This window comes from Notamacropus eugenii, chromosome 4 (genome assembly GCF_028372415.1).
Source record: "Notamacropus eugenii isolate mMacEug1 chromosome 4, mMacEug1.pri_v2, whole genome shotgun sequence".
NCBI lineage: Eukaryota > Metazoa > Chordata > Mammalia > Diprotodontia > Macropodidae > Notamacropus > Notamacropus eugenii.
In genome coordinates, this window is record NC_092875.1 from 5,532,830 (window position 1) to 5,604,918 (window position 72,089).

Genomic DNA, 72,089 nt, shown 5'->3' on the forward strand with positions numbered 1-72,089 from the left:
AGGTGGACTAGGCAACTGCCATCTCTAAGGTTCCATGATCCTGAGGATGGTGAGATAGATTTATGAGCAGATCCAAAGGTAGTTCTTAGGGAGTTATTACTGTAGAGTGTGGGTGCAGGGGCCCATGTACACATGATGTGCTGCTCAAAGAATATAGTGGACACTGTGTTCATGAGTGGTCAGCTCTCAGTGAAGCTGTCTGAACTGAGTTTGGTCTTATTTGTTCACAATGAATCCTATCTGATACAGTCAGATCCAGAATGCCCCACAAGAGCCTCCTCCCTGAAGTAGCAATATGGACATGCCACAGAGTCCTTGTAGCCTTGTTCTCATACAAATACACACAAAGTTCTTCAGGTTGACAAAGGAGTCACTGAGACTCCAAAGTTTCATCCATCCTGTGAGGTCTCCTTGGAAATTGTAGAGAGAGGTCAAAACATGTTATTTCACTTCTGTTTTCCTCTTGGATGCAGAGACACAGCTGTAGGTGCTCCAGAGAATGACAGTCCCCAGAGCTCCTGATGATCCCAGATGTCTCTTTGCAAGCGAGACAGAGGGGAGCTAAAAGGGGTGATTCCTTTATTACCTAACTGCAAGAATATTGAGAGACACAGAGCGATCAAATGTCCACAGGAGCCTTATAAACTAAGTCCTTATCGTTACATCATTATCCTTGTCCTGTACAAGGACCTGACTCATGTTCCTTTGTGTTGCTCAGTTATGGATAGAAGACTCAAGACTGGACATCAGCAATGTTTCAGTGACTGGACAGTTCCCCATCACTCAATGACCCATGCATTTTATTTTGCTCTAGTGCAGACAGCTCCTTGGCTCCTCCCAGGCTTGGGACTTCGGCTGATGTTCAGGGAAATGGTACTTCTCATTCAGAGAGGCACTTTCTGGATGCTTCCTACCCTGGTCTTGACACTACTCCTGCAGGTTCCTGCTTCAGTTTGCAGTAGTGAGAAACCCCTTTGCTTTTCCAAAATCAGTCTCACCCTCACCAGAGATGGGGACCTGGTGATTGGGAGCTTTCTCCCTCTGTATACAGTGAGGGTGAATAGTTTTACAAGAGCAGAAGTGTTTACAAATCCGCCGAACAAGGACTGCAGGAGTTATCAGTAAGTACCTCTTTGTCTGAAAGAATTAATTTTTATTGAGTTGATTTTTTTCAAAGCTTTCTTTAAAAAAAAAAGCAAACTGGAAAGCCCCAGTTGTTATGCCCAAGGATATGCCAATCCTTGCCTCCCCTCTGCAACTTTTGTTTTTGCAAATCAATGTCTCTGATTGACTTACCGAGATGAAAATACAGAATATTCTTTCTCTTTTTCTCTCTGTCTCTACCTTTCTCTGTTTTTCTCTCTGTATCACTCTCTTGTTTCTCTCTCTGTTTCTATCTGGTTTGTTGCTATCTCTGTCTCGAACTCTATATATCTTATGCCCGTAGCCCTGTCTCTCCATCTGAGACTTTCTGCACTTCTCTCCTGCACTTTCTACTTCCTTAAGAGTCCTGCCCCAGAGAAGTTCCAGACAGAGAAAGTTGCTACGATTCACTGTAGTTGATTCCTCCACATCCCATATTCTGACCCTCAGCATTCTCATTGAAATTAAAACTCCATGTCCTCGTGTTCTGAGCTAGAGAAGTCTAACATGGCTAGTTATTAGGCTTCATCTGGGTACCGGAGGATCATTAGTGTGGCGTTTCTTGGGATGACAGAGGTAGGTTCTGAAACGTGCTAGAGTGAACAGAAATTCTTAGGGATATGAAACACTGGTGATGAAATGACTGCCACATTTAGAGATATGTAAATGGTCTAATTTACCCTTGAGTGATACGTGAGGGTTCGTTTCTCAAGTCAGGTTCTGCTGAGTTCAAATGAGAAAGCAAATTGGAATTGGGACATAGTTTCAGAATTTTGTTGGAATATGTGAACATTGTTTTCATGGCCAGGTCAAGACTGGAATGTTGTCTGGCTCTGCTCTTGCTCCATACTGAGGAGTAAATACAGCAAGAACCCTTTATCTAGCAGTGTAACCTCAAATATTAACCTCTGTGATCTGCACATCATGAACTGGGGCACAGGGGAGAGGCGCTGGTGGCCAGACTTGAACACACGAACACACACGCACACGCACATGCACACACACACATACACACACACACATACACACACACATTTCTCCTATACAGTTTTTCTTTCTAAGGAACTCCACTATAAGGCACATGAGGAGTTAAAAGAAGATACAGAATAGTAGAATTAGGGTTGTGGGAAATAGATTATGGAAAAATGCAAATGGTCCTTCTCATATGGGCTTTCTGGTTCCTTCCTCTTGGTCTCTGTCTGCCTGCATTATCTCTTGCATCTCTCTGTCTTTCTCTCATTATGGAAGTCCCTTTGCATTTTTCTATTTCACTTTTTGCCACTTCTTCACTTACTCCCTAATTATATCTACTGTAATTGTCTTACATAAGGAAATAAATTCTATTTCTTAGAGTCAAAAAGATCTGAATTAAAACCTGTCTCAGGAACTTTCGAGTTTTGAGATGCAGGGTCAAACACAACCTCAGTGTGCCTCTCTGGATAGGAATAGCACCTACTTCTCTGAGTTGTAGTGAGGATCCAATCAGATCGCACATATAAGCACTTTGTAAACCTTAAAGCATTATCTAAATGTTGGCTCTTGTGTTCTTACTCATTTCTATTTCTCAAATGTTTTAAGATACTCAGTGCCCTTTTCTCCTCCCTCATTATTCTCCACCGGACAGGACTTGTGAAAGTTGGCCTTCGAGGGGGGAAAATCTTCCTGTTCTTCCCGTAGTTTAGACCAAGAGCTGCTGTAAATCAAACCTCCTTCTCATCACTATCTTACCTTTGATCAACTTTCCTTGTGAGCCAGAGTCCTGGAGGGACACAGGTGCAGTGTCTCAATCTAATTGAAGAGAATGTGAACTAGAAAGAAATCAGTCAATTCAACTGGCATTTATTAAGCACCTACATGTGCCAGGCCCTACACTGTGGGGATACAAGGTTAAGACTGTGATAGTCCTTGTCTTCAAGGTTCTTAAATTCTAATGGAGAGAATATTTTCATATATAAATATGATCAGAACATAACCAAAATGAATACCATGTGTGGAGGGCACTAGCTGTGGAGAGAGACAAGAGTGGCTGTGTGATGGGTGTGCCTTGTGGCTTTTGGGACAGCTGATAGAAAACATGGAAAAAATGGACATCGCCTCTAAAATTCTCAGACACCTGGCAGACAACATCTCAGGAGAGAAAAGAGTGCTTCTTGCAGGTCAAATCAGTCTGGACGTGAACCAAAGAGGGAGAGAGCAGACTGAGGGATTCTCTTCTCAGCTAATCCCTCCCAGAAAGCTGCTCTGTTGTAGTGAATAGTGGAAGCCTGCAGAGAAACATTCTCAGATTATAAATATTTTGGAGACTCTTGAAATTAATAGGAGATCTATTTTCTGTGGATTTTGTGGTTAAAATTTGTTAGAAGTGGCAGTCTTTTAGTTGACTTTGACTTTCTGCTCTTCTACATTTTTAAAAGCAAAGAGAAAGAAAAGGGGAGAAAGGAACCTAGTAAGGCTCTGATCTTGCAATAAACACACATCAGGAAGGCCTGAATGCAAATGCTGTGTGTACAAATTCATCAGGATTCCAATTTTTACCTGTTCTCCCTGTTTATACAGTACCCTCTTCCCAGAGATTATGATAATTAGATTTATCAATAGCTCACCTATACATAATGCCCGCTACTCATAGTGTCTACAAAGTGCTACAAAGGACTTTCTACTCCTGTTACATGCTTTACACTTATCTCATTTGATCAACTACCCTGCCAGAGGACTATTATTATACCCATTTTGCAGATGAGGAAACTGAGAGTAACAGAGGAGAAATGGTCTGTCCAGCCACACACAACTAGTAACAGTTTGGAACTGTATTCCAAATCAAGTTTTCCTGACTCCTCTCCACTAGCTGTCTCCACTATCCTACCTAACAACTTGTTCCCTTAAACTCATTCTATGTACTCCTGGAGAACAGAAAAAAAAAGAGACAGGCATTTATTGAGTGTGTATTATGTATGAGACATTATCACTTTCACTTTTCAGTTATTACCTCACCTAATCCACACAATAGCCCTTGGAACTAGGAATGATTATTATCCCACATTTTACAAATGAGGAAACTGAGGCAGGATAAAGTTTAAGTGACTTGTCCAGGATGTTAGGCTAAATTTAAACTCAGTAGCCCAAGCCCATAAACCTATTCATTCAGAAAGTCTCCAGGATCTTTTTAGTCTTTATTTTGAATTCCTAGTGTCTACTACCACCACTTGCATATACTAGAAGCTTCCTGGCTGATGAAAGAGCATCCTTTAAGAGGTATCACAAAGTTCAGGAAGCCTTCTCTTATGAATTCGTTTGGAAGTGAACCCATCTACTCATCATTTCTACATTTTGATCTACTGTGCATGTGTAACTTTACCCTGATACTTTGTGTAAAATAAATGTGGGCATCTTTTGCCTTCTATACTATATCATAAAACCGTCTGGGTATACAAGGACCATCTGCATCACTGACATTATCTAGCACATCATGCTAGCTTATTCTTTATTAGCTGAATAAATTCATGATCTGGAAGGGACATTCAAATTAAAAGTTCAAAAAATAACCAGATACATCATAGGAATCACACAAGTGGCATAATATAGGAATGGAGTGAGCCTATTGTTAATAATCAGCTTGGGGCAGCAAGGTATCTCTGTGGCTAAAGGGAGAAGACTCAAGTCAGGCAAGCGTGACCTCCCATCCAGCCTCTGACTCTCACTATGTGACCCTGATAAATCGCTGTTTTCCTCAATTTTCCATTTGTGAAATGGGGATAATAGCATATATCTCTGAGGAGCATTGTGAGTATTAAATGAGATAAGAATTGTCAAGCACTGAACACAGATCCTGGCATGAAGTATTATTATTACTGTTGCTACTGTTATTGCTGTTATTATTAAAACAAAACTACCTGAAGTCCTTGGATTATATGCTCAACTGACGGAGAAACATTTTTTTCTGAACTGAATTCTGTTTTCAGACTTTGTTAGTGGTTTCTGATTCTCTTCTCAGGAGGCTGTATAAAAACTACCAGCAGGCCTTGACCATAAGGTTTGCTGTGGAGGAAATCAACAGGGACCCTCTTCTGCTGCCCAACATTTCTCTGGGATTCCAGGTCTACAATGCCTACCACAGTGATGCAAGGACCTTGGAGAGCTCCTTGCAGTGGTTGACTGGAGGGGACCAGCTCATCCCTAACTATAGCTGTGGAGGATGGGATAAGTCTGTGGCTGTCATTGGAGGAGCCACATCAGCTCTGTCTGTGCAGATGGCAACACTGATGGAACTCTACAAGTTCCCACAGGTAGGTGCTATTGGGCCTGCTGTCTTCTAAACCTTTCTTAGGTCATGCCAGCTTAGGAGACAGTAGATGGACCTCTCATTATACTACATCCATATTGTACACAAACAGGGGAATAAGAGTCACCTGATGCTATGGGAGGTTGAGGTGGGTTGGATTGAGCATTTAGAGAGTGCCTACTGCTTGAGGCACTGGACTGAACACTCTTACAAATATTGTCTCACTTAATCCTCTCAACACCCTGGTGAGGCAGGTGGTGTTAACATTCCCAAGTGAAACAGATAGAAATTAGGTGACTTGTCTGTGGTCACCCAACCACTAAGTGCCTAAAGACAGATTTGAACTCAGAATTTCCTGATTCTAGATGCAATGCTCTATTTACTGCATACAAAACCTGCATTGTATGTGGCAAAAAGGACTAAGAAGAATCACTCATATAGGTAGCAGAAGAACCAGATGAAAACGGCATCAGAATAAAACAAGAAAGGACAAGCTATTAAGGAAAAGAGTATGATCCACAGGGTTCAAAGCTACAGACAGGTCAACATAGAGGAGGATTTTGGAAGGTCCATTTCTTTTCACTGCTAAGGGATCATAGCTGGCTTGGGAGACAGCAATTTCAGATAAAGTGCTTAGATGCTATATTGCAGGAGGTATAGCAGAAAGTGATCGGAAATGAAGAGGAGGTGTTGACCATAGATGAATTTGTTAAGGAATTAACCCATGAAGTGGAAGTGAGGCATAGGAAAATAGCTACCAGGATTAGTAGGATCCAGTGAGCATTGTTTCTAGGATTTGAGATGAGGGCACTGGGCACATTTATATGTTGCTCAGAAATAGTCAGGAAATAGGGAATAGCATACAAGTTATTGAAAGAGTGGAAATGACAAAGAAGACAATCTGGTGAAGAAGATTGAATTGGATGGGATCAAAGGTATATTCAGAAAAACTTGCCTTTACAATCTCTTCACACTGTACACAGAGGTGAAAGAAATAGGAAGCAAATATATCTAGTTCTTTTACTTTATGAGAATTGCGAAGTGAACTCATCAAAAATGACAAATTTGGGGGGAGTAGGAGGCAAAGTCATCAGCGAAGGGTGTGCATGGTTGGAATACTGCAAAAGAATTTAAGAAAGCCAACATTTTGTAGTATTTTAAGTTTTGCATTCTGCCATAAAGGTACTGTATTCTACAATAAACTCTTTGCAAACAATTAGCACTATATGTTTTAGCTAATATTTTTATTAGATTTCTTATCTCATTTGATCCTCACAACAAACCTGGAAGGCAGATGCTATTGTTATACCCATTTAACAAGTGAGTAAATTAAGCATTACAAAGGGTAAGTGACTTCTGTGAGATTTGAAATCAGGTCTTTTTGACTCATGGGACAGTGCTCTATTCACTGTGCCACCTAAACAGATGAGAATTTGTGGAAGAGTTACTTTAGTCAGTGAGAAAGGGAAACAATTAGGAAGTGTGAAAGAAGTGTCTCACTGCAATGAGTTGTTTCTGACACCAATTGAGAGGACCCAGTCAGCACAGTTTTCTTATTGTCCCTTACTCTTCTGAAGTGCATGCAAATAGAAACAAGAGGTTGAAAGGTAGCAACAATCTATAGTTGGGTACTGCCAAGGCAAAGTATGTGCAATGATAAGGGTTTAACAAATTGAGTGTAGAGAATATAGTAGAGTGGAATTCATTCATCAATGAGATGAAATAGAGCAGAGGAGAGAGTGGCCAAAGTAGGGAGTGGTGGACAGAGAAAGATAATCTCCAGATTACCAGTATTCTTTCTGATATAGTGTTTGTCCTTTCTAGTACTGCCCAGGATGCTCCAGATGTGCTCCGAGGAATATAGATTGTGGTAGTTTTCGCTCTTCTTGCATAGTCGGCTTCTCACTGAAGACTAAGATTTCATAAGTTCTTGTGGTTGCTCCATCCAACACACTAGTGATGAACATTGTGTTTGTAGTTCACTAGCACTGTCACATCTCTTTCTTAAGAAATGTTGCCTACTTAGCCCCTTTCTGCCCTTCTTGTACTTACAAATTTAACTTTTTTAAACCCACATCTAATACTTCCCACTGATCCCTGTTTAATTTTATTTATTGGATTTAGTTCACTGTCCTAGCTGATTAATCCCTATTTTGAGCCTTCACTCTGCCATACATGTTGAAGTTAACACTCCCCGCTTTCTGTCATCTGCACATTTAGTAAATATACCATTATCTGCCTTTACCTAAATCATTGTTAATGGGGTAATATGCCCAGGACAATGAACAGCTTCCTGGAACAATCTATTGGAGATTCCCGTCCAAGGTGACGTTGTCCTAGTAGTGACTAGCTCTGTGTCTACACATTCAACCATTTTCATCTTGACTTAATGGTACTATTGAGTAGCACATATTTTCCCATCTTTCCCACAGGAATAAAAAAAATGTGTTTGATACAGTGGAAGGAGCATTTGTTCTAAATTCTGAGACCTGGGTTCAAATCTCAACTGTTTCACTTATTACTTGTAAATGTTTGGATAAGTCAAAATCCCCTTAAACCCTTCTTTCCTTGCCTATAAGTCAATGGACTTGTATTGAAATTCTTCTCTTATGACTTGCAGCTTTGGATCTATGAGACTATACAGTGAGATCTTCTTCAAATGATTGGCTCACATATGAATGAGCAAATTACAATTTAAATTTCTCCAGTATCAGTCAATCTATTCATAAGGGCATTTTGTTATGATATTTTTATTAAGTATTGTTATATCTTAGTAATTATATTCATTTTGTGACGTTCACAAACTCTCTGCGAGTTCAAATTATTATACTCCGTGACAATGATGCAGATATTAATTTAATTAGTCAAAATGATTAATCAGTTTGAAAAGACCATATGGGTTTTGTTTCGCTAAATCACAGCACACAAAAGTCACTGTTTGAATGAAAAAAGTAGATAAACCTCTGTCTTTACGTATTATATAAAAAGCCAGGGAAGAATTGTGCATTCTAACAGTGGGTCAGTTAAATAATGTTTGAATCTAGGAGAAGGGAAAGGAGAACATTTCCACAGGATGATCTTATGAACTTTGAAAGGTCATAACAGCAAGATTTGCTGTCATAGCTAGTAACGTTGTACACTGGAGTCAATAGCAGTGTTTCTATCAAGCAAAAGAAGACAGAAACTATTGCAATGGAAGTACAATACACATTAATGAAAAATGAGACACATAAAGACAGAAAGCGGAAAATTCTTTAAGAGCTCTAATCCTGGGAACGCAGCAGAGAGTCACACTGAAGAGGAACTTCATGAGTACTCCACAAATGAAGAAAGGGACTTCCTGAATCCAAGAGATGTGAATTAACATTCAGGCCTCATATGTTCTCTCATTTTGAGCCAATTCTCCTCAGGACGATGAGTGTCAGTGTAGAGTATGCCCATGCTTAAGGAAAATGTCATGATAAGATCAATCCTTGTTATATCTGCTTTTCTGAAAGATAATTAAGTCTAACTGGTAATCAATTAGGAGCATAATATTTGGGACTTATGACTCAAACTATCGAAACATACATATCCCCCTGCTTTGGCACAGCCTTCCTAGCAGATGTGTGTGTCTGTCTGTGTGTTTGTGAGAGGGGGAGAGAGAGAAAAAGGAGAGAGAGAGAGAGAGAGAGAGAGAGAGAGAGAGAGAGAGAGAGAGAGAGAGAGAGGGAGAGGAAGAGAGAAACAGAGAGGGAGAGCGAGTATTTAATAGCAGTCACCATTTTGAGAAACAACAGTTGAGTGGGAGTTGGGGAAGTGCTCTCAGAGCACGTGCTCCTTGTATGTGATTCAATATGTGATCTGGTGATTACATGATGGATTCAGATTTGCTCCTTTTAGTCCTCACTATAGCCAATGTGTAACACCATGAAATGGAAGGTGAAGAATACCATTAGCTTTGCCAGTATTTGCATGGTGATAACTTTGTTTTTCATGTTTGCTAAGATCCACATTCTTCGCATCTAACTTGGAAGTAATGATTTGATGAAGTAATTGTGAGACTTAATCATTGCACAAAAAGTCGTGCCCAAATCAAGCAGAATGATGAATATTTCATGCTCACAAATTAATTCTTTGAATAAGAATTTATTGAATTATTTTTGAAACATCAACATAATCACATTTGTGTATACCAGAAGACTTTTAAATATCTGTTATTATTTCCAAATATATTTGAACAAAATACATATTCAAAGCAAAAAGCACATTTCCATGTAAAAGGTGAAAGTTTAATCTTTAAATTGTCTGATTTATTTTACTTCATTTATTAAAGGAAACAGGCATTTACTCAACAAAGCACAATAAAAAATGATGATTGCACACGAACCTGAAAATTCACGACATACAATTTGCAGTTCCCTTCAAACATACAACAAAGTTATCTTGTAAATTTCTTTTTTTTTTCCTTCCCTCCTCCATCCCTGCTTTAGACATGGTCACCGTTAGATACAAAGATAAATAGATTTATGTACATACATATACACCATCTATGGATGTCCGTAAAACTATTCTATATATACTTCCGTTTATCATTTCTTTCTCTGGATGCAAATAGTTTCTTGCTTCCTAAGTCCTTTATGGTTACTTTGGGTATTTGTAATAGTCAAAATAACTTATTCACTCAAAGTCATTCTGAAAATGTTGTTACTATTCTCTTGGTTCTGCTCATTTCACTTTCAGTATCGCATTTAAGTCTTTCCATGTTATTCTAAAACGATTGGGCTCATCATTTCTTTTCTTTCTTTTCTTTTTAAAATTTATTTATTTAACTTTTAACATTCATTTTCAAAAAATTTGGGGTTCCAAATTTTCTCCCCATTTCTCCCCTCTCCCCACTCCAAAACGCCGAGCATTCTAATTGCCCCTATCACAGATCTGCCCTCTGTTCTTACATCCCTCCCTTCTCTTGTCCCCATCTTCTCTTTTGTCCTGTAGGGCCAGATAACTTTCCATACCCCATTGCCTGTATTTCTTATTTCCTAGTTGCAAGAACAATACTCAACAGCTGTTCCTAAAACTTTGAGTTCCAACTTTTCTTCATCCCTCCCTCCTCACCCATTCCCTTTGGGAAGGCAAGAAATTCAATATAGGCCATATCTGTGTAGTTTTGCAAATGACTTCCATAATAGTAGTGTTGTGTAAGACTAACTATATTTCCCTCCATCCTATCCTCCCTCCATTGCTTCTGTTCTCTCTTTGGATCCTGTCGCTCCCCAAGAGTGTTGATTTCAAATTGCTGCCTCCTCCCACTGCCCTCCTTTCCATCATCCCACCCACCCTGCTGATCCCCTTCTCCCCCACTTTCCTGTATTGTAAGATAGGTTTTCATATCAAAATGAGTGTGCATTTTATTCCTTCCTTTAGTCGAATGTGATGAAAGTAAGCTTCGTGTTTTTTCTCTCACCTCCCCTCTTTTTCCCTCCACTGAAAAGTCTTTTATTTACCTCTTTTATGAGAGATAATTTGCCCCATTCCATTTCTCCCTTTCTCCTCCCAATGTATTTCTCTCTCACTGCTTAATTTCATTATTTAAAGATATGATCCCATCCTATTCAATTCACCCTGTGCTCTGTGTGTATGTGTGTGCATGTGTGTGTGAGTGAGTGTAATCTCCCATCCTACCCAGACAATGAAAAAAGTTTCAAGAGTTACAAATATTGTCTTTCCATGTAGGAATGTAAACAGTTCAAGTTTGGTAAGTCCCTTATGACTTCTCTTTGCTGTTTACCTTTTCATGCTTCTCTTCATTCTTGTGTTTGAAGGTCAAATTTTCTTTTCAGCTCTGGTATTTTCATCAAGAATGCTTCAAAGCCCTCTATTTCATTGAAATACCATTTTTCCCCCTGAAGTATTATACTTAGTTTTGCTGGGTAGGTGATTCTTGGTTTTAGTCCCAGTTCCTTTGACTTCTGGAATATCATATTCCTAGCCCTTTGATCCCTTAATGTCGAAGCTGCTAGATCTTATATTGTCCTGATTGTATTTCCACAATACTTGAATTGTTTCTTTCTAGCTGCTTGCAATATTTTCTCCTTGGCCAGGGAACTCTGGAATTTGGCCACAATGTTCCTAGGAGTTTCTCTTTTTGGATCTCTTTCAGGAGATGATAATTGGATTCCTTCGATATTTATTTTGCCCCCTGGTTCTAGAATCTCAGGGCAGTTTTCCTTGATAATTTCATGAAAGATGATGTGCAGGCTCTTTTTTTGATGAAGGCTTTCAGGTAGTCCCATAATTTTTAAATTGTCTCTCCTGGATCTATTTTCCAGGTCAGTTGTCTGTCCAATGAGATATTTCACATTATCTTCCATTTTTTCATTCTTTTGGTTTTGTTTTGTGATTTCTTGGTTTCTCATAGTCATTAGCCTCCATCTGTTCCATTCTAATTTTTAAATAACTATTTACTTCAGTGAGCTTTTTGACCTCCTTTTCCGTTTGGCTAATTCTGCTTTTTAAAGCATTCTTCTCCTCGTTGGCTTTTTGAAGCTCTTTTGCCAATTGATTTAGCCTATTTTTCAAGGTGTTATTTTCTTCAGCATTTTTTGGGTCTCCTTTATCAAGGTGTTGACCTGCTTTTCATGCTTTTCTTGCATCTCTCTCATTTCTCTTCCCAGTTTTTCCTCCACCTCCCTAACTTGATTTGCAAAATCCTTTTTGAGCTCTTCCATGGCCTGAGCCCACTGAATATTTATTTTGGATGTTTGGGATACAGAAGCCTTGACTTTTATGTCTTTTCCTGATGGTAAGCATTGTTCTTCCTCATCTGAAAGGATGGGAGGATATATCTGTTCACCAAGAAAGTAACCTTCTATGGTCTTATTTTTTTCTCTTTTTTGGTCATTTTTCCCAACCAGTTACTTGACTTTTGGGTCCTTTGTCAAGAGTAGGGTATACTCACGGAATCTGTGAGATCTCAGTTCCTCCAAAGTGGCACAATCAAGCGTGTACTAGTCTGGATGCACAGAGGGACTTTTATGCCCAGAATTTTAGCAGTTACCTCTCCGCAGCCACCTGACCCCCAGTTCCCAAGTCAGCACTGGGGGCTGATATTCAGATAAGCTGGATGGGCAGGGCCGCCATTCAGTATGAGACGAAGACCATCTCCCACAGGGCCTCCACACAGGGTGGAGGCAAGGCTCAACTTTTCAATGCCACCAGGTGTTTTTACGCTCCAACAATGGAGCTTCCATAAGGGCTGCTGTGCAAGCTCTGTGGCAGCTGCCTGCTGCCAGAGCTATGGGAACGCCCTTCTCCCTCCCTGGCCAGCTGATAACACCCCGTCACTGACTTTTTGCGCCTGTGGGCTGAGGGATGTCAGGACACTCTACTGCAACTGGAGCTTCCACGGCCGAGGTGTCCTCCTCCCAGAGTCTCGTCATCGTTCTTCGCAGCCAGGGCTGGCTTGGGTTCCACGCCAGGTGCAACCAACCGTTCCCGTGGGCCTTTCAGGTCACCATGGGCTGGAATTCTCCTTCACTCTGTTGTTCTCCACTTCTGCTGCTCCAAAATTTTTTGAGAGTCCCTCTCTATAGGTATTTTATGGGCTGTAGGGAGAGCCCTGCATAAGTGTGTCTTTCTAGTCTGCCGTCTTGGCTCTGCCTCCCCCATCATTTCTTATAACACAGTAGTATTCCACCACAAGGATAAATCACATGTTGTTCAGACATTCCCCAGTTGCTTTGCATCATTTCAATTCCCAGGTCTTTGCCACCACTAAAAGAACTGCTATAATATTTTAGAACTTACAGGTTCCTTTCGCTTTTCAGTAATCATCTTTGGACATAGACATAGTAGTGTTGTTGCTGAGTCAATGGTATATGTAGTTTAATATCTCTTTGGACTTATTTCAAGATTTCTCTCGAAAGGGTTGGTTCAGTTTACAGTACAGTCAACAGCGATTTAGTTTCCCAATTCTCCACATTCCCTCTAAAATTTGTCACTTTCCCCTCCTATCATTTTATCCAATAAGGTAAGTGGCTTTAATTTGTATACTTCTGATGAATAATGATTTAGTGCATTTTTTCACATGATTACATGTCCTCAGCAAACGTGTACTGACTTCTCCTCACCTACAGCCACAGAGATGGATCACTTCTGGTCAGCACTGCTTGTCCTGACTTCTGTAAAGAATGCAAGAGGGGAGCTTTTAATCATCCTTCACTCAGCTGCCTGTTGTTTCTTAGATGAATGTTGTGAGGCAAAAGACTGTGAGGTTAAACTTCTTTAGGTTGTGGGGTAAAAGTTCCTAAAGTAGAATTGAGGAGATGAGTGAGGTCAAAGTGGAGGTGAAATTTCTGGAGAGCTATTCTCCTTTCTGACAGAGCTGCCCTCATAGCCTAACGTTTGTAGGTTCAGTAGAGTCAGCTGGAGGTGACTATACTTCACTCAGACCAAATATCTGCCCGTGAAAGTCCTCTCTTCTCAGAGATCCTCTCAAATTGTCCTACGAGGAGAAGTGCTTATCCACTTTATTTTTTTATCTTTCTAGAATAAAACTAACATTTCCATAATATAGAAAAATAAAAAGTTGATTAAACACAAAATTGCAAATCTGCTATATACAACTCATTATTCCTTTCAAATATATAAAAATATCATGTAAATTATGTTTTCTTTCCTCTACCCCTCACCTAAGAGAGGGTTACTATTAGAAAAAACTAGGTAACAGTGTGCACACACATACACATGTATATATTCTATACATACTTCTGTTTATCAGTTCTAAGTCTGGATGCAGATAGCATCTATCTTCATATGTAATTTAGAGTTAATTTGGTTATTTATAGAGACAAAATAATTTATTCATTCGAAGTCATTCTTACAACAACATTGCTATTATTGTATACCGCGTCATCTTGGTTATACTCATTTCACTCTTCTTTTATTTCCTGCAAGTGTTTCAAAACCCATTGAGCTCATCATTTATTATAGCACCGTATTATGCCATAACAAACATAAACAGCAACTTACCCCTTTATTTTTACTGTTCTGTGTACGTTTCATGATGGATTTCTGATTGCTTGGGGAGGAAACAAGGAGAGCCTAAAAATTTCTGAGCTATTCCGCCATCTGCCCAGAATACACTCCCAAAGTAGACGATTTTAAACGTAACTTTTATGTAAATAAAAAGGTATAGGAGTTATTCTTTTAGCCTCAAGAAATATGAACATGAAATATATGATTTAAATTTTGGGTTTTTTGTTTGCATAAAAATAATGTCCATTTATAACAGAAATCTAAAAGTTTAATATAACTCCTAATTCTGGGCCAATAAACAATATAACAGTACATTTGTGAAGTAATGAGAAGACCTTCTAACTGAAGCAATGATAATGTAAGAATCAGAGAACTTTTTCATTACCAAGCAAGTGACTAAATGAGGGTGATAAGAATGGAGATCTGCATTGGTTAAAATTCCCCTTCAAGAGTGAGTGTATTCTAACAAACCACACTGACCCCCATAGAGAAAGGACAGCTTAATGAAAGTTTGTAATTTCCCACAATTCCGTCATTACTTTTCCTTTTTTTACATTTTTTCCTCTTGTACAGCTCAGCTTTGGCCCTTTTGATCCCATCCTCAATGACAAGACCCAATATCCTTCTCTATACCAGATGGCTCCCCGAGATTCCTCCTTGCCTCGAGGTATGGTCCAGTTGCTGGTGCATTTTAAGTGGACCTGGGTAGTTCTGGTGACCACTGATGATCTGAGGGGTGAGGAATTCCTTCGGGAAATGACAGTGGAGATGGCGAAATATGATGTTTGTGCATCATTGACAGAGAAGATCCCTGTTAGTGAGAGATCACATGAAGAATCAGAACTGTATTTCATGCCCAAGATTATTGCATCCTCAGCTAGGGCAGTTGTGGTTCATGGTGATACAGACTCGTTAATGGTTCTCAGATATTCGCATATGCCATTATCCCCAACAACTAAATTGTGGATCACTACATCTCACTGGGACATCACCATGAGACCCTGTCATGTTGATGACTATGCTTTCAGTGGAGCTCTCACGTTTACATACATGACTAGTGAGATTCCTGGTTTTAAGTCTTTTCTCAGGATACTGAATCCTCATAACGACCCAGAGGACATCATACTTCAGGAGTTCTGGTTGTCGGTATTCCAGTGCCAGGATAAACATGAAAAGATGGAGCAAGAGCAATGTGCAAGAAATGCTTCGTTGGAGGCTTTGCCTATATTCCTTTTTGACACGACCATGTCTGGTCTCAGTTACATAATCTACAATTCAGTGTATGCTGTAGCTTGGGCCCTTCATACAAAACTTTTATTGCAATCAGAGATTGCCTCTGAGGAAGGTGGAGAAAACTGGGTGCCTCATCCTTGGCAGGTAAGTTTCCTTTAGGAACTGGTGTGGCCCACTGTTGAATCTTGAAATATTTTGACCATAGAACTTACAGTGGGTCCTTCTCTGATGGAATTTATGAACACTACACATGATCTGACCAGGACAGCATATAGTGGAGTCACCACCAAACTCAAAATACAGAATTATATCTTTCTTCATTTGGTTCAAGTAAGTTTTAACTTTTGCCAACTTCCTGGTCTCACTGTTACCATATATTGATATTTTGTCACCTAATCTTCTGCATTTTTTGTATCAGAAGAACAATTATTTTTCTGTTGGAAATTGACTCATCCAGAATTTTTGAACACGTGAAACAATTTGCTTTTTAACCTTTTTTCATTTCATTTTATTAACTCTAATTCCATTTTCTCCTTTTCTAAGATGAAATTGAAATCCTGTTTTGCATTCAAAGCCCTTCAACATCTGGTTCATACCATAATTTTCCAGTCTTCTTACATTCTTAAACCCCACTATAAGGTTCTTTGAGTACTTTGAGTGACACTTTCCTCTTCACATTTCCTCACTCAAAACACTCCATCTTTCTCCTACAAATATTTTCATTGGGTCTTGCACATGTCTGATATTTTCTCTCTTCCTCTTTTCCTCTGCTGTCTTCTCTGGCTTCCTCCCAATACAGACTTAGATTCCACTATCTATAGGAAGCTTTTTCTTACCTCTCTTAATGCTACTGACTTTCTTCTGTTGACCACCTCCATTTCCTACTTTTCGTACCTTGTTTCTGCATAGCTGTTCTCATGTTCGCTCCTCCCGTCCCCAACACTGGGAGCTCCTTGATGGAAGGGACTGTCTTTTGTTTGCCACATAACCACATTTAGCAACATTCCTGGCAAATAGTAAGTGCTTGATCAATGCTTATTAACTCTTGGTGTATTGATTGTTCAGAAGAATCCCCTAACGTTTTAGATATTTGGGGGTCTTCTCTCCATTTTGGTAAAACTGGGTGTCCTCCAGTGTTCTGTCTTCAGCTTTTCTCCCTTCCTTCAATAATACTTAACTCAGTGATCTCAATAAGCCCATGGTTTCATTGACCATCTCTATACCGATGATTTTTGAATCTCCTTAGCCAGCCCTAACCTCTCTGTCACTTAAAATTTATCAAAAAACTAAATTAATAAATTATCTAAGCAAGACGATAGTTTATTAAATTGATCACCAAATCTGTTAATAATGAGTTAAATACCATTGCCCCTGACCAAAAGATCTTGATGATGATGATCCAAATGTTTTTTATAGTTAAACAGAGGAAAGAAGAGAACAAAAATCTCATAATCGGTTATGGAATAGGCAACATCATGATATTTGGAAATCGTGTTCTCACTATCAGTAAGAAATACCTTTGCGAATCGATGAGATGCGGTTTCATCTGGAGGTCACAGATAAGAACCTAGATATAAAGATAAACTGATGCATTTGAGGTTAGTTAAGATCATATTATTAAAAGATGGGACAAGATCGCTTAGTCCAGCTTCTCAGTAATACAATTCTTGCATAAAATGTGCAGTCAATGTTTTATGAGAATATTGAGAACAGTGCTTTTCTATAACTAACTTTGATTGTGGAAAATCTTAAGCTTTTGATATCTAGCATCAGGAAAATATCAAACTGAACATTTTCAAACATGAATCTCTCCACATAAAGATACGAAAGAAGCTTTAGTTTGGATACGCAGAACAGAGAATTGGGTTACAGAATAAAATCATTTAGAGCAAAATCAAATATAAAATTGTGTATCAATAATTAATTCTCTCATCTCTATTGACCTCCAGTTTTCTCTCTTCAGTTGTATACTGTATATCTCTAATGGGATATCCTGTACACATCTTGAACTCCACAAGACCAAAACTGAACTTACATTTATACCCCCTAAGGACTCCTCCTTCCAAACTCCATCTCCAAGTGGTGTTCAAACTGCTTCACTGAACACTCTTGGTACACTAGGATGCATTCATTCAAAAATATATGTTATGTCCATTCATATAGTGAACACAAACTGAAAGGAAAATGGTAGCAAGACACAACTCTGACCTTCACAACTGTGGGTCTTTGCTATTTTTTTTCACATAAAGGCCGCCCAAAGCTCTGTGACGTATTTTATAAGTGAACTGTTCAAGTAATAGACTGTGCCTTCTGCTGCTCCAAGAATATGGTGGTTCTGTTAGCCAGATCATGCTGGTGGACTCTCTTGGGCTTGCTGATTGAAGCCAGCTGATCTCCTGACCACCTCCATCCCCAGGTTCAGTTATACCCCTCTGGGCGATGTTGTTTCCTTTTTTGTTGCTCTAGGGAGTTTAGACAGAGGGTGGGCTTTCTAACCTCATTTACATTTATTTTTACCTGTAGCTAATCCCTGACATGATTGGCAAGATAAAATTCAAGTTATCAAAAGCATTTGATAAAAGACAAAAAAAAGTATGACTTGGTGGCTGTTAGTAGACAAATACCAAATGGAAAAGTTGGGGAAATACCCAACCTTTTCTTTGAACTTTTCTCAGTCCTTGGGAGAGGGAATTTGTCTAGTAAAGTCAGCTAGACTCTGCAGATAACCTTCTTCTATCTCTTCCTTCTCTGCCTTACCTCAGTCCTACTTTCCCATTGATCCTTTTTCTTTGTGCTCCTGTACTGTCAATTCTGTGTGGCTCAGCTCTTAATGTATATCTTCCTTTATCCCTCATACCAGACCTCAAAGTCTCCCAGCTCCACCTTGCTCAATGGTTATATACAGATTATAAGTGGTGTAATGTATCACTTAGTGATATATTACAATCCAAACAATCTACCTAATTTTGACCACGACTTTGTGTGGTGAGTACAGTCAGTGCAAGCTTTGAAAGAAATGAGGTAATTAAATTGCACTAAATAAAATTTCTTTAAAAAGAAGGAACAAAATGAAGGCTTGAGGGAATAAGTTTCATAATGTGAATGAATAGCAGATTTGGGAGGAATGAAACACTGGGAAAGATTGAATGATAAAAGTTTGGCTTAAAGGGAAAGGGTAAGAAAGAATAAAAGATGAACATGCAAGATGAGATAATTAAATTTAAAAATTATTTTAAAGAATTAGAAAAATAATTATAAAATTTTTGAGAGAAAAAATAGAAATAGAACTAATGAAATATGTAAAGGAAAAAAAGTTAGCAGTACCAGCCTTTAAACTGTAACACAAAGGAGTAAAAATCAAAACTACCTGGTTCTGGCTAAGAAATGGAAATAGATTAATGGAAGAGAATAAGCATACAATTTACAGTAGCAAATTTTGACCTTGTATTTGACAAGTGCTCAGATGAGATCTTAATATAAGAATTTATTATTTGCTACAAATTATTGAGCAAACAGTAAAACAGTACAGTAGAAATTAGGTTCAGAGCAGTATCTTACACCATTTTCCAATAGAAGATCAAAATGGATATAATAACTAAATATGAAGAGAGATATTACAAAAATAATTGAAGAACATGGAACAAATTATATATCACACTTATGTATAGGCAATTAATGCATGAATAAACAAGAAATAAGGAAGCAGGATTTAAAATAGATAACTGTTATTACGTTAAATATTAAAAGATTTTGTACAAACAAAATAAATGTAGCCAAGATCAGAAGAAAAGCAAACAATTAGGGAAAAATTTATAAACAATTTAGGAGATAAAGTTCCCATATTAAGAATATATAAAGTATCTTGTCAAATCAACAAGAATATGTGATATTCCTCAATGGACATAAGGTCAAATGAAATGAACAGGCAGTTTTTCAATGAAGAAATCAAAACAATTTATGTTCCTATGAAAAATGATCTAAATCCCTCTTGATTAGACAAATGTTAATTAAAAGAACTGGCAGTGTCATTTTGCACTTGTTAGATTGGTTAAAATGATCAAAGAAGAATGCAAAAATGTTGGAAGTAGTGTGGAAAAACTGAGATACTAATGTAATGTTGGTAGAATTCTGGACTGATTGAACATTTTGGATAGCTTTCTGGAATTATACCCAAAGAGTTATTAAACTATCTATATGCTTTGACCCAGCAACACATATACTAGGTCTTTTTCCAAAGACTATTAAGGAAAAGAACCTATATGTTCTAACATATTTATAATAGCTTCCTTTGTAATGGGAAAGAACAGGAAATCGCAGGGATATCGATCAAGTGGGGAATGAGTGAACAAATTTAGGTGTATAATTATCATGGTATATAATCGTGGTATGAGAAATGAAAAGCTTGAGGGGCAGAGACAAGATGGTGGAGTGAGAGCAATGACTCATCTAAGTTCCTAGACAAACTCCTTCAGATACCTCTAAAAAGAGAATCTGTCCAAATTCTGGAGGTGCAGAATCCAATAGGAGACAGACTGTGGCAGATTTACAGCCCAGGACACACTGGGAGGTCCACGGGAAGGATCTGTTCTGCCAGGGTGAGCCCACAGAGCTGCGTCCAGTGCAGCAGAATGGGAGGGCCCCAGAGAGACCTGAGAGCAGCAGGCAGAACTGGCAGAGCCTCAGCCCAGGGTGAGAGGCCAACAAAGTCGAACAAGTGACAGCCACTGAGCCCCAGATATCAGCCTCAGCAGCTCCTGAGAATTTCAGCCCACAGATTAAGAGACTATAAAACACTTACTTGAACTTCCGGGAGCCAGGATGGTGAAGTGATCACTAAATGCTCTCTCCTCCCCCCTTGCTGATCTTGAAAGAACCATAAAATACTTCCCCAGAAAAATCCTGGATCATCGAGAACAGCAGAGGGGTCAAATAGTCTCATAACACCTGAGGCTAGGAAAATAGCTAAGGGGGATTCCTCCTATTGTGGCAGAGGTGAAACAGAAGGAGAGGGGCCCCAGGGTGGTAGAAATTTGCACTATGACCCAGGTGAGCCTCAGAGCTAGGAGAGGAGCCCCAGGAGGGGTGGAAACTCACACTAGGATCTAGGTGTGCCTCAGCACTCCAGGGGAAACTGAAAGACAATAGGGAAGCTGGGATCACCAACCCCTGAGCTTGCCTTTGTCTCAGTTCAGCTGAGGAGATCTCCCGTGACCAGACCACCACTTACCCACATTTAACAAGCTAACCCCAGGGCTGATAGGGGAAACACAAAACAAAAACCTTCTCTTAGCTTTTTCACACAAGTCAGCTCAACAACAAGTTCTGTAGCTTCTAACTGCAAGAACCAGAAGCCACAACACACAATCATCATCATGAATAAGAGAAAGCAAAACAAGATCAAAAAAACCATAGAATCTTTCTATGGGGACAAAGACCAAAACAAAATACCAAGGAGGGCAGTAATGAGACCGTACTTCAGAAGGGACTATGAACTGCTCACATGCACAAACAGCTGTCATGGAACAGCTGAAGAAGGAGATAGAAAAACTGGCCAATAATTTAAAAAGTGTGAAAAAAGAATTCACTGATGACAACACCTCTTTAAAAAGGAAAATTGAATAAATGGAAAAGGAAACACAAAGCCTAACTAGAAAAATTAGACAAATGGAAAAGGAAGTACAAAAACTAACTGGAGAAAATGACTCCTTAAAAGGAACAATTGGACAGATGTAAAAGGAGATGAAAAAGTTAACTGAAGAAAAAAATTTGATAACAATTAGAATTGGGTAAGCAGAAACTTATGACTCTATTAGATAGTAAGAATCAGTCAAACAAAATCTAAAGAATGAAAAGATAGAAGAAAATGTAAAATATCTAATTGGAAATACAACACACCTGGAAAATAGATCCAGGAGAGAAAATTTAAGAATTATTGGCCCACTAATAAGCCACGATGAAAAAAAGAGTCCAGACAATATCTTCCAGGGAATCATCAAGGAAAACTGCCTAGACGTGCTAGATCCAGAGGGAAAATAGCCATCGAAAGAATCCACCGTTCACCTCCCGAAAGTGATCCCAAACTCAAAACCCCAAGAAGTATCGTTGCTAAATTCCAGAACTATCAAGTGAAGGAGAAAATGCTACAGTCATCAAGAAAGAAACCATTAAAATATCGGGGAGCTACAGTCAGGATCACACAGGACCTTGCAGCTTCAACATTAAAAGATCAAAGGAATTGGAATCCGATATTCTGTAAGGTAAAGGAACTGGGACTACAACCAAGGATCAACTACCCAGCAAAGTTCAGCATAACATTTCAGGCAAGGAGATGGTCATTCAAGGAAGTAAGGGACTTCCAGGCCTTTCTGACAGAAATTCCAGAACTTAATAGAAAATTTTATCTTCAAATGCAGGTGTCAAGAGAATCATAAAAAGGTAAAACAGAGGGAAAAACAGAAAAACTTGTTACTTAATTTGGGTAAACTGTTTATCTCCGTGTAAGGGAAGATGATACCTGTTAATTTTGAGAACTGTACATCTATTATGAAATATAAATGGGATATACATAGAGGAAATGGGTATAAAGTAAATGATATCATGTAAAAAATATGTCTTAAGCATGCGAAGGGATTGTAATACTAGGTATAAAAAGGAGGAAGCAGAAAATAGCAAATTACATCACAGGAAGAAGTACAAAATTATATGAGAGAGAAGGAGGGGAGGGAGATGAGCATTGTTTGAGAGGTACTCTCATCTGATTTAATTCAAGAAGGGAATAATAAGCTTAAGTATATAATTCTAATTAGCTCTATAGGCAGTAGGAGGAGAAGGGGAAAGAAAAGGGTAGGGAAGCTAAAAGGGAGGGAAGAAGCAGGAGGGGTAAAGGGGAGTAAAAGGGAGGGGGGCTAAAAGAAGGAAGGGAAGGCTGCAGGAGGAGGTGGTGAAAAGTGAAAACTATTGAGGAGGGGAAGGGAGACAGAAGATCTAAAAGCACAAATGGTGGGAAAGAGTTAAATACACAGATTGTAATTATAACTGTGAATGTGAATGGAATGAACTCTCCCATAAAATGGAGACGGATAGCAGAATGGATTAAGTCATAATCCAACAATATGTTGTTTACAACATATTGAAATGGGGGGATACACACAGGGTAAAGGTCAAAGATTGGAGCAGAATATATTGTGCTTAAGCTAATGTAAGAAAAGCAGGAGTAGCAATCCTAATCTCAGAAAAAACAAAAGTAGAAATGGATCTAATCAAAAGACATAAGGAAGGAAACTATATCTTGCTAAAAAGCACCATAGACAATGAAGCAATATCATCACTAAACATGTATGCTCCAAGTGGTATAACATCCAGATTCTTAGAAGAGAGGTTGGGGGAGCTGAAGAAAGAAATTGATAGCAAAACTATCCTAGTGGGGGACCTCAACCTCCCCCTCTCTGAACTTGATAAATCTAGCCTCAAAATAATCAAGAAAGAGGTTAAGGAGGTAAAAAAAAATTCTGGATGAGGTAGATATGATATATCTCTGGAGAAAACCGAATGGGAATATAAAGGAATATACCTTTTTGTCAGCAGTACATGGCACATATACAAAAATTGACCATATACTAGGACATAAAAACCTAACAATCCAGTGCAGAAAGTCAGACATATTCAATGCATCCTTCTCAGATCATAATGCAATAAAAATTATATGTAATAAATGGCCATAGAAAGATAAACCCAAAATGAATGGGAAACTAAATAATCTAATCCTAAAGAAGGGGCGGATTAAACAACAAATCATAGAAACAATCAACGACTTCATTCAAGAGAATGACAATAATGAGACATCATACCAAATCTTATGGGATACTGCAAAAGCATCTCTTAGAGGAAGTTTTATATCTTTGAATGCCTACATAAACAAAATAGAGAAAGAGGAGATATTGATCTCCTCTTGACTTGGGCATGCAGCTGAAAAAGCTAGAAAAGGAACCAATTGAAAATCCCCAAGTAAATACCAAATTAGAAATACTGGAAACCAAAGGAAAAATTAATAAAATAGAAATTAAGAAAACTATTGAATTTGTAAATAAAACCAATAGTTGGTTTTATGAAAAACTAATAATATTGATAAACCTTTGGTCAATTTGATTAAAAAAAAGAAGAAAATCAAATTAATAATATCAAAAATGAAAGGGGTGAACTCACCTCCAATGAGGAGGAAATTAAAATAATAATTAGAAATTACTTTGCCCAACTTTGCGCCCACAAATTCAACAATCTAAATGAGATGAATGAGCATTTAAAAAAAAATAAAAAATTGCCCCCATTAAAAGAAGAGGAAGTTGAATATTTAAACAACCCCATCTCAGAAAAAGAAATTGAACAAGCCATCAATGAACTCCCTAGGAAAAAACTCCAGGGCCAGATGGATTTGCAAGTGACTTCTATCAAACATTTCAACAACAGTTTATTCCAATACTATATAAACTATTTTTGAAAACTGGAGAAGAAGGATTCCTTCCAAGTTCCTTTTATGATACAAATATGGTTTTGATACTTAAGCCAGGAAGAGACAAGACAGAGAAAGAAAATTATAGACCAATTTCTCTAATAAATATTAGAAAAATTTGAAATAAGATTTTAGGAAGACGAATACAGCATCTTATCACGAGAATAATACATAATGATCAGGTAGGATTCATACAAGGAATGCAGGGCTGGTTCAAAATTAGTCAAAACTATTAGTATTATTGATCACATCAACATAAAAACTAGTAAAAACCACATGATTATCTCAATAGATGCAGAAAAAGCTTTTGACAAAATGCAACACCAATTCCTGTTAAAAACGCTGAAGGACATAGGAATAAAGAGAACTTTCCATAAAATAATAAGTAATGTCTACCTAAATCGTTCAGCAAGCATTATATGCAATGGGGATAAGTTAGATGCACTTCCAGTAAGATCAAGGGTGAAATAAGGATATGCATTGTCACCCTTATTATTCAATATGGTACTAGAAATGTTAGCTGTAGTAATTAGACAAGATAAAGAAATTGAAGGAATAAGAATAGGCAAAGAAGAAATTAAGTTGTCACTCTTTGCAGATGATATGATGATATACTTAGAGAATCCCAGAGAATCAAGTAAAAAACTACTTGAAATAATTAACAACTTTGGCAAAGTTGCAGGTTACAAAATGAACCCACACAAATCTTCTGCATTCCTATATATTAGTAACAACATCCAACAGCAAGAGATAGAAAGGGAAATCCCATTTAAAGCTACGGTAGACACAATTAAATACTTGGGAGTTTACCTGTCAAAACAAACCAAGGGACTATACGAACAAATTACAAGACACTTATTGCAGAAATAAAGTCAGATCTAAGTAAGTGGAAAAACAGCAGTTGCTCATGGTTAGGCCCAGCTAATATAATACAAATGATAATTCTACCTAAATTAATTTACTTATTTTGTGCCATACCAATTAAACTATTAGATAATTATTTTCTAGAGCTGGATAAAATAATTCATCTTCATCTGGAAGAAGAAAAAATCCAGAAAATCAAAACGACTAATGAAAAGAAATGCTAGGGAACGTTGCCTAGCGCTATCGGATCTCAAATTGAATTATAAAGCAGCTATTAACAAAACCACTTGGTACTGACTAAGAAATAGAAGGGAAGAGAAGTGGAATAGACTAGGTACTCAAGACACAGTAGGCAAGGAATATAGCAACCTCCTGTCTGATAAACCCAAGGATCGCAACTTCAGGGATAAAAACTCACTGTTTGACAAAAACTGCTGGGAAAACTGGATAAGAGTGTGGCGGAAACTGGGCATAGACCCATGCTTGCCACCGTACACAAGAAAAAGGCCAAATGGATACACAATCTAACTGTAAAGATTGATACCACGGACAAACTGGAGGAGCAAGGAATAGTGTGTGTGTGTGTGTGTGTGTGTGTGTGTGTGTGTGTGTCAGATTTGTGGAGAAGGGAAGAACTTTTGACTAAACAAGAGATAGAAAGCATTATGAAGTGCAAGGTGGATAATTTTGATTATATTATGCTGAAAAGTTTTTGCACAACGAAACCCAATGCAACCAAAATTCAAAGGGATGTACTACATCGGGAAAGAATTTTTACAGCTAATCTCAGAGATAAAGGCCTCATTTCTCTAATATAGATATATAGAACTGAATCAAATGTACAACAATACAAGTCATTCCCCAATTGATAAATGGTCAAGGGATATGAACAGGCAATTTTCAGAGGAAGAAATTAAAGATATATATAATCATATGAAAAAAATGTTCTAAATCACTATTGATTAGAGAGATGCAAATCAAAACAACTCTGAGATACCACATCACACCTATCAGATTGGCAAACATGACAGAACTTTAAAATGATAAATGTTAGAGAGGATGTGGGAGAGTTGGAACATGAATTCGTTGTTGGTGGAGCTGTGAGTTCATCCAACCATTCTGGGGAGCAGTTTGGAACTATTCCCAAAGGGCTACAAAAATATGCATACCCTTTGACCCAGCAATATTGCTTCTAAGACTGTATCCCCAAGAGATCATTAAAATGGGAAAGGGTCCCACATGTACAAAAATATTTATAGCAGCACTCTTTGTAACTGCCAAAAACTGGAAATCAAGGGGATGCCCATCAGTTGGGGAATGGCTGAATAAATCATGGTATATGGATGTAATGAAAGACTATTGTGCCATAAGAAAAGATGAACAAGAAGACTTCAGAGAGGCCTGGAAGGACTTATATGATCTGATGCTGAGCGAAAGGAGCAGAACCAGGAGAATTTTGTGCACAGCAACGACCACAGTGTGTGAGAGTTTTTTCTGGTAGACTTGGATCTTCATAACAAAGCAAGGACATGAAAAAAAATTCCCAATGCTCTTCTAAGGCAAAATGCCTTCCACATTCAGAGAAAGAACTATGGAATTCAATCCCAGAAGTTAGGAGATCGTTTGTGTGTGTGTGTGTGTGTGTGTGTATGTGTGTGTGTGTGTGTTATGTTTTGATTTGTTATATGATTTGTCCCATTTATTTTAGTTCGTCTACACAGCATGGCTATAGTGAAGATGTATTCAATAGGAATGTATGTGTAGACCCTATATAGAATTGTATGCTGTCTTGGAGAGGGAAAGAGGTGGGGGGAGTAGGTAAGGGGGGGAAAATCTAAGTTTTATGGTAGTAATTTTAGAACATTAAAAATAAAAAATTAAAGTTAAGAAAATCATAAAAAAGAAATGAAAAGCTCAAAGCTCTTAGAAATCATGGGAAGACTTGCACAATGGAAAGAAGAGTGAAACAAGCAGGACCAAGACAAAGTTGTAAACAGTAACATCGATTTGGTTTAAAAAAAACTTCAAGTGAGGGATGCATTTGTCTATTATAAATGCCCAAAATAGCGGTAAAGATCATATGAATAAAGACGCTATCTGCATTCAGAAAAAGAACTTACAAACCGAAGTATGTACATAATGACTTCATAAATCTATGTTTGCATGTATGAATGCATATACACATACATACATACACAAGAACTTTTTTCTTCAATGATAGCCATCTTGAGGATGGGAGAGGCAAGAAAAATGTATAAAAGGTAATTTAAATAACAACTTTATTGTATATTTAGTGAGAACATCAGGCTGCACATAACACATATGCAGTGTCAAGTACAATCACCTTTTTATCATACCATGTTCTTGATATGCTTATTTGATTCCAGAAATTAAAAATATAACAAATATACTTAAAAATAAAGAAATGGGAAAAAAGAAGGAACAAAATGAGGACTTGAGGGAATAAGTTTCACAATGTGAATGAATACCAGATTTGGGAGTAATGAGACACTGGGAAAGATGTACTGATAAAAATTTGGCTTAAAGGGAAAAGGGGAAAAAAGGATAAATGATGAACATGCAAGTGAAATACTTGTGAGTATTCATGACATCAAGGAACAGGACCAGGTCTGTCAATAGCCCAACATGAGACAATAACAAATGAATACATTAAGTTATATTAAAGGATGTAAAAGGCTAACAATAGGAATGCTTCATTCTTCCTAATATGAAAATGAAATGGATGATGAATACTAATTCCTGAGGTCTTTCCTTGGGTAGAAAGAGAATGTTCTGGGATGAGAAGATGGCAACCAGAAAAAATTGGAATGGGTGATAAATGTGGATATCAGGGAGGTAAAAGCAAAAGTTGCTTTAAAAAAGTGGTTAAGGGAGGATCTGGAAGTGACAGTGGGGAGTGTACTGACTCCTGCACCACGATAAGAAAATCAGTTGATATAAGAGAAAGTGCAGTCAGAACCCGAAAGGGTAAAAAACGAATTAGTGTTTTCAGGATGAATTCTTGTCCCAGTGAAGATTAGAAGATGAAATGAATGAGAAAATACTAAATTTAAGGTGAAAAGAAGTTTGACAATTATGGGACCGGCATTCCAGGGGGCACAACGGAAATTAATGTTAGAAAATTACTGCTATGAGATTTATAAACTCTCAAATTCTATGGACACTGAGGACCAGCAAAAGGCACCAGGAACCAGCCTAACTTGCTGTTCAACTTGATCATTCATAATTGGTGATTAAATTGGTGTTCTACCTTGTTCCTTTTGCATAAAGTATTCCTTCCAAAGACATACTCTAGCCATGAGCCCGATCCCACTATGATCATGGCATGTTCAAAAGCACCATTTTTCTGGGCAGATAGATTCCCTTATAGTTTCTGCAAGAAACAATTACCTTTTCTAATTGGGTTGACTTCTTTTAAATTTCATGAGGAGTAAGAAAAAAATTAGACTGACAATAAATAATAGCAATCATTTATAGCAGTTTAAAAGTCACTTTAATATATTAGATTTTTTTTTACCTCATTTTAGGGAGCAAAGCTGAGAGTATAAGAAATGGCCTAAGGACTTAGAGATAATACGAGGGCGACTCAGAATTACAGCACTTATGTATAATCACTTAAAACTGGTTCACAAGTCTCAGTTGGCCAGCTTTCTCACCTCTGGTAGAATGCACTGTTCTTACTTCTAGGAGAGCCCACGCCTCAGACACAAAGAAGTGACAGATTTCTCTTCCCTTTCAGCTCCACTCCTTTCTGAAGGATCTTCAATTTAACAACAGTGCTGGTGATCAGGTGTTCATGGATGAGAAAAGAAATTCAGAGGCACAATATGACATTAAGAATTATGTGATCCTCCCTAATGGTACTGAATCCCTGGTAAAAGTGGGCAAATTTATGCCCAAATCTCCATCTGGTCAAGATTTCACAATATGTGAAGAAGCCATCGACTGGGGATGGTTAGGCTCAAAGGTCAGAGATTATTTGCATGTTAATTTATATGTTCAGTCTTAAGAACACTTCTCACTCTAATTACTACACTAAACGTTGCATATTTATGCATAGAAAATATCGTTCGGCTTTTTTTTTAACATTTAAAATAAATACTTAAATAAAGAACGGAAAAAGAACAGTAAGGTGTGTGTTCAAAACACACCAATATTTAGCCCGATAGAAGATAAAAGAGGGAAGGTCTTTAAAGATTAACTTGCCCAGCACTTTATTTGACAGATAAGAAAACTGAGATCCAGAAAGTTTAGAATTGATCCAAGGCCCACTGACCCCAACTTTATCCATTTTATCCACTTCCCTGCATATTCATGAATGGTGTGAATCTTCCACTCAGTTGAACTGAGTTAAAATAAATCTTCATTCACCTACTGGCCAAAGTTTTGTTCTTACTGAAAGGAAAATTACTGGGACCTACATTTTCCCAATTGACCAAATACCTAAATGTCCTCTAACACTTTCTGTCTCCATGGCACTCTAAATCTTATAAAGTTCTGTAGATACTCATCTCAACTCACTGTGACACTATAACCTTTATTGGAGCTACATGGGTAACCTTGAACAGTCATATTTATGTCTTCACTATGAGTTGCTTCAAATCTCAATGTTTTATGTTTTCCCATATATAAATTACAAGGTACAAATATTCAAGTACTGTTTGACTAATTAACATCAAATAGTTTTTACAAATGTATATTTACGGAGAAAGTATAGTAAAAAGTACAAATATTTCTACATATCCTGCACTTTAGAACAAATTCTCCCTCATGCCAGCTACATTATACATACATACATATGTATGTATATACATATATATAAGCTCCTATATGTATGAATCAGTGTGTACAGACATATGTATGTATGTGTGCATATATATGTATATATTTATATAAAGCAAACGTAATATAACTTCCAAAAGAGCATATTCCACCATATAATATTCCAAATTCAGTATAACTACTGGACAAATCATTGCATCTTAAACTTTTTGACTTGGAACTTGCTTCTGATGATTTTGTTGGCTTTGTGTGTGGTGCAAACATAATTCTGGTGTAGACTGTCATTGCTGCATTTATGATGGCTCACTCTCTCAACCTTGTAAGAATAAAATTTACAAATATTTTTCAACTAAAAGCAGGAAAGAAGAAATACAAAGAGATAACACACAAGGGTCTGTTTTCTTTGGTTGAGGAGGGCCCAAAGCCTTCAATCAGCAAGAGAACTGCAGCATGTCTCTCACTCAGATATTTAAAAAAGCCTATGCCAACTACTGCCCTTTGAATGCTCTTCTGCTTTCTGGCTCAGCAGTCAATCTACTAGCACCCAATTTTCAAATAACAAGGGGAGTGCAAACATTCAGCATGTACCTTGTAGTAGAAAACAAAACAAAACCTTTTCATTGTGCAATATCACCCCTTTATGGAAGCAAGTAGCTCAGTCTCTTCCACATAGACTGCCAAAAGCAAAGTACAATGCTTTTCCTTTCAGTCTCATTGATTATTTGCAGTTATGAGACACTCAATTCGCTCACACCCTTCAAGGTTATGGTCTCTCTATAGAACTAAAATACCAAGTAAAATTTTGGAAAATTGTCAAGCTTTCATTCAGCAACTTGGGTCATTATTAATGCAGTGTTCCAGGATATGATCAGGTGTAAAAAATGTAAGATCATACAGCCCCAAACTCTAATTTTACAAGTGATAAAACTGAAGTTCTCAGAGGTCAAGACTTTCAATCAAAGTTCAACAGCTGATGGCAGACTTTGGACTAGAAAGGAGATCTCTTGAACATTCCATTAGTGATACTCATTGATATATGAACCAGGTATAATCATCAGAGTGATTTTAGAGGATACACTTTCTTGGCCCAAATTATGCATCATAAATATTGATCATAAATATTCTTTCCATTCTCTTGTTAATGGCTTAGATCCCCTCTTCTGTGTGCAGTAATAGCTGTCACCCTGGATACAGAAAGCTAACTAATGAGGGAGAGCCTGTCTGCTGCTTCAGCTGTTCCCAGTGCCCCGAGGGGGAGATTTCCACTGAAATTGGTAAGTTTCTATGGGGGCTTGTTTTCTGAGCCCTTTGGTGTAGAACAGTGTGGAGTTGATATTTTGGAGATACATAAAAGCTAAAGTAATATCGCTGCCCAAGTAATAAACATAAACTGCCAGGCTTGGTTTTTGTCCTTTTTTCTAGAAGAGCACCAAAAGAACATCACTGCATTATAGTCAAGTTACAATGCATCTGACTGATCAGACCAATACAAAACTGGAATGCTCTACTACAGGTCTAACACCAATAGCCCATGTGAAAATTTAGGGCAGATACTCTCAATGTGTGTATTTCGTGTTTCTTTTGAGCTACTTCTATCATGCTTTGCTCATAGAGCACAGAACCTTCTTTGATGATGGCACACCATACTGGGCTTTACTGTGCCAATGTTACCTACATGAATACATAAGTTCTAAGTTCTTTGGAGAGAACTTCAGAGTGGTTTTCTATTGCTTGCTCCTGACACAGATGAGTAAATTCAGTACTCTACATCAAATTGCTGAAAACTGTCCACTCTTTTTCTGCTCCACTGTTGCCAAATATTTGTTAGCATAACTTTCCCTTCAAATTAGCAACAAATTGTTCCCACTCAGAGAAGCTCTCTAGTCCTTTGGCTTTAAGTTCTCTGGCAGATGTCTTGCCTTGGGGCCACTGTAAGTTGAATGCAAATATTTAGCTTGGAGAAGATAAGTCTATGAGCATTCCAGTACTCTGTACCACATATTGCCTTTGTCACGCTCACGTCTTCTCTCTGTCTTCTTATAATGACACAGTGTACGGAATGCCAATGTTTGCTGTGAGAGTACAAGAAGTTATGTTGGGTTTAGATAAACAGAGGACACTGTTGGTGTTAAGAAGGTCAAGAAATACACTGACTTTCAATAGTAAATGGCCATTTCTGTTGGTATTTCTGACTCCATTCATTTGAAGGACTTTCTGCTATGTCTTATACTCAATCACTTATCCAGGGTCAATCAGCTAGTAAAAGCCTGAGACCAGATTTGAACAAATGTCTTTCTCAATCCTTGCAGCCTTCAAAAGTCAGTGTAAATATATGACAAACATTTGCTATAGTGATGAAATCAAAACCTTATTTTAAGAAACAAAAGATGTGTCAGAATAGAGCCAACATGGTAGAATCACAGCGAATTATCTTAGCTCTACCCCAACTCTCTAAATACCTTTTTTAAAGGCTCTAAGTAAATTCTAGAGCAGCAGAACCCACAAAAAGATGGAGTGAAAAAAATTTTGGGTCCAAGATAAGTTGAAATATCAGCAGGAAAGGTCTGTTGCAACAAAATTTGAGAAAACTGAAGTTAAGTGTAGGCTGTTCCAAAGCAGAACTGGCCACAGGAAACCCAGAGTAATCCTAGGAGTAACTGAATTACTAGCAGCAGTGGTAGTGTCTAGATTTCTCAGTCCACAGGTTCCAAAGATGACATAGAAGGTCAGCAGGAGAGGTCTATCACATATAGGTGAGAGTAGAGTACAGTCCAATGAAGGCTGCATTAGCACAGCTCCAGCTATAGCAAACCAGAAGCAGGTCTTGTAGGTGACTAAATCAGCAGTGGCAGCAGCATTAGCAGATGCTTCCAGAGTTGTGAGCTGACAGATGGTAAGGGTGTTCCACAATAGTCAAAAGGAAATTACAAGAATGGTATTGCTAGCACTAAGGCAGGACTATGTTGTTTTGTCCATACTCATATTGAGGTGGCAGTCCCAAGTGGTAGTGTCAGGTTGAGGAGTAGCACTAACACAACAGAGCTTTTGACTACAGAGGACTAAGGAACTTACTCACAGTTCCAGGACATAAAATAATGCCTGTGGTTGTTTACATACTAGAGCACAGTCAAGGAGAGTAGTAAATACCTCTTTTTTGATCACACCACCTTGAAAAAACTGAAAACTTACAGGTGGTTGGAAGTATCTCTGAAAACAGCTATGCAAAACCCCTGAAGCTTGGAACAGTGTGACCTCCACTCTGGAAGTAGAGTCCTATTTTTATAAAGAGTTAAAAGTCAAGTAATAAGCTAGGAAAATGAGCAAATTGTAGAGAAAATTTCTGACCATAGAAAGGTACCATGTTCACAAAGACGATAAAAACATGCACTCAGAAGAAGATAGCAAAATTAAAGCTCCTACTTTCAAAGGTCTCCAAGAAAAATATTCATTGGTTGTAGGCTATGGAAGACCTCAAAAAGCATTTTGAAATTCAAGTAAGAGAGCTAGAGGAAAAATTGGGAAGAGAAATGAGAGAGATGCAAAAAATCATGAAAAATTAGTCAACAGTTTGGTAAAGGAGACTCTAAAATATTGAAGAAGAGAACACCTTCAGACATTTGGAAAAATTGCAAAAGAGGTACAAAAAGTCAATGAGGAGAAGAATGTCTTAAAATGCTGAACTGGCAATATTGAAAGGAGGTCAAAAAACTTCACTGAAGGAAAGAGTTTTGTAAAAATAAGAATGGAGCAAATGGAACTTGATAACTTGATGAGAAATTAAGAAACAATAAAACAAAACAAAAGGGACTTAAAGAAAGAAAACTGAAATATCTCATTGGAAAAAGCAACTGACCTGGAAAACACATCCAGAAAACTTTAAAATTATTGCACAATGTGAAAACCATCATCAAAAAAACAGCTTAGCTATCATCTTTCAAGAAATTGTCAATAAAACTGCCCTGTTTTTCTAGAACCAGAAATTAGCTTAGAAATGGAAAGAATCCACTGATCACTTCCTGAAAGACATTCCAAATTGAAAACTCCCAGGAATATTAGAGCCCAAATTCCATATTTCCCAGGTAAAGGAGAAAATATTGCATGCAGCTAGAAAAAAATAATTCAAGTACCATGGAGGCACAGTCAAGAAAACACAAGATTTAGCAGCTTCTACATTAAACAATAAGTGGACTGGAATATAATATTCTGAAAGGCAAAGAAACAGGGATTACAACCAAGAATCACCTACTCACAAACATTGACTATAATATATAGTTCAAATAGAAATTTGGACTTTCAAATACAAGACAGAAGGGAAACATAAAAAGGTAAAGAGCAAAGGGAAATCATAAGGACCTTAATAATGTTAAAACTGCTTACATTGCCCCATGGGAAGATAGTATTTTAACTCATAAGATCTTTTTCATCATTTGAGTAGTTACAAGGAGTATATATAGACACAGGGCACAGATGTGAGTTGAATATGAATGGATGATATCTAAAAAATAAAAATAAGGGGAGGGAGAGGAATGTACTGGGAGAAAAGAAAGGGAGAGGTAGAATGTGACAAATTACATCACATAAAAAAGTCCATAAAAATATTTTGCAGTGGAGGGCAACATGGGGGAGGTGAGGGGTAGTGAATGAAACTTACTCTCATTAGAACTAGCTCAGAGAAGAAATAACACACTCAATGAGTTATAGAAATCTATCTAACCCTACAGGAATGTAGAAGAACAAGGGGATAAGAGAAGAGTGGGTGATAGAAGGGAGAGCATTTTGGATTAGGGAGGAGTCAGAAATAAAACATTTGAGGAGGGAAAAAGTTAAAGGAGAGAATGTAATAAGGTGGAGGGGAATACAGTTAGTAATAGCAACTGTGAAAAAATTTCAAGCACATTTCCCTAAAAAAAGGCCTCTTTTCTCAAACATATAGGAAACTCAGGCAAATTTATAAAAAATAAGTGTCATTCCCCAATTGAAAAATGATCAAATGATAGCATCACTTTTTTGATGAAATAACTGAAGCTATCTATAGCCATATGAAAAAATATTCTAATTCACTATTAATTATAGAAATGGAAATTAAAATAATTCTGAGGTACTACATTATACCTATCAGATTTGCTAATAGAGAAAGTAAATGACAACTGTTGGAGGGGCTGTGGAAAAAATGAGACATTATTGCATTGTTGGTGGAGTTATGAACTGATTCACCCATTCTGCAGAGCCATTTGGAGCTATACCCAAAGGGCTACAACCATACATACCCTTTGACCTAGAAATACTACTACTAGGTCTGTATCCCAAAAGAGTTAAAAAGAAAAGGGAAAGGACTTATATGTACCATAATATATACAGTAGCTGTTTTCTGGGGACAAAAATTAGAAATTGAGGAGATTCCATCACCTGGGCAATGGCTGAACAATTTGTAGTATGTGATTATGATGGAATGATATTATACCATAACTAAGAATGAGCAGGATGCTCTCAGAAAAACCTTGAGACACTTGCATGGACTGATGAAAAGTAAATGTACTGAATGTACAAAATGTACAAAAAAGCAGCAATACTGTAGGGAGATCAGTTATGAATGACTTAGATCCAATGATCCAAGAAAACTCTGAAGGACTTGTGGTGAAAAATGTTACCCATCCCCAGAGTGATGTTATGAATACAACTTGAAGCAAATCTATTTTTTACATCCTTGGTTTTTCATGAGTTTTTCGACTATGTTTTCCTTCACAACATGAGTATTATGGGTATGTTTTGCATTACTACACACATATAATATGTACTGAATTGCTTCACTTCTCCATGGTTGAGGGTAGAGAGGGAACAAAGGAAAGAATTTATAACTCAGTTTTTTTTTTAAAAAAGTGTAAAAAATTTGAAATTTATTTTTACATGCAATTCGGGAAAGTATAAAACTAAGTAAAGATATAATAACAAAAAAAACAAAATTAATACTCATAAATATATATAATACTCATAAATGTACAAATATATACTAATAAATATAAAGATATGTTTCACTACGAAATGAATTATACAAGGAAAAAATGAGGCACAAATATGCTTTTATATCAATACACATCACTTAAATCATGATGGAGTTACTCAGGGATTAGGACTGAGGATATTTCCTTTTTTTTTCTTAATAAAGAACCTAAAAGTATTTTGCAGCAGTGAATCCTGTGTAACAAATGATCTCCTAAAGTCAAACCCAGAGTAAACTGGTTCTAGAAATCCTTGCTTATTTCTTTCACACATTATGTAAATCACAGTACAAGCAACCACCAGCAAATCTGGTACATTAATTACAGATCAAACAAGAAGCAGTAGGATTTAATCAAGCACATGTTAAATCCAGGCACAGGAAGAGGAATCAAGAACCTAACCTTGAGCGTTCAAGCGGCAGTGGATCTAGGGAATTACGGATGCAGGAGAGCTGCTGAAATAGCAGACAAATAGGGGTACAAAATGTTCCAGTAATGATGAAGAGGAGGAACTGAAGACTCGCGGGAAATGAGCTGGAGCCTGAGAGTGAAGTAGCTATAGGGAGGAGGAATAGGCAGCAGTGGAAGAAGCTGATGATGACAAAAAGAAACATTGTCAGATGATTGACAAGGAGGGAGGAGAGGAAGAGGATGAATCACTAGATGAAAGCTCAGTGAAGAAAATTATGCTGCCATAAGTTTTTTGACATCTTAGGTTTGCGAACCATCTTCCCTCTCTTTTCCCTAAGAAAATCAAGAAAGTGGGAACCACAGAAAAGGAACATGAAGAGCATATCTGTTTGATCCTGACCTCCTTCCTTAGAAATCTGAGAGGGCATCAAAGAACTGGACTCCTGAACAAATTCACAGAAAATGATAGTGAAAAGACAGACAGACTAATCTGCATTTTAAATATCTAGATGCAATGCAGGTGACTGACAAGAAAATTGAAGGAGAAAAGCATGACACGGTATGCAGAGGAGAGATCATTGATGATGACATAGAAGATGAATTCTACCTCCGTTGCTTAGATGCTGAGCTCTTTGTCCTGCAGGGCATCGGTTATATCATGTCAGACATCTGTAATGCCATTATCCTCCAGATTTGCCAGAATATGCATAAGAACCTGAACATGAGTAGAAGCTCTGTCAAAATTGTCCAACACATCATCAAAGAATATGCAGAAAACATTAGTGATAGGAAGAACCAGGAATTCCAGGAGAATGAACAGAAGAGTATTCTGGAACTGATGGAGAATTTTTAGTCCTATTCTGCCTTTCTTTCGCGCCTCAGACAGAGCTCCATGTCTGCTTCTGATCTCTTCCACCTAAAATGGATTTTCAAAGACATAAATTTTAATTAGATTTTTGCACACATTAAAGTTAGTTTTGGTAAAGAAAAGAAAAGAAAAGAAAAGGTAGGCACAATGCTAAATGAAGATAGTGTGTAGAATGACAACAATAATTCCTACATTCAAGCAGTTCACCTTTTAATAGGGAAAACAATGTGTGAATGGTAAGGTAATGAGAAGATATATAGAGGAGTTGGAAAGTCATCCCAAAGGGGAGATCACTAGTAGTAGCTCCTTCTGGACGAGAGAGGATCTGATGGTATTTCTTTCTTCTTCAGATGTGGATCACTGTGAGCAGTGCTCAGAAGATGAGTATCCAAATAAGGACAGAGATCACTGCCTCCCCAAGCTTGTAATCTTTCTGGATATTGCAGAACCTTTGGGGATGACTTTGGCATTAATAGCTGTTTCCTTCTCTTTCCTGACAGCCCTAGTTCTCTGGGTGTTTGTAAAGTTTCAAGACACTCCCATAGTCAAGGCCAACAACCAAACTCTCAGCTATACTCTCCTCATCTCCCTCATCTTCTGTTTCCTCTGCTCCCTGCTCTTCATTGGTCGTCCCACTGCAACCACCTGCCTCCTCAGACAAACAACCTTTGGAGTTGTCTTTACTGTGGCTGTGTCCTCCATTTTGGCAAAAACCATTATGGTGGTTCTGGCCTTCAGGGTAACAAGACCAGGGAGCAGAGTCAGGATGTGGGTGCAATTTAGGGTGTCCAATTCTGTTGTCCTCATCAGCACTGGGATCCAAGTGATTCTCTGTGGCATTTGGTTGGGAACTTCGCCCCCATTCCCAGACATGGACCCACACTCTGAACTTGGTCACATCATCATTCAGTGTAATGAAGGATCTGATATTGCCTTCTACTGTGTCCTGGGCTACATGGGTTTCCTTGCCCTGGGGAGCTTTACTGTGGCTTTCCTGGCCAAAAGCCTGCCTGATACCTTTAATGAAGCCAAGCTTATCACATTCAGTATGTTGGTGTTCTGCAGTGTGTGGGTCTCCTTCCTACCCACATACCAGAGCACCAAGGGCAAGGCCATGGCTGTTGTAGAGATCTTCTCCATTCTGGCCTCTAGTGCTGGATTACTGGGCTGCATCTTTATTCCCAAGTGCTATGTGATCCTACTGAGGCCAGAAAGGAACACACAGGAAGGAGTAAAGAAAACAGTGAATTCCAAGGGCAGAAATTATTTTAATACATTGCCTCACAATTCCTCCTAGAGGCAAGAAATGTTTAAATAATAACACGTATCAGGATAGGAAGCCTAGGATTCACCACCTCATTAATATTTGAATTGCATCCGGTTCTTTTTCCACCTCCCCACATGTTGTCAGGGGTTTGTGCAGGTAAATATTTAAGAGATCTCTGAAGATGGGTCACAATCTTTTTCATTTAATCTGCATCATTAACATTTTCTCCATCATTTCCTTAAGTTGAGAAATCACCAAAACAATAAATCAAACCCTATTGACAGCATTTTCCAATTTCCAAGGTGTAATTGTTCTCACTGAAAATTTAACAGTTAACTTTTTGGACATGGTATGAACTGATTTTAGAAGAAATGAAGTGGTGCTTTGACTTTTTAGGGTTCCCCCTTAATTTTCTTGAAGCCACAAGTGATATTATTGATTCTCCTAAAATGAATCTATGGCAAGATCACCATTTCCATACGACCCATGTCTTCAAGCAAAACCTACACCCTGACCTGGAGGGGGAAGGCACGGCAATTGGGGTTAAGAGATTTGTCCAAGGTCACACAATTAGTAAATGTAAAGTGTCTGAGCCCAGATTTGAACTAAGGTCTTCCTGATTCCAAGGCCTGTGCTCTATTCTCTGAGCTACCTGTATTCAGACTATGCTTCAGAGAGCACAGCTCAGATGGGCTGGTCAAGATGTACACTTGACAAAAAGACTATTTTATTTAGAACTCGCATGGGGCAGGTGATCACATAGTGGCCCCAAGAAATGATACAAGGACACTCTCAAGGTCTCTCTCAACAGCTCTGCATTTGACTGTGCAACATGGGAGACACTGGCACAGGACCCTTCAGCAAGGTGTGCCCACATAAGCAAAGGTGCTGTGCTCTTTGAGCAAAGCAAAATTGAGACAACACGAAGTAAATGGAGGATGCACAAATTTGGGATATGCACCCCGCATATTGACATGGACTATCTGTGCTCAACCTGTGGTAGAGCATTCCAAGCTTTTATTGGTCTAAACAGTCACAGTTGTACACACTGAAATTTCACTTTACTGTAGTGATGTCATTTTGATGTCATTGTCTTGAAAGACAAACGACAACAACCAACCAACATCCTGAGCCATGAATTAATGAAGCATCTTCTCACATCTTCACTTAGAGGCCCATGCTCTGTCTTCCACAGTGTTCTGTTCTGTACAGTTTCTTTAACCAATGATTTGGATACAGGCAAAGGAGATATTGTAATCAATTCTGAAGATAACACAAACCTGAATAAGGTAGTTAATATACTCAGTGACAGAGTTCTCAGGCTGCCAAACTCCTTTCATTGAGTAGAACACTGGGCACAATTTAGTTAGATTAAATTTAATAGGGATAAAATAAGGTATTATTTATTTGTTCAAAAATCAACTTCACAGCTGTCTCATGAGAGAGATACCAGTATATAGCAGTTCATTTGAAAAAAAATTGAACACTGAGTTTGTGAGATGTAATGCAATGTTATTAGTGGAAAAGCAGACCCCTGTGCGACAATTAAATTATTTAACAGCCAGACAAGCTAATATGAGCTGAAGCTGCATTAAGTGATTTATATCTACTACTGATTAGATAAATGCATATTAAAAAAACTCAGAACTACTACTTCATCTCTATTAGATCGGCAATTATTACTAAAAAAATAAGGAAAATATTAAATGTTGGAGAAGATGGGGGAAAATTGGAACACTAATGCATCATTGGTGGAGTTATGAATTGATCCAACCATTCTGGACAGCAATTTAGACCTATACACAAAACACTATAAAGCAATACCATTGTCATGTCTATATCTTAAAAGCATCAAAAAATGGGGAAAGGAACATTTGGACAAAATATTTATAGCAATTTTTTATGTGGTAGCTAAGAATTGGAAATCAATTGAATGTCTGTTAAGTCGGGAATGACTAAATAAACTATGTTAGAGGATTGCAATGGAATATTATTGTGCTAATAGAAATGACAAGCAGGATCGTTTCAGAAAATCCTCGAAAGACTTAAGTAAAGTAAGCAGTATCAAGAGACCATTGGACACAGTAACAGAAATACTCAACTTCAGAAATTCAGATCTCTGAAGCTCATAGTTTGGACAATAATAGGTACCTTGCCCACACTCCATGTGATGGCTACATTTTGAGCTCTCCTGGCTTAGAGTAAATGTCAGGGGTAACTGTTTCCCTTTGGAAAAGCATCCCTCAGTTTCTTCCCCTCCCAGACTGATTTTTCTTCTTTTTTCTAATTAAAGGGGTCATCCCTTGACTCACTTCTTAAAGAGGCCTATTCACTGAATGTATGTTACCTCACTCTAAATTAATAGCTGTAAAGACCTTAACCTAAAAGGACCAGAATCTCCCTTTGCATCCTGGGCCATCTCCAGTCATGCTGATGAATGTCTGGCTACTGGACCCAGATGGCTCTGGAGAGAAAGTGAGACTGGTGACCTTTCACAGCCCTCTCTCCCTCAAATCAGTGATAACTACAATTCATGTCATCCTTTTCATGACATCATGATCCTCTTCAAAAATGAAGGGCAAACACAACATCAATATTATGTGTGGAAGAACTATGAAAGACTTAGCTATTCTCAGTGATACATTAATCCAAGATAATCCAAAAGCGTTTGTGATGAAGCATAGTATCCCCTTCTAGAGAAAGAACTGAGAGTGTCTGAATACAGATGGAAATATGCTATTCTTTTTGCTTCATTCTCTTTTATTCTGGTCTTTTGTCCAAAATAACTAGTATAGAAATGTTTTACATGATTGCTCATCATAAACTATATTAGACTGCTTACCGTCTCAATGAATGAGATGGGAGGGACAGAAGGAGGGATAAATCTTGGAACTCAAAACTTTTAAAAATATTCAAATGAATTGACATTTAAATGGGGGAAAATAAAATATTCTTTTAAAGGGAGTTATGTGGGAGAATGAAGATGGTGGAGTAGAAGCAGGGACTTGCTTGAGCTATCTCTGAAAACTCCTCAAAAAACCTACCTATAAAAATGACTCTAAACAAATTGTAGAGTAGCAGAAGGCACAAAATAACAGACTGAATAAAATTTCCAGCCAAAGATAATTTGTAAGTAGACAGGAAGGGTCTATGGCACTGATGAGGAAATGGAGCTCATTTCAACATGGGCTGCACCAGCATGGATGTAGCTGGAGCAGTCCTTATAGGACTGAATTGCTAGTAGCTTCAGTGGTTTCAAGCCTTCTCAACCCAAAAAGTCAAAGACAGCTTCAACAGTTGGTGGGAAGTGTCACTCACCTTGCTCAGAGGGGAGAGTCGTCCAGACCCAGCACCAGCAGCAGGGTGGCAATAGGCAATGCCAAAGCTATGACTGCTTCTGGAGCTCTTCACTTAATAAGGAACTCAAAATTGAAAAATTGACTGGGGAAATGAGCAAATAGGGAAAAAAACAATCTCTTGATTCATATTTTCTTGGTAAAAAGATATTTTTTTTACATCATTGGTGGTGAGGAAGATCAAAACATACAACTAGAAGAAGACAACAAAGTCAAAATTCCTGCATCCGTCTTAGGCCATGGAAGAGCTCAAAAAGCATTTGAAAATCAAGTAAGAGAAATAGAGGAAAATTTGCAAAGGGATATGAGAGTGATGTAAGAAAATCATGAAAATGGGTCAATAGCTTGAAAAAGGAGATGCAAAAAATTCTGACCAAAATAATGCCTTTATAATTAGACTAACCCAAATGGCAAAAGAAATCCAAAACCTCAGTGAGGAAAACAATTCCTTAAAAAGCAGAATGGACCAAATGGAAATAGAGGTTCAAAATTTCACTGGAGAAAACAATTCCTTAAAAATTAGAATGAAGCAAATGGAAGCTAATGACTTTAGGAGAAACAGGACATTATTAAACAAAACCCAAAGAATCAAAAATAGAAGACAGTGTGAACTATCTCATTGGGAAATAATTGAACTGGCAAATGGACTCAGAAGAGATAATTTAAAAATTATTGGGCTTGAAATCCATGATCAAAAAAAGAGTCTAGACATCATATTCCAAAAGTTATCAAGGAAAACTGCCCTGATATTCTGGAACTGGCAGGTAAAATAGAAATGAAAAGAATATACCCATCACCTCCTGAAAAACATCCAAAGGGAAAACTCCTAGGAATATTGCAGCCAAATTCCAGAGTGCTCAGGTCGAGGAAAAAGTATTACAGGCAGTCAGAAAGAAACAATTCAAGAATAGTGGAAATACAATAAAGAGAATGCAAGATTTAGCAACTTCTACACTAAGGAATCAAAGAACTTTCAATAGGATACTTTAGAGTTCAAAGGAGCTAGGATGAAAACCAAGAATCGCCTGGTCAGTAAAACAGAATGCAATACGTCAAGGGAAAAATGAAATGTCAGTGAAATACAGGACTTCCAAGCATTCTTGATGAAAAGAACAGCTTAATAGAAATTTTGTCTTTCAAATACAAGAATCAAGAAAAGCATGAAAAATCAAACAGGAAAGCGAAACCATAAGGGATTTATTAATATTAAACTATATACATTCCTATGTGGAAAGATATTTGTAACTCATGAGACCCTTCTCAGCATTAGGGTAGTGGGAAGGAATATATGTATGTGTGTGTGTTAATATACATATATCTGTGTATGTATGTGTACATGTGTGTATGCATATACATATATAAATATTTACATATGTGTGTACATATACACATATACATATACAGAGAGAGAGAGGGCACAGGGTAAGTTGAATATGAAGGGATGACCTCTAAAAATATAATTAAATTTTGAGAGCAATTACTTGGAGACGGGGAAAGGGAGAGGTGGAATGTAGTGTATCATCTCACTAAAAAGAGGCATAAAATAGAAGAAACAGAATGGATTAGAAATCATAATTCAACAATATGTTGCTTACAGAAAACTAGCTTGATACAAAGAAACACATGCGGAACTAAAATGAGGGGCCAGAGTAGAATATATTGTGCTTCAGCTGGTATAAAAAAGGCATGAGCAGCAATCATGACCTCAAATGAGTCAAAAGCAAAACTAGATCAACTAAACGAGATGAGCAAGGTATCTATAACTTATTGGAAAGTACCATGTACAGTAGAAGTAACATTAATAAAACATATATGTACCAAATTGCGTATATCCAAAATCTCAAAGGAAATATTAAATGAATTACAAGAGGAAATTGTATAGGGGGGAGACCTCAACATTCTCCTCTCAGAGTTAGATAAATATATCCATAACATAAAAAAAAGAAACTTACAAAGTGAATAGAGTCTAGGAAAAGTTGGTTATAATAGACCTCTGGTGGAAAAAACTGAATGTGAAGAAAGAGAAATATCCCTTTTTTTCAGCTTTGTGTGGCACCATGACAAAACAGACCATGTATTAGAGCTACAACCTCACAACCAAATGCAGAAAAGAAGTATTAAATGCATTATTTTCTAAACATAATGCAATAAAAACTATGTTCAATAAAGTACCGTGGAAAGAGAGATTAAACACTATTTAAAAACTAAATAATCTAATCTTAAAGAATTAGTGAGTCAAATAACAAAGCATAGAAACAATAATAATTCCATTAAAGATGATGATAAACATAAATGAGACAACATTTAAAATTTGGCGTTGCTGACAAAACAGTATTAAGGGAAACTTTATGCCTCTAAATGTATAAATCAGTAACAGATAAAGAAGAAGCAGTGAATTGAGCACACATCTAAGAAAAAACAAGAGAAAGAACAAATTTAAAATCGCCAATTAAATATCAAGGGGGAAATCATGAAAAACAAATAAGGGACTGCTAGAATTGAAAGCAAATAAAATCTATTGATTTTATTGACTGATTTTATTTTTAATGCAATAAAAAGATAAGTCAATATTTGACCTTTAAAAAGCAAGAAGAGAGTCCAATGAGTAGCATTAAAAATAAGAAGGGTAAATGCACCAGTTATAAAGATGAAATTACACCTATTCAGCACAACTATGTGCCAATAAAACTGACAATTTAAGAGAAATGGACGCATATTTAAAAAAAATAAAGTGCTCAGATTAGGAGAAGAGAAAATATTTAAAATATTTAAATATTCAATATTTAAATATTTAAATAAATATTAAATAAATCTGTCTTCAATAAATAAATTGAACAAACTATTAATGAACTCCCTAAGAAAAAAATAAATACTCAAGACCAGATGGGTTTACAAGTGAATTCCATCAAATATTTAAACAATAATTAATCTAAATATTATATAGATTACTTGAAAAAATAGGTAAAGAAGGAGGCCAACCAAATTACTTTTACAACACAATTAAGGTGCTGATATGATGTCTAAACCAGGAAGAGCAAAAAACAGAAGAAGAAAACTAAAGATGCATTTCCTTAATGAATATTGATGCAAAACCAAAATAGTTTCAAGGAGATTAGAACAATATACCACAAAGTTCATATGCTATTAGAAGATGAAATTTACACCAGAAACGATGTATAATCTTTGTAATATATTATGGTAATCTTTAAACTACTATTTTATTTAGGATTTGTGCATCCAAATAAATTAACGAAATTTGTTTGTAATTTTCGTTCTTTTCCAGGTTTAGGTATCAATATCCTATTTGTTTTATAAAATGATTTTTCTAGGATCCCTGATTTTCTTTTTCTTCCAAATAATTTATTGAATATTGGAATTAGTTAATCTTTAAAGGTTTTGTAGAAAACTATTAATTTTTTCAATGAGATTTGAGTTGAATCTCTATGCTTTTCTAAGTATGTCAAAATATCAGTTAAAGCCACAGTATTATTCTGCTACCACTTAACTCCTATAATTCTTTTTAATAGCATTTTATTTTTCCAGTTATATGTACAGACAAATTTGAGCAATCATTCAAAACAATTTGAGTTCCATATTTTCTCCATCTCTCTTTCTCTTCCTCCCCTCCTTAAGATGGTAAGTAATTTCATAGAGGTGACACATGTCCATTCATGTAAAACAATTCTTTATTAGCCATGTTCTGAAAGGAGAAAAATGCTGTCCCTCAAAAACGTGAAAAAATAAAGTAAAATAGGATGCTGTGTTCTGCATTCAGACTCCATCAATTCTTTCTCTGGGTGTGAGTAGAACTTTCCATCAAGAGTCCTTTGGAATTGCATTAGGTCATTGTATTACTGAGTAGAGCTGAGACATTCACAGGTGATCTCTTTCAGTAAGACATGATATGAGGAATCAGAGACGGATTTCATGACCAGGATCATGGGATTTTCAAGCAGAGTAGTTGTGATTCTTGGTGATAACGATTTATTAACGGTTCTGAGACATTCATAAATTCCCTTTATCCTAATATATGAGATGTGGATCATGACTTCTCACTGGGATATCACTATGAGACCCAACTCTGGTGATAGTTACCATTTCTATAGAGCTCTCATATTTACATACCCGACAAGGGAGGTTTCTGGTTTTAAGTCTTTTCTCAAGGCAGTTAATCCTAATAAAGACCCAGAGCACACTGTATTTAAGGGATTCTGGTGGTCAGTTTTCCATGCCAGGATGAAAATGAAAAGGTAGAACTAGAACAATGTGTACCAAACACTACCTTGGAGGCTTTCCCTGTGTTCCTTTTCGACATGACCATGTCTGACCTGAGTTATACCATCTACAATGCAGTGTGTGTTGTGGTTTGGGCTCTTTATGTAAAACTTTTGAAGAAATGCCAAATTACATCTGAGGAAGTTGAAGAAATCTGGGCACCTCATCCTTGGCAGGTAAGGCTCTCATAAGAATGGGTACTCTCAGGGTGGAGCCTTGCAAGATGGCTGAGTAGAAGGATGTTCCTGCTGTAGCTCTCCCCAAAAAGTCCATAAAGTATCTGTAAAAAATGACTATAAACAAATTCTAGAGCCGCAGAAGCCACAAAACGACAAGGTGAAAGATTTCCAGCCCAAGGTAACCTGGAAGGCTGATAGGAAACGTCTATTGCGCTTGGCCCTGAGCAGAGTGCAGCCCATGGAGCACAACCCAGCCTTGACCGCATAGCCTAAAAAGGACAGGACTGGAGCAGATTTCAGGGTGGAATACTGGGCAGCAGCTACAGTTGCAAGATTTCTGAACCCTCAAACGCCAGAGACATCTTCAATGTGCAGTGAGAAAGCTCTTTCACCTGGGTGAGAAGGGAGGAGGGTCCAACCCTAGTCCCAGGCCCAGGGTGGCAGAAGTCACTGCAGGACAGCATACATGTTGGAGCCCTCAACGTACAGACCCTGGGGAATTAAGACTCTCATCTGAATCTCAGCCCTGAGAAGCAACCCTGGGGTGAGTAGGGGAGCTGGATGATGGAGGTGGTAGCAGCTCCAGAGAGCATCTTGGACAGAAAAGCTTGTGGTTGCTTGCAGACCACAGTGCAGGCCAGGAAAGGAGTAAATTCTTCTCTCCTGATTGTGCCTCCTTGGAGGAACTGAGAACTTAGAGGTCTCTATAGTATACCTTCCACTTGATAAAGGACTGAAAAGTTAAGTAACTGGCTGGGAAAATGTCTGAAAAATGGAAAAAGAATATGACAATAGAAGGATACTTTCTTGGTGAGGAGGTATTTTCTCCCAAACTTTCAGATGAGAAAGAACAATGCATACCATCAGAGAAAGACCTCAAAGTCAAGATTTCTGCGTCCAAAACCTCAAATAAATATGCAGTGGTCTCATGTCATGAAAGAACTCAAAAAGAATTTTGACAATCAAGTAAGAGACATGGAGGAAAAATTGGGAAGAGAAATGAGAGTGATGTAAGAAAATCATAAAAAGTGAGTCAACAGCTTCCTAAAGGAGACCCAAAAAAATACTGAAGAAATTAAAGCGTTTAAGAATAGACTAATGCAAATGGCAAAAGAAGTCCAAAAAGACAACGAGGAAAATAATGCTTTAAAAAAGCAGAATCAGCCAAATGGAAAAGGAGGTTCAAAAGCTCACTGAAGAAAATAGTTCTTTAAAAATTAGAATGGAACAGATGGAGGCTAATGACTTTATGAGAAACCAAGAAATCACAAAACAAAACAAAAAGAATGAAAAAATGGAAGATAATGTGAAATATTTCATTGGAAAAACAACTGACATGGAAAATAGGTCCAGGAGAGAAAATTTAAAAATTATGGGACTACCTGAATGCCTTGATCAAAAAAAGAGCCTTCACATCATCTTGCATGAAATTATCAAGGAAAACTGCCCTGAGATTCTAGAACCAGGGGGCAAAATAAATATTGAAAGAATCCAATGATCACCTCCTGAAAGAGATCCTAAAAGAGAAACTCCTAGGAACATTGTGGCCAAATTCCAGAGTTCCCAGGTCAAGGAGAAAATGTTGCAAACATCTAGAAAGAAACAATTCAAGTATTGTGGAAATACAATCAGGATAACACAAAATCTAGCAGCTTCTACATTAAGGGATCGAAGGACATGGAATAGATATTCCAGAAGTCAAAGGAACTAGGACTAAAACCAAGAATCACCTACCCAGAAAAACTGAGTGTAATACTTCAGGGGAAAAAATATTCTTTCATTGAAATAGAGGATTTTCAAGCATTCTTGATGAAAAGACCAGAGCTGAAAAGAAAATTTGACTTTCAAACACAGGAATGAAGAGAAGCATGAAAAGGTAAACAGCAAAGAGAAGTCATAAGGGACTGATTCAAGTTAAACTCTTTACATTCTTACAGGGAAAGACAATTTTGGAACTCTTGAAACTTTTTTCAGTATTTGGGTAGTTGGTGGGATTACACACACACACACACACACACACAGACATAAAAACACACACATTGAGAGAGAGAGAGAGAGCACAGGGTGAATTGAATAGGATGGGATCATATCTTAAAATAATGAAATTAAGCAGTGAGAGAGAAATACGTTGGGAGGAGAAAGGGAGAAATGGAATGGGGCAAATTATCTCTCATAAAAGAGGTAAGTAAAAGACTTTTCAGTGGAGGGAAAAAGAGGGGAGGTGAGAGAAAAAACACGAAACTTACTTTCATCACATTCGACTAAAGGAAGGAATAAAATGCACACTGATTTTGGTATGAAAACCTATCTTACAATACAGGATAGTGGGGAAGAAGGAGATAAGCAGGTTGGGGGGGATAATTGAAGCTAGGGCAGTGGGAGGAGGGAGCAATCTTGGGGAGGGATAGGATCAAAAGAGAGAATAGAAGAAACGGGGGGCAGGATAGGATGAAAGGAAATATAGTTAGTCTTGCACAACACGACTATTATGGAAGTCATTTGCAAAACTACACAGATATGGCCTATATTGAATTGCTTGCCTTCTCAAAGGGAATGGGTGGGGAAGGAGGGATGAAGAGAAGTTGGAACACAAAGTTTTAGGAACAGCTGTTGAGTATTGTTCTTGCAACTAGGAAATAAGAAATACAGGTGATGGGGTATAGAACTTTATCTTGCCCTTCAGGACAAAAGAGAAGATAGGAATAAGGTAAGGGAGGGATGTTAAAAGGGAGGACAGATTGGAGACGGAGGTAATTAGAATGCTCGGCGTTTTGGGGTAGTTGAGAGGAGAAATGGGGAGAAAATTTGGAACCCAAAATTTTGTGGAAATGAATGTTGAAAACTTAAATAAATAAATTTAAATACAAAAAAAATAAAATCTCAATGGACCAAGCAAAAAATCAATATGAGGACTAATAACAAATAGTGTTGATAAACTCTGGTGCTAGAACAAAGAGGATTTGTGTTTATACCTTTATACTTATACATCCTTAGATCTATCAGTTAATTCTCTCCTTGATGAAGGAAATGACAGTGGTTTCCAAAGGTAACTACTTAAATTTCTAGTTGTAAGATTTTTAGTAAGTTCAGAAAAATAACCAATCAATCAACTTAATAGCATGAGAAGAATCACTGGGAAAAGTGATTAATAACTTTGAGCAAGGAAGGCAACTGAAAAGGTAATCTTAGCTGCTTCTCCACTGTACCTATATTCTACCTGTGTGTATCTGGTCCCTTGTTTTGTCTACATTCATCTATATCATTGACCCACTCCACGAATTATAATTGAATAGAATATGTGGTTTTGGTCAAATATTTCTTCAGTCCTTCAAGGATCTACAATTTTATCCATTAACTGCTCCTTTCTATGGTCTAGATTGAAATTCATCTAGGACATATCGTCATAGAGAGTTATGGCCAAAATAAAGAGTAGCCTGTACACAAATATTAATGAGCTTCAACAAATTTAGTTTGGTCATTGGATGATGGGCATGCAGTTCCATAATGGTGCCATTCTTAAATCTTTGCACTTTGGCACATGTGCTGTTATTATAGTTATTGAAAGATCAAGAACACTTTCATTGCTCAATGAAGGATTACAGGTGCTTATACGTGGAGTCCAGAGAATGCATATCTATTATCTGACGGTTTTGAAACCAGGGCATTATTTTATGTCAGCTGAGGTGAATTAGACCTTCTCACACAGTGGCTTTTCTTGAATCTACCTGTCTGGTTAGTTCCCCTTCCTTAAGCTCATCTACAACATTATTCATTCTTTTACTCTACCTAGGCTTTTGTCACTCTTCTCACTCCCTGTCTATCTAAAGTCTTAGTCTTGTAATCTGCTATAAAGGACTAGAACATCTATCATTATTTTCCAGGCATTGTAGACTCTGATTTTTGTCTCTCATTGTTGCTACCCAAAACTCACTGTGAAATCAAGGGACTGTGGAGGAAAATTCAGAGATGTAATTCCCTTACAACTCTATTCAATTGCTTCTGTTAGATTTTCATTTTAACATGTGTCCACAGGAGATTTAATTGTCCTACTTTTTCCTTCACTACTCAGAGTATATCTGGAATACATTGTTCAATTTGCAATAATACTTTCTAAGAGTGACAAAGTACTATGTTCAGAGAACAGAGACTGATAAAGTTAGGAATGTCCTGGCAAATGTGTCCAATAGGACAATGAATTCTTCACACTGTCTCCATAAGTTTCTTGTCTATACAAACAAAATGAAAATAAACAAATAAATAAAGCCCTGATGTGTAGTTAGTTTCTGAGGTGTAAATGCCCACACCATGAATGAAACAATCAACTTGAGCCATATGAAACTGACTCCAGCATATCATCTATATAGTATGAAACACTTTAAACTTCCACTTATAAATATCAGTGGAAGGAATGTTTAACCACAACAAGCAAAGAATGAAGAGCAGTTTCTTGTGCAAATTTTCTTCAATGTGTCTACTCTCCTTCATGGTTCACCAAATGGCTCCCTGAGCAAACAGAGTTAACTTGATCCTCCCTGCTCCTTTCTTGCTCTCTCATAAGCCAGGAGCTCCAGCTGACCTCAAGTCTTATGTCAATTTGGGGCAATGAACTGAAATTTCCTAAAATATTACTGAAAAAGAAAACCATTCTCATTTCTGGTGATTCTTCAATTCCTATGCTTAATATTTGTTGTTGTCAATCAAGTCCCCTCATTCATAAAATCAGTAGGCCTAGATAGGATTTCCTCTTCTCCAGACATGTTTGGGATGATTTTCAGATAATGAGTTAGAGAGGAATTGAGGCACTTCACTCAGGACTCAAATATGGGGAGATGGCTATACTTTTACAAAAGAGGAAATCAATAAAATAATCCACTGTGCTTAGAATGGTGCTTCTCAACATGAAGTATGAGAACTTGAACCTGGAGATGATGTATAACAATAAACTGCTTTTGGATAACAAGAAAGAAGTAACATGAATAAATAACAAGTAGAATAATAGCATTGTCCTTTAGCAGGGACGGGAGTTTTCATCGATAAAATAGGTAGTTCCTTCATGCTATGATTGGAAAGGCACTAAATGATTCCCTCTCTCTGCAAAAGCATGTTGTTATTCTTCCTGTAATATACAAATATCTTTTAAGAAAAACAAGACCTATCTCCAGAAGGCTCCTGTCAAACTTAAATATTTTATTATTGTGGGGCATTAATAGACTCATTAATCCATAAAGTGCTCTAAAACATTTCCATGTCTGGTTCAAATCTAATCCCAGATACCTACTGGTTTTGTGACCTTGGACAAATCTCTCAATCTCTGTTCTCTCAGTTTCTTCAATATAAAAAATGGATGACAATAGTCCCCAGATTGCATGATTGCCGTGATGATGGGAAGAAAAAACATTTATAGAGTATTTAGTGTAAAGTCTAGTGTTTACTACTTTTTTCCCTATCCCTTCCCTTTTTCTAATGATGACTGGTGTAGTAGAAAAGGTCTAGAGATTTGGAATGATTGTCATTAACATTATGACTAGATTGACTTTTGTAGCAGGAAATAGTACAGATTCCAAGACCCCACGAGGGTGGTGTGGGGGACAAATGGAAATATGAGGGAATTTCAGATACAAATTTTGCCCCTTAAATACTCTTGTAGTTCAAAAAAATCTGGAAATCTTGAAACCTGATTTCTAACTTTGGCTTTGCTCATCCTCTCCTTTCTCTTCCCTCTTTCTCCTCTCCAAAGGAAGGTAAATTTGGATGGACAGAGGATTTCCAGTTAACTTGGGCTTCTTTCTTTCTCTTCCTTCCTTCCTTCCTTCCTTCCTTCCTTCCTTCCTTCCTTCCTTCCTTCCTTCCTTCCTTCTTTCGTCCTCCTCCCTCACCTTCTCTTCTCCCTCTCTTCTCTCTCTCTCTCTCTCTCTCTCTCTCTCTCTCTCTCTCTCTCTCTCTCTCTCTCTCTCTCTCTCTCTCTCTCTCTCTCTCTCTCTCTCTCTCTCCCTCCCTCCCTTCCCCAAACCTTAAACCCAGTGCACACTGAAGTCCATAGATTGGATAACAATAGATCCCTGCCCAAAGTCCACTTAATGGCTGTATTCTGGATCCTCCTGGTTTCAGAGTGATTATCAATAGTAACTGTTGATCTTTCCCTCCCGGCTTGATTTACTTATATTTTTTTTTCTTTTGCACATTAAAGGTTCATTCCGTGATTACTTCTTAAAGAGGCCTATTCACTGAATAGGCATCAGTTCACTGTAAGAGAGCACCTGAAAAGGCCTTGGCCAAAAACGGTCAAGGTCTCCCATTGCATTCTGAGCTGTTTCCAGGCATCCTGATGAATACCTGGTCACTGCATCCAGATGGCTCAAGAGGAGAAAGTGAGGCTGTTGACCTTGTACAACCCTCTCTCCCTCAAAACAAAGTCAAGTGCAAGTCATGTCATCATTTCACTGATGTCATGGTCTTCCTTGAAAACGAAAGACTAACACACATACATACACACACACACACACACACACTAGTTATGTTGACAATGAATTTCACTTAACTAACATTTTCTTCCTCATCTATAAATGAAAGTGTTAACATAGTTTATTTCTAAGACTCTTTCCATCTTCAGCATAACACATTAATGGGTAGGGGGCAATATTCTTCAAGTGATAACAAATGCTCTATCTATTCTCTACATGCAAGGGCATCACCTAGGCTCTAGAGAAACCTTTTCTCAGGATTGAGATTCATTTACTAAAGTAATATGCAAACTATTTTATTCGCAAAGGTAATAAGCATTCCTGTTAAAAGGAAGAAACTTTGCTTTGGCTCATGTAAAATTTCATTTGAAATCTAAAATCCATAGGAATTCAGTTTTAACATTCCTCTGAGATGCAGCTTCCACAAGGCAATTAGTTTCAGAATCGGTGTCATTCATGGCCTTGGCGAAAACCTATTAAAAAGCAGGGAGCCAGACTAGGTGATTTCTGTTGGTACCATCCATAGCAACGTTTTATGTCTTCCATTTTTTGTTCATATTTGATTTTCCCCAGTTACATAAAAAAACTATTTTGACAACTGTTTTTAAGGCTTTTGAGTTCCAAATTTTCTCCCTTCCTCCCAAACATCCCTCATTGCATAGACAAGCAATTTGAATGTAATGATACAAAACATTACCATAATAGTCATGTTGAGAAAGAAAACACAGACCAAAAAATAAAACTCCCAAGAAAAATAAAGGAAGTTAAAAAAAAAAAAGGATGCTTCAAACTATATTCAAACACCATCAGTTCTTGCTCTGGGGATGGATAGCACTTCTTATCATAAGTCCTTCAGAGCTGTCTTGGATCATTGCATTGCTGAGAATAGCTAAGTCATTCATAACTGATTATTTTACAACATTGCTGGTTTTTTATTTATTTTTTTCAGTGCTCTACAATCATTTCCACATAACTTAGATTTTTCCCCCTCCCTCCTCCTCCCTCCACTCTACCTCCCCCTCCTTTCCCTGAGATGGAATACAATTTTATATAGGTTCTATACATGCATTCCTATTAAATTCATTTTCACCTTACTCATGTTGCATAGAAGAATTAAATGAATGGGAGAAATCATAAAAGAAATCAAAAAGTAATACAAAGGAAAATGACCTGCTATGTTCTGTGATCGAATGTCATATTTTTTCTCTGGATGTGGAAGGCTTTTTGCCTTAAGAGACCACTGGGAATTTTTTAAGTTCTTGTATTGCAATGAAGTTCTAAGTCTACCAAAAAAATTCTCGCACACTGTGGTTGTTGCTGTGTATGAAGTTCTCCTGGTTCTGCTTCTTTCCCTCAGCATGACTTCATAAAGTCTTTCCAGGCCTCTCTGAAGTCTTCCTGTTAATCATTTCTTATAGCACAATAGTATTCTATGACATTCATATGCCACAATTTATTCAACCATTTCCCAATTGATGAATATTCCCTTGCCTTCCAGTTTTTGACCACCACAAAAAGTGTTGTTATAAATATTTTTCTACATGAGGGACCTTTTCCCATTCCTAGAAGTGATACTGCTGGGTCAAAGGGTATGAACGTTTTAGTAGCCCTTTGGGCGTAGTTCCAAATTGTTCTCCAGAACAGTTGGATCTGTTCACAGTTCTAGGAACAATGAATTAAGGTTTCAATTCTCCCACATCTTCTCCAACATTTATCATCATCCTGTTTTGTCATGTTAGACAATCTGATCGGTGTGATGCCGTACCTCAGAGTTGTTTTGATTTGTATCTCTTTAATCAATAGTGATTTAGAGCATTTTTTCATATGACTATAAATAGCTTTGATTTCTTCCTCTGAAAACTGCCTGTTCATATCATTTGACTATTTATCAATTGGGGAATGACTTGTATTCTTCATTTGACTCAGTTTTCTATATATTTTAGCCTTTATCAGATACTAAGTGTAGAAAGTCTTTGCCAGTTTTCTGCTTCCCTCCTAATCATGGTTGCATTGGGTTTGGTTGTGCAAAAACTTTTCAATTTAATATAATCAAAATTATCCATTTTGCATTTCATAATATTTTCTGTCTCTTGTTTACTCAAAAATTCTTCCCTTCTCCATAAATCTGATAAATACACTATTCCTTGCTCTACTAATTTGTTTGTAGTATCAATATTTATACCTAGATCATCTACCCATTTGGACTTTATTCTTGTGTATGTTGTCAGGCATTGGTCTATGCCTAGTTTCCACCACACTGTTACCTGTGTTCCCAGCAATTTTTGTCGAACACTGAGTTCTTATTCCAGAATCTGGGGTCTTTGGATTTATCAAACAGCAGATTGCTATATTCATCGACTGCTGTGCCTTGGGTACCTAACCTGTTCCATTGGTCTACCCTTCTCTTTCTTAGTCAGTACCCACTGGTTTTGATAATTGCTGCTTTATAATACAATTTGAGATCTGGTAGAGCTAGGCCATCTTCCCTAGCATTTCTTTTTATTAGTTCCCTTGATATTCTGAACTTTTGTTCTTCCAAATGAATTTTGATGTTATATTTGCTAGTTCTACAAAATAAGTTTGATTCGTACGGCACTGAATAAGTATATTCAGAAGTCAACTCACTGGCTGGGAAAATGCCCAGAAAAGGGAAAAGAAATAAGACTATAGAAGATTACTTTCTTGGTGAACAGGTATTTCCTCCCTTTCTTTCTGATGAGGAAGAACTATGCTTACCATCAGGGAAAGACACCAAAGTCAAGGCTTCTGTATCCCAGCCCACTCAATGGGCTCAGGCCATGGAAGAGCTCAAAAAGGATTTTGAAAATCAAATTAGAGAGGTGGAGGAAAAACTGGGGAGAGCAATGAGTGACATGCAAGCAAAGCATGAAAAACAAGTGAACACCCTGCTAAAGGAGACCCAAAAAAATGCTGAAGAAAATAACACCTTGAAAAACAGGCTAACTCAATTGGCAAAAGAGGTTCAAAAAGTCAATGAGGAGAAGAATGCTTTCAAAAGCAGAATTAGCCAAATGGAAAAGGAGATTCAAAATCTCACTGAAGAAAATAGTTCTTTCAAAATTAGAATGGAACAGATGGAGGCTAATGACTTTATGAGAAACCAAGAAATCACAAAACAAAACCAAAAGAATGAAAAAATGGAAGACAATGTGAAATATCTCATTGGAAAAACAACTGACCTGGAAAATAGATCCAGGAGAGACAATTTAAAAATTATGAGCCTATCTGAAAGCCATGATCAAAAAAAGAGCCTAGACATCATCTTTCATGAAATTATCAAGGAAAATTCCCCTGAGATTCTAGAACCAGAGGGCAAAATAAGTATTCAAGGAATCCACAGAACACCGCCTGAAAGAGATCCCAAAAGAGAAACTCCTAGGAACATTGTGGCCACATTCCAGAGTTCCCTGGTCAAGGAGAAAATATTGCAAGCAGCTAGAAAGAAACAATTCAAGTATTGTGGAAGTACAATCAGGATAACACAAGATCTAGCAGCTTCTACATTAAGGGATCGAAGGGCTTGGAATAGGATATTCCAGAAGTCAAAGGAACTAGGACTAAAACCAAGAATCACCTACCCAGCAAAACTGAGTATAATACTTCAGGGGAAAAATTGGCCTTTCAGTGAAATTGGGGACTTTCAAGCATTCTTGATGAAAAGACCAGAGCTGAAAAGAAAATTTGACTTTCAAACACAAGAATGAAGAGAAGCATGAAGAGGTAAACAGCAAAGAGAAGTCATAAGAGACTTGCAAAAGATGAACTGTTTACATTCCTACATGGAAAGACAATATTTGTAACTCTTGAAACTATTCAGTATCTGGGTACTGAGTGGGATTACACACACAGACACATGCACACGCACACACACACACACATAGAGACAGAGTGAATTGAAGAGGATGGGATCATATCTTAAAAAATGAAATCAAGCAGTGAGAGAGAAATATATTGGGGGTAGAAATTGAATGGGGCAAATTGCCTCTCATAAAAGAGGCAAGCCAAAGACTTATTAGTGGAGGGATAAAGAGGGGAGGTGAGAGAAAAACATGAAGTTTACTCTCATCACATTCCACTAAAGGAAGGAATAAAATGCACACTCATTTTGGTAGGAAAACCTATCTTACAATACAGGAAAGTGGGGGAGAAGGGGATAAGCAGGGTGGGGGGATGATGGAAGGGTAGGCATGGGGAGGAGGGAGCAATCTGAGGTCGACACTCATGGGGAGCGACAGGATCAAAAGACAGAATAGAAGTAATGGGGGACAGGATAAGATGGAGGGAAATATAGTTAGTCTTATACAACACGACTATTATGGAAGTCATTTGCAAAACTACACAGATTTGGCCTATATTGAATTGCTTGCCTTCCAAAGGGAAGGGGTGGGGAGGGAGGGAGGAAAAGAAGTTGGAACTCAAAGTTTTAGGAGTAACTGTCGAGTACTGTTCTTGCCACTAGGAAATAAGAAATACAGGTAAAGGGGTATAGAAATTTATTTGGCCCTACAGGACAAAAGAGAAGATGGAGACAAGGGCAGAGAGGGATGATAGAAGAGAGAGCATATTGGTGATAGGGGCAATTAGAATGCTCGGTGTTTTGGGGTGGGGGAGGGGACAAAAAGGGGAGAAAATGTGGAACCCATTGTGAAAATGAACGTTAAATATTAAATAAATAAATAATTTTTTAAAAAGGGAAGCAAGGAACTGGAGACCAAATTTCCAACAATTTCTGGAGTATGGAGAAAGCAAGGGAGTATCAGAAGAACATCTACTTCTGTTTCACTAACTATAATAAAGTCAATAACTGTTTGAATTACAAAATAATGTGGTAATTCCCAAAGAGACAGAAAGACCAAATCATTTTACTTTTCTCCTGAGTACCCTACATGTGGACCAGGAATCAATATTTAGAACTGAACATGGAAAAACTGATTGGTTTAAGATTGGGAAAAGAGCACAATAAGGGTGAATATTGTCACCTTATTTCTTTAACTTATATGCAGAGTACATAATGGGCAATGCCAAGTAAGAATGAATCAAAAGTCGGAATTAACGTTGTCAGAAGAAACACCACCAGTCTCAATTATGCAGATATAACACTGATGGCAGAAAGGGAGGAGAGTTTCAGAACTCCCAAGGTAGAGAATCCTAGGAGGGATGGTCATTCTCTCCTGCAGCTCCCTCACAGGAGTAAGAACAAGCGTGAGAGAAAAAACTGAAAACTTAAACTATTTTAAAAAATGAATGTTGAAAACTTTCTTTATATATCATTGGAAAAAATAAAATTCTATTTACAAAAAAAAAAGAAAGAGATGACTTTTTTTTTTTACAAAGACAGAGGATGGTATAGAGAAAAAGGAGGGAATTTTTCTTTCTCAACCTGGTAGGCAGGGGAGAGACAGGGAGGAAAATCTAAGTGAAGATTATTGGGAATATTATTGATAAGAGAAGTGTTGGATGACAATATGCAAGAAACAAAAAAACCTGCAGCTTTAGGTCTACCTTTGTGTATGAGGAGTTCTATTTGCATTAAGTCTGACGAATTCCGGAAAATCCTCTCAGGTAAAACTTTGAAGAATTAGAGCGTCATTTAAAGCAATGGATACTTTTTGGTTCCCCAAAGAGAGCCTTGTGGGAAAGGATTATAACATCATATGAAAAGCATTGGAGAATTTTCATTCTCTCAGAAGAGTCACTGGAATATCTTCAGGGAAAGGCTGCAAAGTAAAGTCTCAAAAATCAACAGCATTGGGGGAGGGGGGTGAGCCAAGATGGCAGAGCAGAAGGACAGACATATAGAAAAGCACTCCCCCCTCCCACAGCCCATAAAATACCTGTAAAAAGTTACTCTAAATGAATTCTAGAGCAGCAAAAGCCACAAAATGGCAGAGTAAGAGAGATTTCCAGCCGAAGTCAGCCTGGAAGGCCAATAGGAAAGGTCTGTTCCACAAGGTGCAGACTGGAGCACAGCACAGGCTTGGCCATGTAGCAGGCAGGGACAGGACTGGAGCAGGCTTCAGAGAGCAGAATCTCAGGTAGCAACAGCAGTTCCCAGATTATTCAACCCACAAACGCCAAAGACAGCTTCAAAGGTCAGTGAGAAAGCTCTTTGACCTGGGTGAGAAGGGAGGAGGGTTCTGCCTTAGCCCCAGACTCAGGCAGACCCAGCCAGACTCAGGTGGCCTCAGGTGGCACAACTGTAAAACTGAGTATAATACTTCAGGGGAAAAAAATGATCATTCCAAGAAATAGAGGACTTTCAAGCATGCTTAACGAAAAGAATAGAGCTGAATAGAAAATTTGACTTTCAAATACAAGAATCAAGAGAAGTATGAGAAGATAAACAGGAAAGAGTAATCATAAGGGACTTACTAAAGTTAAACTGTTTACATTCCTACATGGAAAGATAATATTTGTAACTCTTGAAACTTTTCTCAATATTTGGGTAGTTAGAGGGATTATACACATATCTACAGACAGAGGGAACAGGGTGAGTTGAATAGGAAGGGATGATATGTAAAAAAATAAAATTAAGGGGTGAGAGAGGAATATATTAAGAGGACAAAGGGAGAAATGAAATAGGGCAAATTATCTCTCATAAAAGAGGCAAGAAAAAGCTTTTTCACTGGAGGGGAAAAGGAGGGTGGTGAGAGGGAAAAAGTGAAGCTTGTTCTCATCACATTTCGCTTAAGGAGGGAACAACATGCATACTCAATTTGGCATGAAATTCTATCCTACATTACAGGAAAGTAGGGGAGAAGGTGATAAGTGGGGTGGGGGGGATGGTAGAAGGGAAGGAAAATGGGCAGAGGGAATAATTTGAAGTAAACTCTTTAGGCTAGAGACAAGGTCAAAAGAGAGAATAGAATAAATAGGGGCAGGAAAAGATGGAGGGAAATATAGTTGGTCTTTCACAATATGACTATTATGGAAGTCTTTTAAAAATTGCATGTATATAGCCTATATTAAACTGCTTGCCTTGTCAATGGGTAGGGAGAGAGGGAGAGAAATTGGAACTTAAAGTTTTAGGACTAAATGTTGATAATTGGTTTTACATGCAACTAGGAAATAAGAAATACAGGTAACAGGGTATAGAAATCTATCCTACCCTACAAGAAAAGGAAGAAAATGGGGATAAGGGAATGGAGGGGTGCATTAGAAAGGAGGGCATATTGGGGGAAAGGGTGATCAAAATGCATGGTGCTTGGGTGTGGGGGAGGGGAGAGATGGGGAGAAAATTTGGAACTAAAGTCTTGTGGAAATGCATGTTGAAAACTAAAAATAAATAAATATTTTTTAAATCAACAGTATTTTGATAGAACAAGACACAAGAAGCAAAAATAGAAAGGCAAATGCTATTGGAAATAATAAAATGTGTGCAATATAGAGAGACTCATCTTCCAAAGCACAAGAATATGCTGTGGAAGGGGCGAAGCCAAGATGGCAGAGTAGAAAGACACATATATTCTAGTGCTTCCCACACAGCCCACAAATGACCTGTAAAAAAATGACTCTCAATAAATTCTAGAGCAGCAGAAGCCACAAAACAACAGAGTGAAAGAGGTTTCCAGCCAAAGGTAACCTGGAAGGCTGGCAGGAAAGGTCTATCTCATGGGATGCTGAGTGGAGCAGAGCCCAGCCCTGGCCATGCAGCAATGAGAGGAGGAGAACCTGAACAGACCTCCGGAGCAGAGTTCCCAACAGGGAGGGTCCCAGATCTCTCAACCCACAAGCAACAAAGAAAGCTCCAAAGGTCAGTGTGGGAGGGCTTTCCCAGCTATGCAAGAGGGAAACGGGACTCCTCCACTAATAGCCCCAAGCAGCAGCAGCAGCAGCAGGCTGCAGGCAGCTACAGTGGCAGGGAACCAACCTGGGTCCATTGTCCAGGCAGATCAGCTTAAAGCCTCTGGTGGTAGCGAGCAGCTGATCTAAACCTCAGCTCTCAGTGTTGGGCCTGACCCCACCCAAAGTCCCAGGAAATCCAGCAGCTGAATGGAATCTCAGCCTTGAATATAGTATTGGTGAGAGGGGGGGGGCAATAGAACCCTTCTCTTGACAAAGGATTCAGAAGTCAAGTACCTGGCAGGGAAAATGCCCAAAAAAGGGGAAAAAATAAGACCATAGAAGGTTACTTTCTTGGTGAACAGGTATCTCCTTCCATCCTTTCAGATGAAGAAGAACAAGGTATACTGTCACAGGAAGTCAAGGACCCTGACCCCAGTCCCTCCAAACTGGGCTCAGGCAATAGAAAAGCTTGAAAAGTGAGTTAGCAGCTTCCTAAAGGAGAACCAAAAAAAATACTGAGGAAAATGACACCTTTAAAAAGAGGCTAACTCAATTGGAAATTGAGAAATTGGAAAAAGAGGTCCAAAAAGCCAATGAGGAGAAGAATGCTTTAAAAATCAGAATTAGCCAAATGGAGGAGAGGGGTCAAAAGCTCACTGAACAAAATAGTTCTTTAAAAGACAGAATCGACTTCAGGGAAACTAATGACTATGAGAGAAACCAAGCAGTTAAAAAACAAAACCAAAAGTTTGAAAAAATAGAAGATAATGTGAAACATCTCATTGGAAAAACAATTGACCTGGAAAATAGATACAGGAGAGGCAATTTAAAAATTATGGGAATACCTGAAAGCCATGATCAATAAAAGAGCCTAGACATTATCTTCCATGAAATTATCAAGGAAAACTACCCTGATATTCTAGAACCAGAGGGCAAAATAAATATTGAAAGAATCCACCAATCACCTCCTGAAAGAGACCCAAAGAGAGAAACTACTAAAAATATTGTGGCCAAATTTCAGAGTTGCCAGATCAAGGAGAAAATACTGCAAGTAGCTAGAAAGAAACAATTCGAGTACTGTGGAAATACAATCAGGATAACACAGGATCTGGCAGCTTCAACATTAAGGGATCAAAGGGCTTGGAATAAGATATTCCAGAAATCAAAGGAACTGGGATTAAAACCAAGAATCACCTACCCAGCAAAACTGAACATAATACTTCAAGGGAATAAATGGTCATTCAATGATATAGAGGACTTTCAAGCATTCATGATGAAAAGACAAGAACTGAAAAGAAAATTCGACTTTCAAACACAAGAATCAAGGAAAGTATGAAAAGGTAAACAAGAAAGAGAAATCATAAAAGACTTTCTAAAGCTGAACTGTTTACATTCCTACATGAAAAGATAATATTTGTAACTCTTGAGACTTTCTTTAGTATTTAGGTAGGTGGAGGGATTGTACACACACACACAAACACACACACATGCACACAGACAGTACAGGTTGAGTTGAATCAGAAGAGATGATATCCATAAAAAAATAAAATAAAAATTAAGGGATGAGGGAGGAAAATACTAGGAGGAGAAAGGGAGAAAGAGGATGGGGCAGGCTATAACTCACAAAAGAAGCAAGAAAAATCTTTTTCAATGGAGGAGAAAAGGGAGAAAGGGAGAGAGGACACCAATGACAGAGGAAGAGCTATGAGATTTGTCAGCACATGGACATCATGGAAATGGCACAAAATATTAATTTCTTGAGGCACAAGAATCAGTTGGATTCATGGTAGGGGTGGTGAAGCCAGTGGGGATAGAGACTCAGTGTGAAAACTCCCTCGTAGGCAATAGTTACATCTCCACAGATTTCTTCTAAGAACCTAACAATGGGGACATTTACTTCCCTCTTTTCCCACCCTTAGTTTCTCTTGCCATCTTTTCATTTGAATATATTCAGATACATACATACAGGCATGCATGCATACATACCAGGTATTCACACTCATTTACCCCATGCCAGTGAATAATATCATTAAATGTTCTTCCTTGCCACCATGTCTCTTTGATGAATGAAAAACCCCATAGGACTGTGTCTTTGCCATTCTGAAGAAATTGGGGGACAGAGACTTCAAAAATGAATGACTGGAATGTAATTCTATTCTTCCATTTCTTGACCCCTAATAGTTCCCAGTAAAGAAAACTTAGACATGGGCACCAGGAGCAACCAAGTGAGGGCAGTTAAGTGGTGGATAGAACACAAGGCTTGGGATCAGGAAGACACCTTCCTGAGCTCAAATCTGATCTCAGACACTCACTAGCTGTGTGACTCTAGGCATGCCACTTAACTCTTTTTGCCTCAGTTTTCTCATCTGTAAAGTGAGCTGGAGAAGGAAATAGCAAGCCATTCCAGGATCTTGCCAAGAACACCCCAAATTGGGTCACAAAGAGTAAGACAAGACTGACCCAATAGCAACAACTAACCAACCAGAGGAGAGAAGAATAAGAACAGTTCACTCTCAGTCAGCTTTCATCCTTCTTGCTATTCTCAGTAAGACTGAGGGACATTACTGAATTGTGTATATCATACAAACTTCTGAACTCCTGGGCTGGGTCCCCAATTCCTCTGTCGGCGTAAAGTGACTGTGCCATCGTTCTTTTTAGCAGTCTAAGCGATGAGTCCATGATCCAGGAACCTCCTCCTCTCTTCCATAGTTGACGACATTAGAGAAACCCTACCAACCACTTAGGGGTATCTCTAGAAGAAGGAGGGGAAGGTTTAGTCAGCCTTGCTCTAGGGGAACTGATTCAAAGTGATTTGGAGCTGTGATGAGGACCAGCCTGTAAAAGAGCATATCTATTCTTATTTCTTTTCAAGCAATATTTCATCATTCTCTCATCTACATTTAGAACCTGGTCAGTGCTAGGTGGAGAAGGAATTGTCATTGACAAGATAAGAGGGAAAAATCAAGGCATTTGAAGGCTGGCTGTCCTTGGGGACCAGTGGGGACACTGAAGCTTTGGGGGAAGGGTATTTCACATAAGCACCAGAGCAACTATGGAGGGGATGGTGTGCCTTTGGGGTGAGACCTATCACCCACTGGTGGAGAGTTTAGATAATGAACTCACTCTGAGGAATTAAAGTGGTCTTCTGCCTACTAGTAGACTTGAAGCAACCAGCATACAAACTGACATAGGTTACTGAGACTCAAGTGTCAACTGGGGGACACATCGAGTGACTGGGACATCATACCCTGTCACATTGATAACCTTATGCTATGAATGCTGCTGTTCAATCACACCTAGTCCATATATTCAGAGCCCAGCCACCTTCCCAACAGCTCCCCAAGTTCTGTTCCCACGTGTAATTCTTCTTACCAGGAAAAGGTGCCTCCCATCTCTGGGTGATCAATCTGTATATCATGGGTAAAGGCTTGGTCTCCCAATCCAGACTCAGGGAAGCATCTGACCTTTGGTAGTAGACATCACCAGATGAGTTTCCTTCCTAGGGTCCCAGAGAGCCTGAAGAGAAACCCTACAGAGCATGGGCCTGTCCCTTGGGAGGGCCCACTACCATATTTGTTGTTGGTCTTTCTGCCTCTGGATCTGACCTTGGTCCTGATTCTTCCCTGACCCCAAATGCCTTCTCCTTCTTCCCTTCTCTCCCTACAATGGATTCCCATCCTCAGACTTTCCTTGTTCTTTTTATTCCCCTTGAGTCTAAAGTCCAAATGAGAGAAAGTAGGAGAGTACAGCACATGGAATCCAGACCTTGGTTCCATCTGTAAGGAAGCAGGAAATCAGACTGGGCAATCACAGCAAGGGCTGGCGAAGAGACCTTAGGCCCAGGGGCCGAGCAGGCCAGAATGGGCAATGAGACTCTAGAATATCTGATTCTAGTATAATAGCCTTGTTTAAAAAGAAAAGAAATCATAGCCAAAGGCCCACAAAGCCTTGCTACCGTGAGTTCCCTGGTTATGCCTCAGGGCAATATTTGCCTATGGGTCAGTAGGTGACACTGTGAGACTACATTTGAGTACTGGGGGATTTTTTTTCTAAATTCACTGAGGGGCTCCACCCCACCTCCACCCCAAACACCTGCATTAAGATCAGGAGGCTGTTAGATAGCCCAGCAATTGCTTCCTCCCCAGGCCCTCCCAGGGGACACAGTCAGAGCCTCTATACTGTTAGCTATGCCTCCTCTGCTCTCAGTCCTCCCCTGGCTCTACTTCCACTTTCGGGCCCTTAAAGGGTGATACAGGAGGAAGCAGAAGATTTGCATGAAGGGCTGGCAGAGGGATAAGAGAGATTTGGCAGTGTCCAACTCCATTGGAAGGGCCTCAGGGAGAAGAGGTTTGGGGTCATCTCCATCATGGCCTGGAATCCTCTCCTGCTCAGCCTCCTTACTCTCTGCCAAGGTGCCATCTTGAGGGATCTCAGAGAAAGGGAGAATGAGAGTCTAGAGGAACTATCTCCTCTCTCTCACCTTGGTGAGGAAGATATAGAGAGGGTGCTTGGCCCCTGACTCACGAATCTCTTTCTCTGTCATTTTAGGTGCTTGGGCTCAGTTTGTGCTCACTCAGCCTGCATCGGTGTCCAGGTCTCTGGGTCAGTCAATCACAGTCTCCTGCACTCGAAGCAGTGGCAACATTGGTAGCAACAATGTGGAATGGTACCAACAGCACCAGGGTCAGGCCCCCAAGCTCATCATCTATAGCTATAGTAGCCGTCCCTCAGGGATCCCAGAGAGATTCTCTGGCACCAAAGACACCTCAACCAATTCTGCCTCTCTGACCATTTCTGGTCTCCAGCCTGAGGATGAGGCTGACTACTACTGTCAATCCTATTACTATGACAGTGGGTACTACTTGTGCACAGTGGAAGACGCTTATGAGGAAGTGGGACAAAAACCTGAGCTGCCCTGGTCTGGTCTCTCACTGGCTCAGTCACCTTCAGGGTCTGAGGGCTGCTCAGTGTCCTGTGAACAGGGCCATGGTCTGACCCTGAGGGAGGGAGAGGAAACCGGAGACACCAGTTTAGCTTCCTGTACTAAGGTATAAAAGAGGCATCTCCTCTATGTATGGTGTGGTACAGTGGGGAAACCACTAATTAAGGGTCAGAGGATTTGGCTTCAAATCTTGCCCCTGATCTTTAGCAGCTCTGGTTGTGTTGACAAGTAACTTAATCTCCTGAAGTCGCTGTTTCCTCATCTATAAAATGAGGGCCTTCTCAGGTTCCTTCCAAGTCCCCATCAATGGTCCAAAGCTTCTTCTTCAAGCATCATGAGTCTTTCATTCTTCCATCTCTCCCTTTGGCTCCTTTTCCCTAGATGTAATCTCCTCCCTCTCCTTCTCCCTCGTCTTTCTAGACACCTCCCCTCAGGGGTCTCCCAGGCCATCACCCACCCTCATCATCTCCTCCATTCCTCCCCACACGTTTCTGCTGACCACAGCTGCAGGGAGTCACCAGCTGAGCTGAAGGGTCCACTATAAAATGACTGCATCATTTTGGACTACATCCAATCTGCACTGAGCCCTCAAGGCAGCCATGCCACTCTTCAGGAATGATCCCGTAATCACCTCTGTTCTGCAATCCTGACAACAGTTATTCCAACGTTTCTCAGGCTCTTGATGTTCCCATCTACTAGCCACTTCAGGACTTAGCCCTTTCTTTATTATATACCTGAGAAAATAGAGCCCATTTTCCTGGAGCATCCTCTGGAGTCCCTACCCTCCATTGTTGGGGTCCCCTAGACCATTTACGGGAACCCCTAACCCCGACCCAAGGCTCTTGTCCGGCAAGAGGCCTTGATCTCGTGAGTAATGAGATGAGGCGGGAGACAAAGGTGGTGAAGACTCCGTTTATTTCAGCTAATTCACATGCATATATAGTCTTAATTACGTGAAACATTCCTAAGCCTTACATTGAACCTATCACCTATCACCTTTCACATTGAACCTATCACCTATCACCTTTCCTTATACGGGTGTCTTCTCCACTGGACATCCGGAGCAGGACACAGAACTGCCACGTTGCAAACAAAGACGAGACCCTTCCTCCTGAAATCCATCTAGTTCCACTCCTACTGACAAGCCCCTAGGTTATCTAGGCAGGCTCTCAGTGTGGCGTCCTGCAATGGATAGGAGTCGGCTCTAACTCGTCCCATTACACTCCATCTCCACTCCCTTGACTCCATGTTTCATTCCCTCCTCTAGTCTCTTGGCAGTTGGGCCAAGCCCAATGTGACTCACGAGCTCTGGGGTTACTCTCCCAAACTGACCCCAGCACTCCACTGGTGACTGGGAAAGCACGAGAGCATTGTCCACTATTCAGGACCTGGGCAAACATGCCATCATGAAACTGATGTACAATACTGATGAACTTCTCTGGACAACCAAATTTTGACATAATTTTCCATAAGCCCTCACGACTAACAGTGTCAAAGGCCTTGTTCAGATCTACAAACGTTGTGTACAGACCTCTGTTCTGCCCCTGGCATTTCTCCTTTTCTAATGTCAAGACACACACCAGTTTTAAAAGGTATTTTTAATTGATCACTACTTAACATTAGTTTATAAGACTCCCTAACTGTTTATTAAGATATTCTAATATAATCATTATTTTTTGGTTATTTCATATACCTTGTGCGTACAGACATTGTGTGTGAACCAGGAAAAAGTTAATAATAGTCTCTAAGTGCTGCATTTATTTCAAAGCATAAAATTGCAGATTATTTTGTTCTTCACTTAGAAACTTCTCTGGCACCTCCATTAAACTTACTTCTGCTTTTGTCATCTTTTATTTTTTAATAATTAGTTTGTTTTCAGTTTTCATCTATCACTTCCAAAAGTTTTAAATTTTCTCCCCCTTCCTCCCAAATCCCTGCCCACAATGGTATCCAATCTCATGGATTGGATACACATATATTCTTATTAAACACATTTTAACATTAGTCATGTTACATAGAAGAATTAAAATGAATGGGAGGAACCATGAGAAAAACTCAAACAAAACATAACATAATAAAAGACATTCTGCATTCTGAGTCTCTGGTTCTTTCTCTGGATGTGGATGGCATTTTGTATCATAAGTCCTTTGGAAATGTTTTAGGTCCTTGCATTGCTGTGAAGGGCTAAGTCTATCAGAAACAGTCCTAGCACACTGTGGCTGTTACTGTGTATAATGTCCTCCTGGTTCTGCTCACTTCACTCATCGGTTCATACAAGTCTTTCCAGGTTTTTCAGAAGTCCTTCTGTTTGTCATTTCTTATAGCACAATAGTATTCCATTACATTCATATACTACAACTTTGCTAACTGTGTACACATTCTCCACTTATCCCAACTTGCTAAAAACTTTCTTCCTTTCTCTGGATATTCCTTCAGTTTATTTTGGTTAAATCACTTTGAAACAATACTTGTCTTTTTCTTTCATATTCTGGCCTGACTCTGTTTCTTCTACTTGCAGCTTTTGTTTATGTTAATTATTCAATCTTGTCGAACTAATCTTGACCTGTGGACCATTACTCAACAGTCATTTCTATGTGAAGTCTATCCAAGTTCATGTTCGTAGTTTCCATGACACTATTCATCCATCTCATCCTCTTCTGTCCTTATGTCCTTTTGTCATCAATCTTTCCAACGAGTTCCATAATCTCATTATTTAGCCAAAGCATTTCAGTTTCAATTTCAATATTTAACCTTCCAATGAATAGCCTGAATTAATTTCTTTAAGTATTGACTAATCAGTCAATGATCTTTTTGGCGTCAATGGGACTCTCCAAATTCTTCTCAAGTATCACAGTTTGAAAGCTTCAATTCTGCAGCCCTCAACTCTTCTTATACTCCAGCTCTCAAAGTCATTCATTGCTACAAGAAGATCCATAGCTTTGATTATAGGGACCTTTGCTGGCAAGGTGGTGCCTTTGCTTTTTAATAAGCTGTCCAGATTTGCCATAGCTTTCCTTCCAATTAATTTTGGGATACTGAATAGTTATACATTCAGAGTGTACAACTGACGAATGTCTTTTAATTTCTTGGCTATACCATCTGCATTAATCTTTCTTACTGTCTTTTACTTGTTTTATCAATAATATCCCCAATAATCTACATTTCACTGAATATTTTTCATTCCTCTGTCTCTCTCTCTTCTGTCCACCTTTCTGATACATGTTAAAGAGAGAGAAAGAGAGAGAGAGAGAGAGAGAGAGAGAGAGAGAGAGAGAGATTATATCTTTTCCTTACTTCTATCTCTGTCTTTTATCATATTACAAATCTTCTTCCAGGTGGTGTTCTTGCTGTCTTCCCAGGGGTCCTCTGCCTTAGCATTTCATTCTTCACTCTCTACAATCACTGGGACTTGCAGTCTTCCTCCCAGGCAAGCAAGAGGAAAGGGTTTCTACATTCTCTTTCCTGTTGGCTTTCCTCCCTAACCAACATACCTTCCTTTCTGAAGTGAGATACCTTCAATTCTTTCATCAAGTAGTTCAGGCCAGCCTGCACTTTCTGAGCATCCACTAACTTTTGCAGTGAGACACAAGCTCCTAACATAGTGTTTGCTCTTCCCTCGGGAATGTAAATATTCAGTCCTGAGTTTTCCAAGTGGAATCCTATCTTCAGGGCCTGAGGAAGGTATTTACGTGCAGGCCACACCTCTCTCCAGGGATTCTAGCAACCACTTTGAGACTACCATGCAGTAGGCTTCCTCCCCAAGCCCATTCCTTCAATATCCTGCAAACTATGACAATTGTAGGGTGCTAGACCATGCAGAGAGATGATCTCACAGTAATCAGAAAGGTTACTAAGATACCACAAGAAGGGGGACCATGACAGATAGATAGTAAATAGGACTTATTGGGATGAGCTTACTCACAATGTCCATCTTGGGTGGCAGCAGGACAATGGTAGATCCCTGTATCACACTGAGGTCAGACCACATATTATATAGAAACAGAACAAGAAGGCTTGCACCAAGCCACCAAAAGGTAGCTCATGGTCACAGCGGAAAGTACATGTAAAATTTCCTCAGGGAACTATTTTGCTGCTTACAATAAACGTGATGGGATAGGTCACATTGTCAGGCTCTTGTTTCCACCATGCACCACCTCTATTCCAGTTCATAATGAAGAGGTGTCCTCTCTCCTTGTGAAGGTCATCTCCTCTACTGGTCATCTGAACTGGGATGATCACCTCTTATCATCAACCCATTTATCCCCTACAATGTTTCCCTGAAATCACTGACCTTGGGTCTCTAAGCTTCAGCCTGTTCTTATTACCAGTGGCTTTTCCTACTGTTTTCAAAAACATGAAGTCTCCCCAGTTTTCATGAACCTCTCACCAGATCCTGCTTTTCCCTCATGCTACTTTAATATTAAGTGTGACTAAAGACTTCTGGGGATGTGGAGTTGTGTCCTCACCTGTTTCTCTAAAATTCTCCCACACCACACCAGATGGGGTTCGCTTGGAGGCAAGGGCCTCTTCTGGAGTACCATTCTCCAACTCCTTCCTCCCCTCAACCCAACATACTTCCCTCCTCTTCTTCAGCTTTCAAGTCACTGGAGAGAATTTAGCCCCAGGACCCTACTGCTCCAAATGAAGTCAGAAATCTGACTTACACAATAAAAAGAAAGTTAGACTCAAGATGACATGGACAGAAGGCTTTAGGAGTCTAGTTATGAACTACAAGAATGACTTATGATGGGGCCTGAGTTAAAGAAAGAGCTTTCCTACCAACAGGCTGGTGGTTGGTCTCCCTTTCCCAAGTGAGGAAGAGTCAGTCTCTCCTAGAACTGCCAGGGGTGTCTACTACCCATGCCTGTGATGCCTATAATAACTGGTAAATACAATTAGCCTGATTTTTGTCTAAAAGATAATACAAAGTTGTTACTGTTTTAATTTATTCAATGGGAAGATTGTAGGAAAACCACAATAACCATCTCCAAGGACAAGATCCAATAATTTTGGTACCTTGAGGGCAGGAAACCATTTCTTCTACCTTGGTATCCTCACCTATCATGTCAATACTTAAACAAGCCTCAGTGTGACATTAGTGACATGGCCAATAGGTGGCAATGTGAGACTGTTCTTTGGGTTTCAGCAGCCCCCAGGAGCTGTCCCACATTCTCAGTTCTTAACCCGCTATTTAGGACAGCCCCTGCACCAGACTCAGGGTGACATTTGAGAATAGGCCACCAGGTGGCAGTGTCGAAATGGGTTCAGGAACTGGTAGGTTTTTCTCCTATCATCCAAGGGGCTCCCAAGACCCTGACATTTGGTCACTGGGCTGTATAATGGTGCAGCAGCTGCTTCACTGCATTCATGAGTCCATCCCATGTGGTGGAGTCAGAGCCTCTGCACTGTTAGCCATTCCCTCTTGTTCTCAGAGTCCTCCCCTGTCTCTACCCCCAAGCTATGGGCCATGACTTGGGTGGGAGACAAGCAGATTTGCACGAAAATCTGGAGGAGGGCTAAAAGAGAAGAGAGATTTGGCAGAGTCCAGCTGAGGACCCTCAGGGAGAAGAGCTCTGGGGGAGACTCCATCAGGATTCCACTCCTACTCAGCCTCCTCACTCTCTGCCAAGGTTCCAGCCTGAGGGGTCTCTGAAAAAGGGGACACACAGATGCCAGAAAGGCTGTCTCCTCTCTCCCTCCTAGTTGAGGAGGGCAAAGAGAGAGGGTACCTTGCCCCTGACTCACAGCTCTCTTTCTATCTTTTTAGGGCCAAGTTTATCCTGACTCATCCAGCATCAGAGTCAGGGATTCTGGATCAGTCAGTCACAGTTTCCTGCCCTCTAAGCCCCTGTAGAACCTACCTGATCCCGTGCTTCACAGATTACCTATATCATGCCACTGGACCTGGAAACGCATGCAACTGAGGATGCCCATGACCATAAGCTACAATGGCACTCCATGGACTCCCAACAAGTTGACCTTAGGATGCCTCAGAATCACTCTCTTCCCTTTTAACTGCATTTCTCCAAGGTGCTGGAAATCCTAGTTAAGACTCCAGGGATTTCAGTGGACCCCAAGAGTTTGTGAATAGAGCCCTATTGAGGCAAAGAAATTGAAGCAGTGATGTATGTCCAAGGCTTGTCTTTGTAGAAGGAAATACTGTCTGTTACAAGTTGGAGAAGGAGCCTGCCATCTCTAAGTTTCCATGATCCAGAGCATGGTGAGAAAGATTTATGACTCTATCTGTAGATAGGAGTTAGGAAGTGATTACTCTGGATTATGGATACATGAGTCCAGGTACACGTGATCTCTTGTTCAAAGAACATGGTGGACATGGTAAGCATGAATGGTCAGTTCTCAGTGCAGGTGTCTGACCTGAAAGTGTTTGGTCTTTTCTGTTCATATTCAGTCCTATCTGATGCAGCAAGATCCAGGATACCCTACCACAACCTCCTCCCTGAAGTAGAACATGGACCAGACACAGAGTCCCTGAGCCCTGTTCTCCCACAGAAACACACATGAGTACCCCAAGTTGACAAGGGGCCAATGAGACCTCAAACTTTCACTGATCCTGTGCGCTCTGCTGGGAAATAGTAGTGAGAGGTCAAAACGTGTTTTTTCACTTTTGTTTTCCCTTGGATGCAGAGACACAGCTGGAGATACTCCAGGAAAGGACAGTCTT

At 38.7% G+C, this 72,089-nt stretch overlaps 1 protein-coding gene across 1 annotated transcript; it reads left to right on the forward strand.

Moving 5' to 3' along the window:
- The first annotated feature begins 531 nt into the window (after nucleotides 1-531).
- On the forward strand, nucleotides 532-38,418 carry LOC140502131 (vomeronasal type-2 receptor 26-like). Its single transcript, XM_072606481.1, has 7 exons — nucleotides 532-1,121; nucleotides 5,135-5,426; nucleotides 12,658-12,900; nucleotides 15,014-15,817; nucleotides 28,804-29,031; nucleotides 30,997-31,120; nucleotides 37,472-38,418. The coding sequence occupies exons 1-7, from the start codon at nucleotides 532-534 to the stop codon at nucleotides 38,416-38,418; spliced, it is 3,228 nt and encodes a 1,075-aa protein (XP_072462582.1).
- Nucleotides 38,419-72,089: the final 33,671 nt, after the last annotated feature.

Coding starts and splice junctions, on each gene's coding strand:
- LOC140502131 (XM_072606481.1), top strand. CDS start 532: ATGTCTCTTTGCAAGCGAGACAGAGGGGAGCTAAAAGGGGTGATTCCT. Junction 15,818..28,803: donor GGGTGCCTCATCCTTGGCAG/GTAAGTTTCCTT, acceptor CTTCCCTTTCAG/CTCCACTCCTTTCTGAAGGA. Junction 29,032..30,996: donor GGGGATGGTTAGGCTCAAAG/GTCAGAGATTAT, acceptor TTAATGGCTTAG/ATCCCCTCTTCTGTGTGCAG.